The following is a 72,089-nucleotide window of genomic DNA, read 5'->3' on the forward strand; positions in this document are numbered from 1 at the left end:
GCATAACAGAGATACATAGCCCAGAAAGAGAATGACAAGAGGTCACTGCTGTGCCTTTTTGTTTTGTTTTGTTTTGTTTTTGTAGTGTCATGCAGCACGCCAGGATAAATATTTCACACTTCCAGGCATCACTCTGGACATTTCCCACATTCAGTGGACTTGTTGAGCAGGCCTGTGAAAAAAACAGGAGCTTTGTAATGAAGATGAGTGATTTGTCAGGTATGTGCTGAACAATACAAAGAGAGAAAAAAAAAAAAACCCCAAAACAAAGCAGGTGATTACTCAGTCATCTAAACGTCTGACATCATTAGTGGTGCAGCAAGACAAGCTGGTGAGACTGGTGTTGTAGAATGGGAAGAGAGAAAGTATTTATTATTGTGCATCTGGTACTCTAACTACGAAGAATGTTGTAATCGTGCAACAGGTTTGAATAGTTTTGAGAAGATAGATTGAGGATATATTTATAACCTGACCTCTTTTCGGTTTAGTCCTCTGTGGGATCCTGTTTCCAGATTCTGACAGAAAGAGGAAGTTTTTTTATGCATGAGGGTGAGAGAGGGGAAGAAACAGAGAGAGAGAGAGAGAAAAGGAGGCCCTACGACTGCCCCAAAGTAAATGTAGGAGGAGTTACAGGGGAAAAAACTTCCTCGGTCAGTGGCACGCTGTTTCGGATCGCCTTTGAAGCGACAGGCACGCACACAAACCCACGCATACACCCACATTCTCACTCACTTCCACACTTTTTCCGCTGTTTCCTTTGCTTTCACCCGCGGAGATTGACAGCACACTGAGCCGCTGTCATGACGCGCAGCTCACCGGTTACCGCTCACGGTACATTCATTAGATATGTTCTGCCACGCACACCAGGAATGAACTGAAAAGACAGAGCTGGCACCAACAGAGAGGTAAGAATGTGCTTTTAGCTGATCTTTAAGTTTCGTGGTGTTATAAACTTTATTCCGTTGGGCAGTCGCTGCTGTACTTTGTACCATGAGGCTGTTGTCAGTCTCTAGTGAAAACGGTAAACAGTTTTCTGAACGTTTGAATGAGCAGTGGCTGCCAAGTAGTGATTTCAGTTCCTCGGTTTCACTAATCGTTTGACAGTAAATAGTTACAGATTCTTCCAAAAGGTCAGAAAACTCAATTAAGCGGCAATCCAAAGGCTTCTTAGAATCAGACTGTAATGAACTGTGGAAATTATCCACCACATTTTGCAGTGATCCACCACAGTGTGTGTTTAAGGGATCCAAATGTCTCTGTGTAACTGTGGGAATCTCCCTGCAGGGAGCTCTCTCCGTCCCAGACACACAGACATGTGAGTGAGTTAACAGGGGGTTATAGTCTAAACTTAGAGCTCATAACCCCTGTCTCACATTTCTCTCTGCTAACTCCTCTCCCACATGTTTGCCGTCTACCAGCCTACGTTGTACACCCAGAGACACCTCACCTCAAACATCTCCTGCATAGTCATGCAGTTGGACGCAGCCACACACACAGCTGATCACACCATATGTCTCTCATTATGCTAGATGTTATTGTCATGGCCCACAGAGTGTCACAATAGTGTACCAGGCTGTGGCTGTGGCTTCAGACTGTGTGGAGACTGGGAGGTTGTTTAAGGTATGTGGTCATTAGTTACAACAGCCCCTGTTATTACAAGCAATGCATGATGTGTCTGAGGCTTAACAAGTCAGCAATCAAGCATTGTTTATAAGAGACTTTAGTGAAGTGTTGTGACAGCCTCACTCAGAAGAAGGGTTTGGAACACTGCCGCTTAGAGGAAACAATAGTTTTATCTAAAGGTGTTTGGTAAAGAGGATTTACGTGACTTGTATAATCAAATTACCTTTTTTATTGATAGTATCTATGGTTTTATGGAGACAGCTGCTGTTAGCTTTTGATGCTAACAACGGCCTGTGCATGTGACTGCACATATGAGCTTGGAGACCAGTCTGCGTTTATTAGATTGGATATTTGTTGAACAATGGCAAACAAGCAGGGCTGTACAGAGAGCGTCAGGATATTCCCTGCTATGGCTCCTGCTTGTTTACAGCTTTCTGTCTCACAAGGCACGCAGATTCAGTCATGAAGAAGAGGAGACCAGTTACAGACAAGAATATCAGGCCTCTGCATCGCCTAATTTTGCGGAAGCACTTGTTTTCCAACATCAGTGATTGCATCTGATGGTAGCTGACACGAGGCGTGTAAGGCATCAGCTGTTTCTATCACCTCATTACATCAATTGGCCCCTCCATCTCGGTTAACGGCGTAATCTGCAATTTGCTGTGTCTGCCGGCAGTCATCAGATACGTTTTCAAAGTTGAACTTGGATACTGTTCGGGTACAAAAACAAAATGCATAATTCTACTCAGGTTTACTCTCCATATAAGCTTATTTTTACGGCATGTGATGTTTGTGTCATCAATTCAACACTTTTTGGTAGTTTTATTCACTTTCCATTTAAAGTGTTGGAATAGATAAGTATAGATATGTGCACATTGATTTTGTGGGAAACACCCTTTGCTGTAAAACCTACTGTAGTATTTCAGTTTCAGTAATTTTTAAATTAATGTAAAGTCCCTGTAAAGACTTCTCTACCTCCTATCTGATAATACACAGTGATCAACCACAGCTGACCAGATCGACTGGTCAGCTGTGGTTGATCTGTGTGGAATCTGCATCTTCTCCATGTCCCTGTGTGATTTGTTCTGGTAGAGCCTGACCCATTTATTGACGGGTAAATATTATCAGCTGGTATTGGCTTTCTAACCAGAAGGCACTCTGCAAGTTTCCTTTTGGGAACACACATTTGGAACGCCACAAAAAACCAATAACAGCTGATCTGAGTAGAGTCGTGCAGAACGTTAGTGGGTAACTACAGGTAACAAATGTTAGGGAAATGTATGCTTCAGTGTCTGAACGAGCAAAAAAACAAACAAACCCTGATATATCAGGATTCAATCTTATCATTATTGATCTTAAACATATTATATCAGTCGGGCTTGACTCTGAGCACACTGGCCTCATACCACAATCCAGAGACGTGCATATTTAGGTGATCTGGTGATTCTAAATTGGTTGTGAATGGGACTGTCAATAGTTGTCTGTTTCTTTGTATTAGCCCTGTGATGGACTGCCAACATAGGCCCCAGCCGTGTCTGCCCCTGAATTGGATAAGTGGTTAAGAAAATGGATGAGAGAGATTAAAAATAGGAAAGTGATTAGTTACCATTAAGCTCTTATGTTTAGCAGTTATAATTGACATAAACACTGTCAATTATAACTACTTCTGTCTATACTCTGCATGTTGAAGAGAAAATCATAGTATGGGTAACTGTGTTTTTTATATATGTTTTAAGAATGGAGAGAATTTCACATTCTCAATGGAGCCATTGTTGTATTATTTACAGTGTCCCTCTCTGATGGTAATGGGTCGCCTAAGGTCAATTATTCTAATTTTCCCCTCCCTTTGATGCGCTTAATTATCAGGGGTGTCTCATAAGTGAGAACAATGGCGTCTATCACGATCTTCTCACCACGCCATCTCTATTTTCAGCATTCAGCCTTTTTTTTTCTCAGTGACCTCACACTGTAGAAAGAGGCTTTTCTGTGGTGCTCTTGTCATATCACTTTGCCATCTGATGGTAGAAAGCTGAGTTGGGTTAAACTCTGTGTTGGAGATGAACTGATCCTCAACCTGTGTCACCAGGAAACTCTTACCCCCACTTAGCACTGACCTTGCAGCCTGTCCCTCTATGGAATCACCTTACTGTGTATCAGCAATACGTTATCCCAGCAACAAACGCGCGCACACACACACACACACACATTGTCTATGGACACACATTCTGTGCATATTTTCACTGACACACACAATACATAAGAACGCTATCACTGAGGCCTGCCCCCCCAACCCCTACACACTCATACCAATCGCAGAGAGTGCTTTGTGCATTCACTGACTGGCTGGGCAGTTACTGGAGAGAGAGAGAGCAAGACTGGTGGGAGGGGGAAGATGGAGACAGCAAGACACAGAAATATTAGAAAGAGAAGCAGACAGATAGAGAAGAAGGAGAAATTAATACTGGGGGGGGGCATTAGAGACAGATCCTAACTGGTGGGAAGACAGACTGAGCAGGGCAGGAAGGAGAGTACAGAAATAGGAAGGGAGCCGGGAATTGTCCAGTAGAGAGGAAGAGAGGGAGTTGTTGTTGTTAAAGAGACTGAGAGGAACTGATGGGATGGCATTGATCTCTGGGAGCTGCCGACTCCTGGGCCAGATGGCGTCTTGTTGCTGCAGACCTCTCCTCAGCTCCTCCTGTTGCGGACCGCTCATCAAACTGTGCCTCTCCTCATTCACAGGTCGGTCCCACTCCGTTCTCTGTGCTCTGCTGCCATGAGCAACTGCTACAGTCATATAGGCAGGAGCAGTAATCAGTATACAACATGGGTAATACACTTAGCCAAGAAGGTAAAAAAAAACAAAAACAAATAAAAAGGGGGGAGGCATGGTGTGTTTCTGCACTGTGACTGCATGACTTTGCTTGTGTTGACTCAAGCAGTCCCAGTGGTGCTAACTGTCCTCCGTGTTGTAGAATGGAAAGAATAGGCTTTTGTCCTCTTAGGCATAATGTCATGTTGCATACTGTGTTACTAAATTGTGTGCTCCCATTGTTTTGTGAATGCTTTGCATCAAGATAATGATGTTCTTTTGTGGTTCTGCACTGACAACACATGTAAAAAGTGGAATTCTAATCTGAATTATTACAGTTTTTTTTTCCTTTTTAAAATTTAAATCACGTCTGATGTTGTGACCACGGTGACATAAATGTGTGCTCTGAGGAGTCAGGGGCAGAGCAGCTGAGTGTGTGTGTGTATGAGTAAGCCTGGAGGTCTTAATGATGTCAGTGCAGTTGTGTGTCCGTGCTCGGCCTGTGTGTGTTTAACGTCCGTGTATACCCTTAACAACTCCTCAAACTAACGAAAAAGCTCAAGTATGCCTCCGTCTCCCTAAGTGATGTCAGCACTCTCCCCACCCAGAAACATATTTGTTTAAAAAAACCAGAAGATTCTTCTCTTCCATCTGTAAGGTAAAGCTACACCCAGGAGGATCTTGACTTAAAGACTAAAAATATATTAAAGGACTAAAAGCAAATATTAAACTCAACTCATATATTTTTGTTTTGTTGAGTTTGCAAACCCTCCTTAATGAACCTTGATATGAATAAAATAACTTCCTGGATTCTTTGCTGGTTACTTTTTAACACTTCCTGCCAGGAAATGGTCTACCTTATAAGTATTCAAAAAGGTGATTAATGAGGATCGTAATGAGATTTAGGGTACTGATAAGCAACATTTGTTTGATTTATTTATTTTTTTTTAAAGATAGGTTAGCTAATTGCTAAGTGACTGCTGGCTGTAGCTTTGTATTAACCAGTAGATGCAGGAGTGGTGGATCAAAGAAAATACATTATGCATGTATCCCCAAATTTTTAGACTATTACTGTTGTGATATTTAACGCTGTATTGCTTAGGATCATAGAAACAATTCAATTTTTTCAGTATTGTCATTGCTTTTCTTTTTCCAGACATCTCTCCTGCCGAACTGGATGCTCTATGGAGGGAACCGCCATATACTCTCGGTGGAGCTAATGAACACTTCCCAGGAAATGACATCATGACTCAAGGTGTGTTAGCTATGTTGCACCAAACAGCCGGATGTTTGGAATCAGTTTGAAATCATAACATTATTAAGTGCCCGATTAGTTTAGAGTACAAATAAGTCATCAGCATTCATGTGAGAAGGAGCGGTGCTGCTTGCGCCGTGTTCAAGCAGAGGAAGTGTTTGGGATATGCTCCCTGCACAATGGAACAAACCAGGGACAGCCCGTATCAACTTTCCTGAAAAAAAAAAAAAAAGCGTGTGCATTCAGCTTGCTGCAGGTTTAGAAATGATTAAGATCCTGTTTACTTAAATGGCTGGCACAGAAAAAGTGCTAGAGTAATTGGTGATATGTCTAAAGCTGTAATCTACTAAAGTATGTAGCAAATGAGTTTAAACTGAGCATAAAATGAAAAACTTGACAAACAAACATTTCTTACAACATCCGGCTCTGGAAGATAGGATGGGTGGTGTCAGTTGACGGACTACTGTGGATTTTTGTGGATATATTAGAAAGAAAGTCTAGAAACTACTTTTAAATTCATGAGTTCATCCTGTTCAAATACAGACTGCAGCGTGTTGTTTTTGTAAATAGCAAAGAGCGATTGCTATCTTGTGTCATCTGGTAACATTCCCAGTTTAATCTCCATGCCAGTCTGGAACATGCATTGCAGTAGCAATCTACTCTTAAAGCCCTTGTGTTGTCTGTTTTGATAAAATAGTTTCCACATACAACATCCACGTCTCGATTACACCTCAAATGTGAAAATGCTGTTTAGGAAACACTGCCTTAACCAAAAGTACGCTGAGTTTCCTCTCCTCATTTTCTTCTTGTTTAAATTTTAAGATCTAAACTATATTCAGGAACTGTTTCATGACTTTATTTCCTCTTTCAGGTGCTGGTGAAGAGGAGGATGTTGCAATAGTAATATCAGGTGAAGGTACGGTGGAGCCTGACAGTTACTGGAAGAAGAGGAAGGAGGCCTTCCTTAGAGGAAGTACCGTGTCACTGGGAGACAAATTCTCTTCAGGTACACTTTGTGGCGCTTTTACTCGAATTATTTGCCTGGATTGTTTTGCCTTATTACTGGAAAACCTGCTTTCGTATAAGCTTTGCTAAACTAATTTCATACACAGGATCGTTTCCCATGCATATTATATTTATGCATACTGATGAACAACATTCCCCGTCTGCTAATGTTTTACTCACTCAGCATTTTAACTTCATCCATCATTTTCCCTCAGGTTCTTCCTCTCAAATGGATTTAAATGGCCACACTGAGTGTCCAGTAAAAGGCCTAATAGCTTTGTTATTCCTCTGAGGAATCACATTGTGCTCACAAAGCATCTTCCTGAAATATAAGCTCTCAGAGAAAATATTTGACAAAATCTTGCTTTTTTTTTTTTTTTTTTTTTTTGATGAAAATGATGTGTTTTTATTCCGGTTTCGGTTTTATGTTTTACTTTTTTGGAGATACTCTGAATAGTGGAACAAAAGGATTTAAAATGCCCTCCATATTTATTCCTGGTTAGCTGTAGCTCAGGTAGAGTGGGTGATGTACTAACTGGAAGGTTGGTGGTTTGATTCCTGGCTGCTCCAATCTGTGCTGTAAAGTATTTTGGGGCAAGATACTGAACCTTAAGTGTTCCAGTGCATTCATCACAATGCGAATGTGCGTGAATGGGTGAAGGAAACATGTTATATAAAGCACTTTGAGTACAATATAAGTGAAGTAGAAAAGGCTAATTCTTTATATTCCTCATATTTCACTGCTATAACCAATTTGAACTCCGTGTTGATAACCCCAGAGCGCATTTTGTCCTCTTGCTAGAAATCGTGCTACTGTTCACCGGACGACGGCGTTCCAGTGCAGATTCTGACCGGAACCTCCAGGAGGCGCTACGCACACGACTCCGAGTGGTGGAGAGCAACAGCCAGGACGTCATACAGCTCTTCAAAGTGAGTCCCTATGATGAAGACGACACACAAGCTTCCCTACACTTCTAAACTGTCTGATATAATAATGAAAAAGTAGTATGTTTTTACCATATAATGATTTCATATTACGCAGTATTATATACTGTACATGTAATGTGCACTTTATAGAGATGGCTTAATGACTTTTTACTGTAACGTGAGACTTTGTTTCTGCAGGACTTGTCTGCACGTCTGGTCTCTGTCCACGCTGAGAAGGATAGCTTTGTACTCACATTCAAAACTGTAGAGGAAATCTGGAAGTTTTCAACATACCTTGCACTAGGTAGGACTAATAAGCAACCTTCTGGATGACATTTCAATGTCTGTATTCTCTCTTTTTCGTCTTTGTTGTGCCATCATCACAGTAATAGTACTGGTTGGCATGAGTATAAGCAGTAGTATTTCATCTGGTGTTGCATGTGCTCTTGCCCAGGCTATGTGGCTCGTTGCTTGGAAAACTTCCTCTGCGATCCGTCATTCTGGTTGGACCCAGAGCTGCTCAATGACTTGCAGATCAGTGTGACGGTGGATGAGGAACATCTGGCCACACTGTACCTTGGACTTTTACTCCAGGAAGGTCAGTAGTGTTGTAAGCGCAGTAATTCATGTCACTGAAATGTAAGGGCTTGTTTTATCAGGCCTGGCATTGCACAGGGATAACATGTGGAGGGAAAAGGTTAAGCATCTGTAAATAGAAATGAGATCCTGTCAGTAAATCAGTGATCCGAAGTCTATACTTTAGACTCTAAAGCTGCTGCCTGTATTTCAAAATGTTAATCTATTGATTCATAATGAGATTTAAAAAAGAAAGATAAAGTCAAATGAGTCATTGTCAGAGTAAGCTTGAACTTAAGTAGTTAATTATAGGATGTTAACTGAGTTCACTGTGATTTGATCCCATTATTTTTAATCCATTTCTTTGTGACCCCAATTAAGACTTGAATGAACAGGTTGCCTCACATAGCTTAAGTAAAATTGTAGAACAGACCCACCTCATATGTAGTGGAAGCACTTTTGTGCTGTGCGGAAACTAATTTAGAAACTACGATACACTTTTAATCAAGTCAACATTATAATCACACTTTTATTCATATCAGGTTTATAGAGTTACTGTTAAACCAAAATCCCAAATTTGATCTGCTGTTTGAATGCATTAGACAACGACATGAAGTACAACTTACTGTGCTGTTCTCCTCCATGAATGTGTATCGATTCCCTCCTGCCGGGGCGGCACAGACATCCCTTCTTTCTCTTGAACATATCCTTCAGGCAAAATGCATCATGGGAATGCATAATAGGACTGCAATGCTGGCAAATAGTGGTGAAAATTACATTAACTTAATGGGCCAGGTTATAAAACATCCATCTTTTCCCAGTGACTGAATGAGGGCGCGGCAACTCTGGCAATTTTGCTGATTTTGAACTTAAGTGCAGTAACGTTTACCAGCATCATAAGCAATGACTAAAGACGGGTTTTGTGTTTCTTTGTGTTTCGGGCGGGGGAATAGCGAAGCTGATTCTCTCTACTAAAAATCAGTCTCCTTCCAGGATCCTGCTTTGCTAAGGCGCTGTTCACCAGAGCCGACAATGACGAGGATGAGGAGCAGCTGTCGTTCCAAAAGAATGACCTCTTGGTGGTGAGGGACACGGGGCAGGACGACATGTGGGAGGGCACCTTGCTCACCACAGGAAACCATGGCATGGTGCCCGTCACTGCCATGCAGCCCCTGCCCTACCCGTTCTATCAGTAAGTTGCTATCTGTTCCTCAAATTGACCACTTCACCTATGTGGAGTACAGTATTTGTTAAATTATACTTCCTGTTTGGTCAGGTGGTTCCTGAAGAAGTACCCAGTCTATGCTGGATGCTCACAAACAGAAAGGGAACCATTTGAGCATCCTATCGGTAAAGCTTTGCTATCACATACAGCATACTGTAACCACAGTGCCTGTTGAAATGTAACTGCGTAACTAACTGATATACCCTCAAATTCCTAATCAGTGTGCTTAAAAGTGTTGTTTCTTTTGCCCTTCACCTCATTAAATGCCTCAGTGACTGGCTTCTGTGTGGCAGTAGCTGACTACAGCCCAGTGGGACCAGATGAGCTCCCGCTCAGCCAAGGTGACGTTGTGGAGATCCAGGGTCTGTTGCTCCGAAGCCTGGGTGTTTTCATAGGACGACACACTTCAACTGGATGCCGCGGCTTTGTTCAAATAGCTCACGTCAAGCCTCTCAATACTGCACCCTTGTAAGAAAGTCTTTTTTTTTTTTTGTAAATCCAGGCAGTGGCTTAAACTAGCTGGTCTCATTGTAACATGTTTCACGCTTCACCTGAAAATCACTTTATCGCAATACCATCTACATTCCTTATGTCTTGTTTACAGTCTTCTGCTAATCTTTTATGAAATCCTATTTCGAGGATTCACAGTCTGGACAGGGCGGATCAGGTGATGAGGCCTGGATAATCATAATGCTGCCTTTGTTTCCGTTACACAGAGATGGACAATTGGTCTTTCTAACCGAGGAGGAGAAAGCCAGCCTTGCTCAGGTTAACCCTTGCAGTTCTGAGCTGAGCGACAGCGGCCTGCTGGAAAGGCTTTTCTCGACTGACATCAGCTCCGTTTACAGGCTAGGTAAAGGAATGACTGGGCTCGCTGAGAAATGTTGCACTTTTAATTAGCTAGGGGAAAAGGGAGGGATCGTGTCATCGAGGCATAACTGAAATACAAGTCATGTTTGTTTCCTAAATAGCGGCGGTATTTGTAATTTATTCTGGGAAAGATAGTTTCCATCTGTGCTTCCAGCTGGAAAATCAATGCTGAATTGATTTACCTTGTGTGTTTCCAGATAGGCTGGATGAAACCGACTTCATGTACATTAGGAGTCGGCCAAAACATGGTAATGACTTTTTAAGAAGAAACCTGACGTTTACGATGCTGATGCCTTTGAGCAGCTTGAGAAAGGATTTATGATTATACCTGTCGTCTTTACAGATCTTAAAGGCCTTACGAGCGCTCGTCAAAGCATCATGTCAGAGAGAAGTGGAGTCACACCCACCCACCAGTCGTCCCCTCGCCAATCGCTCTCTCGCTCCTCTCCTCATCTGTCCCTCTGTCACTCTCTCAACCCTCTGCCACGAGAGGGAGAGCGCCTATCCTTCACCCTGGATGACACATTCAGAGAACTGGACGAGTTCCAGGAAGATCCTCCTCTTTTCTTGGAAGAGAACAGCTGGGATGGGGAGGAGTCAGAGAGCAGTGACCCTACACTGACTCTACTCAACCAGGAACACTTCCAGGTCTGCCTCATTTATTACATTACTCAAGTCTTTCTTTCTTAGCCATGTTGAGCTTCCTGTGTCTGACTTTCATTAGGACATTTGCCCTCCTGTTAACTCGGTTAATGCCTAAAATAACTCTAAAACCCTTTGTTTGTTGTTTTTTACCCCCAGGATGCTTTCTTGCCCCTGTATGACCTGCAGTATTCCTTCCTGTGGGTGACTTTCAGCGGCAAGACTGAGGACGAGCTGTCAGGTCACCTTGAGAGTGTCAGAGAGTGTGCCAAGAGAATGGGAATGCACTGGGCGCATCGGCGGGCATGCTTTCTCCTGGGGAGACTATGTGCCAGGAAGCTAAAGTTCTCACAGGCATGTTTTTGTTTTTTTTGTGTTTTTTTTCATTTGCATTTACCATAAGTGTGCTTTGTAGGCTGTATGATTACATACTTTAGTGTTTTCTAAACAGAGATTTCAAGGCAAGTTAGCCTGTAACAAGACACCACACATGACCATTTACATAATATTGTAATAATAATAATGATGCTTTTTGCAGTGTGGAGAGAGATAAAATGAAGTGCACAAATTATTTGTCGCACCTTTTAAATGAAAATAGGTTTGAAACACCGAATTTTGCTGCAGTTTTACTTGGTGGAACATATTTGTTTTCGATCTACACCAGTGTACAATCTTTTCTCCCCAGGCACGTGTATACTACGAGGAAGCTCTGAGCGTCAGTGTCGACAGCTTCTCTGATGTTCAGCTCCTGGTTGCCCTCTTCACAAACCTCACTGCTATTTACCTGAAGCAACGCATGACTGACAAGCTGCCCCAGACTCTGGAGAAGGCCAGCGCCCTGCTCCTGTGCCTCCCCTGTCGTTCCTTCACATCGACCGATGAAGTCGAACTGCTCAAGGTGCTCCTGAGGAGATCGGTGGTGATGGTGGACAAGCACCTGGAGGCTCGTATCTGCTACCTCATGTCCACCCTCTTCCTGCTACTCAAGAAGAGCGATGACGCTCTTCCTTTTGTCGAGCGGCTCCAGTTTCTTTCGCTGACTCTGTCTGCCGCCGACGGGCAACCGATAGCTCCTTTGGATCTCAACTGGCTCCTCAGCTGGCTCTATCACTGCAAATACATGCCTTACTTAGCACTTGCCTCGCTGAGCCTGGATTCGAGACAGGACCACACTCTCTACAATGTCTTTCAGAGGATTGAATTATTTATCAGGAACTCTGTTCGTTTGAACCCCTGCTGGAAGGAAGGAACCTCACTGCTCCCTGCTCAGATCGTAGTTTACCTGCAGCAGACTCTGGCAATAGCCGAGCGCGGGGATGACATGAAGATCCAAAGGGACCTGTGTTTGGGCTTGGCCTCAGTTTACCAGCAGTACGGCGCTCTTGATAAAGCACTGCACTGTGCTCAACGAGCTGTGGAGAAAGGAGGCCACATCAATGAGGAGGAGGGATTTGAGGCATCTGTGTTGCTTGGGTGGTTGCTGGTGTTGACAGGCCAGGCTGAGAAGGCCCAGAGTGTTCTACAACCACTGCTCACATCACTACAGGTACAGCGACCAGTGATGAACTGGTGAAGAATGACACACTCGCAGTGAATAATGTCTAAACAAACATGAATGTCATGGGTAATACGTGCCTTCGCATCTTTCTGCAGGGAACAGACAGTCCCACTCAGCGAGGTGTGATCCATAACCTGCTGGCTTTGTGTCTGAGGCGTCAGGGTCGCATCCCAGAGGCAGGATGGCACCTCCACTCTGCCTTGGTAATCTCCAGAGAAAATGGAAACCAAAGGAATCAGGCCCTGGCACTTGCCAACCTGGGGTGTCTGGCACTGGACGCGGGGGCGTCTTTGATTGCAGAACGCTTCCTGGTCAGGTCAGATCTTTGACATTTTTTGAAAAATCTGCCACAGTTAAGTTTTGACAGATCAAACAAATCTAGCGTCTATAGGATTATTTAGTTTTGATATAATCTTATTTTCTCTTTATTTTAGATCCATGTGCCTTTTTTGGGATCTCTGGGAAAGCCCGACAGATGAGGAGCACGTTCAAACCTACCTGTGGCTGGGGCGTAGCTACAAAGACAGGGGGCGGAGTCAGGACATCAGGGCATGCTATGAAATTGGGTTACTAATTGCACTACATGCCAAAAACCTGCACAGTAAGTACAAGTTCATCCATGAAACTTGCTGTAATGTACCTCCACTGAAAATGGCACCTTCAAGCATGCATTTAGGTTCATGTATTCGTGCACACTAACTACTAACTGCATGTAAACAGAGGACTTTGTATTAAAATTCAAGCAGGTATGACCAGTATGATTAGCTGGTTATGTTGATCTGAATTTTTCATAGGTCAGATGGTGGTGGCCAAGGTGCTGAGCCGACTGTATGCTGACATGCTGCTTTATGGTCAGAGCATTGTCTACTATGAGCACTGTGTGTCAGTGTCCAGAGAACTGAAGGATAAGAGACTGGAGGGGGAGTATCTGGAAAAGCTCAGTAGCCTCTACCTCACACTCAACGATGAGAGGTGAAGATTTGCGTCTCATTTCTATGATTCTGTCTCTATCTGTAACCTAACATTTGTGTCTTAGATTTTATGGTTTTTAATCGTGCATTCTGTGCAGGTCATCTCGTAAATCTCTCGACTACACCAAACAAAGCTTGAGAATTTCTATCGATCTGGGAAAGAAGGAGGAAGAGTCTGAGACCTGGCTACAGGTCGGACGCATTTATTATCTCGTTTATGAGGATGAGTTGGCTGACATGTATTTACAGGTGAGGAGTGTTGGTGTGTGTACAGTAGTAGAGGGAACTTTTTCCTTTCAGTGCCTTTTGTTGTTTCATAAATCTGGTATTCCTTGAATGTTGATATTCCACATTCCTGAGCAGCAAACAGTTCCCTTACTAAACAGTTAATGTTTTTACTTATGAAGTATAAAATAAGATCCAATGATAACATTTGATTACTTGTGTCTTGTCGTATTTGTTTTGTTTGCTTGTTTGTTTTTCAGGCAGCAGTAAAGACAGCCTTAAGGATGAATGACCCTCACTTTGCCATGAGCATCTATGAGGAGGCAGGAGATGTTTACTTTAAAGGTCACAGGAACCGGATGGCTTCTCTGCCGTTCTACAGGGTAAAAGGATACTTCAAGTGTACTGTTTTGTTTTTGTTTTTTTTTTTTTTTTTGTTTTTTTTCAATAACAAACTGTAGAAAGTTTGGATTCTCAGTAAAATTACTTATATTTGCTTTCAGGATGGGAGTCTGCCGTTTGCGAGGAGCATCGATGACATCCACTCAGAGTTTCGATTGTTAAGTAAACTCACAGACCTGCTGATGAATGAAAAGGAGCACGAGGAGGCTCTGCAGTACGCAACACTGGCTGTCCAGGTCGCCAGCAAAACAGGTACAAAGTTGAGCCGTGCCTGAGCCTCATGTCTGTAATAATCCTCTCAATCCAGGTACAGTGTGGTATTTGTACTTGGCAAGATACTTTATAAAAAAACATTGACTTTTTTTTGCTTTAGGAGTGAGTGTGAATGAGAGGAGTGCTTACCATCGATTAGCTACAATTTACTACAGTCTGGAGCAGTATGAGATGGCAGAAAACTACTACCTGAAGTCGCTGTCACTGAGTCCGCCTGTCCTACAGCACCCCATGGAGGCTCGCTACTACACCAAGGTCTACTGCAGGCTGGGAAACTTCACTCTACACAAACTCAAGGTACAAGGGACACAGTTACAGTGTTGCATTGGGAAAGATAGAGAGAGCACATTCCTAAAATGATCCTGTGTGGGGAAGCGACCGCACCGCCCCTTATTTTCTCCCTCATCTCGCTGAAGTCAGCGTTCTCAGAAAGAAATGGAAAAAATCATCCCAGAAAGGAAAATATAATAAGAGTGCGTTCTGACTCAGGCATATTTAATATTACTCTGTTAAGAGAAACACACACGCTCACACTGTAATTTGTTTTACACTTTAACCAATGATTTAGTGGCAGTATTAAAAATCTTCTTGTTTTTCTGTATTAAAATGAACTTTCGAGAAATTACTTCTTCTGTTGGCGATGATCGATTTCACTGTCCAAAGCTGATGGCAAATGTAAGCTTTATCTTTCTATATGTCAAAATGACCTGCTCATGTTTTAATCATTGGCTGAGAAACAGTATCGCTTTCAGGTTCATCTCGTGGCGATGTAACCTTCAAATGTGGAGATTATGTGTTTGATTTTGACAAGACCAGCTCTGACCTCTGTTCTGCGTGCTCGCTCTACAGGATGCTTTTGATGCAGTGGGCTACTTCCAGCTGGCTCTGGCAGCAGCACTTGAGGACCAAGCTAACCCTGAGGCTCTGTATGTGGTGTACATGAAGCTGGCCGAGATCCATGGCAACCACATGCCCGATGCTGAGCTGTGCCAAGTTTACAGAGACAGAGCCCAGAGTCTGAAGAGAGTTTTGGCTGGATTGGAAGGCACTGCTGTTGGACAGGAAAACAAAGATGATGCAGATAGAGAGGCCGTCCAAAATATGGAAAGGAACTTGGATGCTGACGTGGGATATACAGAAAATTTGGTTAAGTCGAGCTCCTCTTTTTATTCTATACCTGAAAGTGTGACGAGTGAAGATGACTTGGCTCCAAGAACTCGTAGGATGCACGTGAAATCAGACAACAGATGCACAGACGCTAATCTTAGATTAGGTGCTAATGGGAAAACCTACCATAACTATCTTCCTGACTCAGTGGATGTGTCTGGCTCTGAGACAGATACCATCGCCAGTCAGTCGTACACTGAGAGCATTTTCACGGAGTCCTTCGATACAGCCAAGGAGGACATGTCAGACTCCAGCAGCTCTACTGACACTCTACAAACTCACCTGAAGCCACCTGAACATAACATTCCCACTCAAATACCTGTTAATCGCACAAGTGATGTCACAGGAGACGCACAGTCCAAAGACGCTGATTCTGATACTCAGGATGACGAAAACACCCTCACTAATGAGACTCCAGCTCAAACAGAGCCTGGTACTGACCAGCGTGTTGTTATAAACAATGATGAAGCTCTAAGAGAGGGCAAAGAGAGAAATGGTTGTGAGACTGGTGGCGCTCACGGTTAACACGCTGACGGAGGCACATAGTCTTTCTCCCTTTACGGATCTTGCCGGCTTTTGCTTCATCAGGTCACATGTGTCTTGGCAGGGAAAAAGCCACAGGGCACAAACCCAATACTGTAAATCTATGAGACAATTCGCTGATTTAGAGCATGTTCGTTCTGTCTTATGCAATCACAGGGCACTGTGCTTGCAATATATGTTTTGTACATTTTTGTATCTCTGGAAGATATGACACAAACATAAAAAAAAGTGTTATTTTCTTTGCTGAGTGTTGATTTTTATGTGGTTGCCCAATCAAATAAGAGAGGAATATGCAGAGTATGTGCATGTTTCCATAAGGAAGAACAGATATAAAACATGAATAATAATTACTGCTCATTTATACTACCAGCCGTTACTGCTATAATGGTTGGTAGTATTAATGATTCTTTGTGGTAGCATTTCATGGGCAGTGCCACACATTCCAGTATATGCATACATATATATAGTTAGGTTTCCTAGAAACCATTTCAAAACAAAGTTAAGTGTGATATGCTGTAAATGTAGAGGAAGTTTTAAACATAAGCAGAAGTATGTCTGAGTTATTTAAATACAAGGTTAGATAAAAATCATTTGCATACAGGTGACACGTGCGTTATTCAGCAGCTTACTTTCCTTAATGGAAGGTACAAAACCAACCTGATGTCAGAAAGAAATCACAATGTTCCAGGTGAGATTTTATGCCTGAAACCAGGCAAAAAGAGGACAGAAGAGTAAATGGTGTGAGAAAGTGATCCCGAATGCTCTGCAGCTTCCCTGCAGTGTATTCCAGTATATTTTGTCCCTGTGGCTTTGTTTCTTATTTGTATTTTGGTTGATAGAAAGACCACCATAAACTGATGCAGACTAGGCACAATTTGGTGAGGAAATTGTGAAAATATGAAGGTTCTGATGCTCCCTGTGTTGAAATTGACCTTATTCCTGTTGTGTTTATTGTTATAATGGAAATGCAAAAGAAGGAATGAAAGAGAAAATGGTGCATTTGTTTACCATAATGTTGTCTTCATTGGGTTTATGTCACAGTGCTCAAGTAAGTTTCTGTTTTTTGACAACCGTGAAGTGCTCTTAGATGGCAAAGAGCATGCTCACAGCAGCTCACTTGATCAGTTAAGTCTCGAGCAGGCCAGTTTGATTGAGATTTAGCAATGGCAGGAGGAATGGATCCAAGTGACCTCAGCGTTTCAGGAGGGATCTTGGCCACAAATGCTTTTCGACAGAGTAGTGTGTCTTTGAAAACTGTGGTCTTAAAAAACGTTTTAATTTAAACCTGTAGGAGTAGTAGATGGTTAAAGAACTGGTTTTAATATAGCGGTTTTCTGCTGGAGCACTCAAAGCACTTTATGCAACATGTCTATCTAACAATGACATTCCTATGAACGCATCTAGAGCAACTTGAGGTTCAGTATCTTGCCAATGATACTTTGGCATGTAGACTGGAGCAGCCAGGGATCGAACCACCAACCTTCCAATTAGCGGGTGAGCTGCTCTGCCTCCTGAGCCGGAGGCACGAACTGTATATCGCATTAATGCGACATAAAAGGAAAAGAGAATATCTTCCTCGGGTGACTAAGAAGGTGAAGAATGGATTCAGACTGTAAGCAAGAACATCCATAAGCAGAAGAAGCAGATGGATAACGTCATCTGGTTGGGCTGCATAAAGCCATCATAACAAAGATGAATGCACATTTGAGAGTTCAGCTGTGCAAAAGCCATTGATACTCGTCAACAGTGCCTTGTCACCTCACAAGAAAGCTCCTATTTTGCCTTTCTGCGTGGTTTGTATGTTCTCCCTGTGCCTGTGTGTCTTTCTGGATGGATAAAAGGAATGGATGCATAAAACCCATCCATATTTCATTGACATTCTTAGTCCAGAGACATGGATGTTAGGCTAACCAGTGATTATCATTCTGAATTAGAATGAATGTGGTGTGAATGAAGGCTGTGTACAGTATAATTTCCCTTAAATGTGATTTGTAATCAAAGTGCTCTGAATGGTCAGTAAGACCAGAAAACAGAGTGCATTAAATTGTAAAGGTCCATATATTTGTTATAATATAAATGATATAAGAATAGGTTTTGTATTAATCAGCTGAAACTTTAGTCAGCAAATTAAAAAATAAAGCACCTGATCATAATCAAGTATTTATTTATATAATGCACAAGTTTCCATTTGGTGAAGTACAAATAAAAAAAAAATAATTCAAAGTAAATATTAAAAGTCACTAATAAAGTTGTCTTTACATCAATCCTGAGCTATCCGATTTACAGTGAAAGCCTTCCTGATACTGATTTTTTTTTTTTATTATTGCTTATTTTTGCCAATGCTGGGAAGTGACCTGTTCTGTACCAGCTGAATTACAAATACAGGGAAGGCAGAAAAGAGCACAATAGAAATAAACTTTCCACCAAATGCCTGGAAACCACAACTCCAGGGTGAGCATAATGAAAAGTGTCTTTTCAGTCCTTTTACAAGCTTATTGGAATCCACTGATTGGGAAATACTATGTTTACTAATTACATCAAGCCTAGTCAAATAAATGTTTCACAAGGGACATCACAGGAAACAGAAGTCTAAAATACACCCACAAAAGAGACTTCATTTCAAGTAGTTTGGTACTTCCCAGAGTGTGTTAATATAAACGGTGATGAAGATCTAAGTGAACAATGTTGGTGCCACACAGAGTGAACATGCACACTACACACAGTCTCTTAGCGGCACTCATATTTCTTTCATTTCCCCAAGTGTGTCTTTGCAAGAAAATTGACTCTAATGTTAGGAGCACATGGCGCTTATTGTGCAACTGTGATGTCATTACCGTAAATCTGTCATATTAAGTCAATTCAAACCATGTGCATTTCTAAATACTGCATTTATCACCAAATGTCAAAACAGAGAACATTTGATCTTATTTCATTTGATTATTTTTAATATGCTTATTCTTAATTTGATGGCAGCAAGAAAGAGGCAGAGGCATGTTTCTCACTTGCATCACCACTTGTTCAGTTTTGAAAGCCAAGTGTTTTCCATTTTGTCTTTTTAGTGGATGACAGGCCACTTTAGTACATCAACTGTTTTTGTGGTTTGGCATTGACTTTCTGATATAAGGAAAGCGTGCTCTTAAAAAGAGGCCGTCAATGGCAGCATGCTATGTTGTTCAGAAACCTGAATATGCCCTTCAGCAATATAAAGACTTTGAGAGATGTGCAAGTCACCCATGCTATGTGCACGAACGCACTTTCACTCATGAAACTCATGCCTAAGATCAATAAGGACGAGTTGTGTTCATTCATCTGCCATCTGTGTTTGAGCTACTACTGCACAACTCAGTTCTGTTGTTATCATATTCATTTTCTTGCCCACCTCTGTTGCACATCCTTTAAATCTCACTGCTTTTCTGTCATTCTGCCTGCTACACTCTCATTTGTCCAATCCATCTCCTCCTGACCACCACCAGCATCTAGACTCAAGGAGAACCTTCCTACTTCCTAACATTGTTTCTCTCCACTCTGATATGGAGCTTCACTGGAGTCTACTTACCAGATCTGTATCTGTATTTCAGTAAATCTTCCTTCAAATGAGCTGATGACCGGCTGGATGGTGCTGGTCCACAGTGTGATCCAATAATAAGGTCACAAGAGTTTTCCTCCTCCAAGCTCTAGAGTTCTAAGACACTATTTCAGCCATTCACAATTGGTTAGCCGTGATTACTGGTAGTATACAAAGATTTTTTGATATTCTCTGAATCCTTTAATCACATTGTGCTCCTGAGATGATGAAATCCAGAAATCTGTAGCAGTTTTGAACAATATTCTTCATTTGTTTAATGTTTCACTGCCAATCTTTCACACAAGCCTGAACCGTTAGCTGACTTGAGACTGCTAAGACTTTACTAAGTTATCACATTAGCCATGAGATGTGAGAAGAAGTGTTTCCACTATTTGTTTATTTTTAATATTTGACAACTTTTCATTCCAAATGTGAAAAAAATGAAAAGAAAGTGTGGTCGTATTTTCAAAGACAAATCAGATTGATCATTTTCAGATTTTGGTGTCATTTTTTCCTCTCTCTAAATATTTATCATATGACAATGAGTACTGAGCAAAAACTAAGCACTAATATTTTATGTAACAGAGTTCTGTTGTACCTTAAGCTCATTTAGAGGGAAGCAAAAAAATCATGCTGTAATTATACAGTATTATTAGGGGACCAGGTAGACTTCAGTTTGCAGTGTGACTATGGTTGACCTCCTCTCCACTGACCACAGTGCTCTCTGGGCTAAAATGCATTATTTGGAGAACTATAAAAAGGCGGGAGTCTAAGCAAGCAGATATCTCTGTTTTTCTATTTCTGCTTTCAAAAGTTCTTTTTTAAATATACATCATAACTTATAAAAGCTTTTTTTTTTTTAATGATGGAGGGTTTTTGTAAATTTGGCACTTCTTAAACAGCTCCACAAGAGGGCACTCTCTTACTGATTTACTATTTGGCTGTACAGTAAAAACCATCAGCATGGTGTTCCCATCTTCAGCCAGAGGTGGGCAGTGAAAGACAACGCTTAGCTTCATGATAGTTTTTTTTTTCATCAGCAGCCTTACAACAGGTAGAATAGGAGAGAAGAGGAGAAAGAATATCTCCATCAATCTGCTTGGTAATGACAGCAAACCACGGGGAGCATAATGTAAAGTGTCCTCTATGTCACATTTATGGCTTCAGTTCAATACAGTGAATGTCCTGTAATGACCTTTATGTCCCAGAGCCCTGAAATGAACAGTGAGAAGGAAGATTTGAACTAACACAGACAATAATAATGGGTGATTTTTTTTATAGGTACATATAGTGCTGCTTGACTGTAGCCATACTTTTGTGGAGACTTTTGTGCTCTGGATTTCTCTGATTAGATCACTAACATATTAACTACCCTGCATTTCACTGGCAAATATCAGAGAGTTCAAACAAGGGCAAACAAAGAAACGGCTAACGACTGGATTGTTGCAGGACAACGAGGAAAAGGAAGAAATGTTTGCATACATAATCTGCATGGTAAATAATATTGCAAGGTTTCCTTCCCCCCACAAGCACGAGTTTAGCACAAGTTCAAAACAAGAACAGCTGTGCCAAAACAAGCACTGAATTGTTCTTCCTTTTTAAGTATTCCCAGGGTTACATTCAAGCAATCTTTAGGGACTTATAATTAACAAGTTTACACTCTACGCTCCACCTAATACTCATGTGAAATTATAAGAGCTCATTAGGATCAAAAAAAGAAAACCACAAGAGGCTTTAACTAAGAACTTTGATGCAGCGCATGTTCCCTCTAAACCGAGTCGTTTTTATAGTAAAGAAGTACAACCCTGTTCCCAAAAACGCTAAGATGCTTTGTAAATAAAAGCAGTATGCAAAAATGATCTCTCTATATATCACAATATATGTAAGGCTTATAAGCATTTTCTTTTAGCAACAGATAATTAATGTTAACCAGCTTATAATGACAAGTGACTTCATGAATAGCCTCTTTCATAAATCAGATTTAATGAATTACTTACGGCCTCCTGCTTAAAGTGATTCCCACTAGCCTTCTGCCCCTAGATAACATTCCCAGATTGAGAAATAACAGTTAAAATAAAAATGTTGAAATCCATGTTGCTGTCCGCTGTCAGTGTCCTGTAACCGCTCACAATAGCATAAACAAGGAAATCAACAGTTATTTCAGCTACGCAGCATATTTATGTTGCTCACCTGTGACACACAACTCTCTACGACACACACACACACACACACACACACACACACACACACACACACATCATATTAGTTTTAGTGGTCATGAGACTGGAGTCAATATGTGTGTTTTTGGTTGTTCCCCTTTCTCGCACCTTGTTTCAGTTTTTACTTTGTGTCTCATTTCCCTCATGCTTCCTATCCCCAATCAGTCCCTGTGTATAGTCCTTGGTGTCTACACATCAATCTCAAGCTCTTCCTATTACTTGGTACTGCTCTTTTTAAAAAGTTTTTGCCATATTAAAGGCTACTATTTGTTCCCTTTGTGTGCCGTGTGCCCTGCAATATGTCCTCTCATCACACTCCATAAAGATCGTTGTCATGTGATAATTGTTTAAGTATGTATAATTAGTTTTAGCCATTATTTTTGTCATTATTCTTATATATTGTAATATCATTAAAAACCCAACTGCAGACAAATGAGCAGTGTCTAGAAGTCCTGTGTACAAAACATACTATAATAAATACAAATATAATGAACATGGCTTGATGCCGTGATTCTTGTTCAATAAACTACTACGAAAACAAACAAAAGCTAGCCAGCGTCATTCACTTTGTGAGTCTAGCAAAGCACAAATGAGGTGTGATCAAAACACTTGGAGAACAGGTCTATAAAAATCAGAAACCTTATGTTTTGAATTTATCCAGCTCATGTTTAGGTATTTTTCACAGTATTTTTCAACACATTCCAAGCCCCGAGGCAGCGCTAAAGGTGAGGAGCAACAGCAAAGAGAATGCGCGTCAATTTTCTAAACCTCAGCAGCGCGCTACAGAAATGAAGCGTTTTACTGTACAGCCCTGAGGATTCTCAGGAAGAACACACACACACACACACACACACACACACACACACACACACACACACACACACACACACACACACACACACCCCTAAGCATCCTAGACCACTGACCAATCTTGGCTCCCAACAACTCCTTTTCCTGAAAATGAAAATGACCTTCAAAGCATATTCAAATAAGCTACCATTTGATTTTACAGACCTGTTGTTGTAGCCTTGTAATATAGTTACTGCCCCACTACAGATAATAGGCTCATTGTCCTGTTCAGGTCCTGTAAGAACTTTGATGCAGCACATTATCTCCCTCTAAACTTATCCGAGTAGTTTTTATAATAAAGAAGTACAACCTGTTCCCAAAAACACTGAGATGCTTTGTAAATAAATACAGCATGTAAAAAATTTGCAAATATTTTAAACGCTGTATTAAATATGCAACACACATAACTGATAAGACAACATGTCAAATAAAGAAAATATTTCTCCCATGTAGTGCTTTACATATATTTGTTGTATTTTGAATAATGCACAAATATTTTAGGTGAATGACAGATGGGACTGAAAGTAGGCCAGTTTAGGACCCAGACTCTTTGACTGCATAGACATGCTGTTGGAACATGTACAGAATGTGGTTTGTTGTTGTCCTGGTGAAAAGAAGGGAGGGTCTGCCTGAAAAATAAGCTGTCTAGTTTTCTCCAAAGCCTGCTCATATTTTTTTTAAATCATTGATTGTATGTTGTTTACCCATATCTTTAATTCACTTTGTTCTTGTTATATGTCACGTGATAAAGAATTCACGTATCATTAAATCAGGTGATAATTGCCTTCTGAACCTACTAGTAATCTCATTTAGGTTTTAAATAGCACCAATTCACAATAGCTGCCTGAAAGGACTTTACATTACAGCCTGACCAGTATGGATAATTATCATTTTCTTTCAAATACTATCAGATAATATTATCCAATAATGTTTGACATTTTAAGGTAAAAAATCCTGCAGTATTAGTGGGATGGGACTGGTATAGGTAATCACTTGGTAATAGTGCGGAGGAAAACTCCCTTTTAAGAGGAAAAGACCACAGATCCAGGCTCAGCGATTGTCACCCCCCAACTGCAGCAGCTGGGTGGTGACAGGAAAGAGAAGAGAGAAAAATGACTACAGTTGGTAACATCTGAAGCAGGTGACTTTGCTGTACAGTTTAGGACATCCACACGCTCTTGCAAACTTTTCTACCACGCCATGTCATTCTCTGGACCACCTCTCACCTCTGCTTTAGGATGATAACTCTTCTTGTCTGGCTACCTTCTCCTTCGCTGTTGTAACAGATGAGTGAGTTTGTTTCACCCACCTCTAACGTCATGCGCGCGTGCACGCACACACACACACACACACACACACACACACACACCTACACACACACACACACACACGCACACACAAGGCTATCATTTTTCAGTTTGTCCCATTATATACAGCGTGTGCTCTCTATAATATTAAGCAAAGTTACTGTCTAAGGTTGACTGCTCATCCTTAGACGAGTTTGGAGCAGGATGAATTTCCCCTGCTATCAGTGCCCTCAATAAGGTCGAGGTGAATAACTATAGAGGCTTGTGATGAAAGTTTGGCCGGCAGGATTTACTCTGGTTTCACTCCCTGCCCCTACAGATTTTTATTAGGAGAGGTTCATGTTGACAGGAACTGTCTCTCCTTATTGGACGTGATCCAGATATGAAGTGGAAAATGCCTGGGTAAGCAGGTTTTTCAAGATCATTGCATTTGAACTGGTGTTATAAAGTACATATATAATGAAGTTCTTCCACCCATTTTTAGTCCACTTTCTCTAATACATTAATAGGGTAATTATTGTATTTTCCATTTTATCCACATTCAATCTTAATTTGTGTTTGCTTTGATTAAAAAAACACTGGAAAAAAAGGGCTTTTTAGCATTCGTAGAATATTTCTTGAATGATATATCATTACACTGTGACGAACTTCAGGGAAATGTACGCAGCACAGAACATGGTGTGTGTCCATTTACTTGATAAAGTAACAGCTGCTGACACGTGCCTGACGGAATGTACTGCCTATGTCGTACTATTTACTACTGACCCAAGAAGTGTTTTAAATACAATTCATAGCTTCCATTTCACATCCTGTGCTCCCTCAGTTATGGTGTACTACTGCATACTTCTTCACCACTGGACACTAACCATGAGCCCATAGGGCCAAACATGTAAACACACAGACATTAGAAACATTTGTTAGCCAGAGCTACTCACCAGCATCACACCATATCCATGGCTGCAGCACCATATTAGGGTTCAAACTGACAAGCATCTTTGTTTCATGAGTTGGGGAATGCTTATGGGAATACTGTTGTGTCAGAGGGACAATCATACAGTCTAGTTGTGACGAGCCTGGCAAGACTGACTGTGACTTTACACTTTAGAACACTACGTAGTACAACATTTGCTTTCCTGTCTTTGTTTTCGTTTCTTTTGTACCATTTAAAAGCTGTGAATTCTCCAGACATGCTTTCAAACAGGTTGTTCAGCCTGCCAGTCGTACAACAGAGTCACAAAGGTAAATGCATGGTAAATGTAAGCTTTCACGTTGCTGATGACTGTCAGTTCAGCGTACACCACAACCACTCTGCCACTTACCATATGGAAAAGAAATAGTAAAAACATATATGATTTACTCATGAAAGTGGCCACTTTCATGAGTAAATCATATATAAATCATATAAAGCTTACATGATTTACTCATGAAAGTGGCCACTTTCATGAGTAAATCATATATGTTTTTAGTAAGTATACAAAACATACAAGTTTCATTATATAATTTTTCAAGGGATCTTATATGTGTTTTCACTCTTGTATGCTTTTCATACAAGTTTCATACAAGACAGATAAAAACTTTATAAGATTTATATATATCTTTTCCATATGGGTTACCTTAAGAACTGCAGCATAGCCAGTAAAAGAGACACTTTAAAGTTAGCAACAAAGAGGCAGTTGCTTACAGAATACAGCACAGTCAAATTGATTGCTTGGAAACAAGTAACAGATAATTGAGCCATTAGGGAAGCAAGAAAGAAACAGAGAAAGAAAAAGACAGGAAGTCAGACACATTTTAAAAGGTAATCTTTTACCGCATCCCTTTTGGCCAGCTACTATCAGCAACAGGAAAAACATTAATCAAACTTGAAACAAGAGCCTGACACTTGAAATTAAGTAGCACAACACTCCCTGCTTGCTTTAAGCAGTTAACATATTTTATATGTGGCCACCCATTCCCTCAGTTAAAAAAACAATCCTGACCCTCTGTAAACCATAGACAGAATGTATTTTTCATCAACGAAAACCACAAGCAGATGTACGCAGTTTGTAGCCAAGTCTGTTCAAAAGAGCTGCTTGTGCACATTATTCACGAGTGCAGTGTTGATTTAGTCCTCTGTTGGACTGTAAGACACATGATATCGGGAGCTTACTTATTGTCATTTGCAGTTTACATGAAAAAAAGTAAATAAGAAAACAGAAATAAAGCAGTCAGCACAAAAAAGTGGTTGCTTATTGATTGAACGCAGTCAAAGACAAATCTTAAATGATCATTTAAGGTACGTGAAGTAGGAAAAAAAAGATGGGGAGTGGGGCAGAAGGAGGGATAGTTTAATATCTACTCACAGAAGAGCACCAAGCTCTCTGAAAGCTTATAGCATGCGCTGAGGGAGTGTATTAGCACATATTAATTTGCATTGTTTATCCCAACCTACGGGTTGTACTTCTATGCTTTATGTGTTTCGGAGTGCTCATAAACCATAAATGATATCAGACTAATCTTTGCATCAATGATATCAGCTCTGTCCTAATAATATCTTAAAAATTACTCACAGTAAAATTTGTATGAATGAAACTTAAAGTCCCGTCAGCACTATGATATTCTAAATAATTCATTACTATGTATTAGCCCAAATTTAGCTTTCTTCCATCCATCCATTCGCTTCCGCTTATCCTTTTCAGGGTCACGGGGGGCGCCTATCCCAGCTGTCATAGGGCGAAAGGCGGGGTACAACCTGGACAGGACACCAGTCTGTCGCAGGGCTAACACATGGGGACAGACAACCATTCACACTCACATTCACTCGCACATTCACACCTAGTGGCAATTAGAATTATCCAATTAACCTATCCCCACAAGCTGCATGTCTTTGGATGGTGGGAGGAAGCCGGAGTACCCGGAGAGAACCCACGCAAACACGGGGAGAACATGCAAACTCCACACAGAAAGATGGTGGAATTGAACTCAGGACCTTCTTGCTGTGCGGCAAGAGTGCTAACCCTAACCACCGTGCCACCGTGCTGCTGAAAACATCATTTCATTAGCTTAATTATTAATTTCTGAATGCTGAAACTTCTTTTTGTATGTAACTAAATAAACACAAATACAAGGTATTGCAAATATTGTGTATACTTAATATGGAAAGCTTCCATTTGTATGAATAATTTCTGGCATTTTATTTCAATTAAAAATTGTATGCCCATAAAGATAGATGAATTTAAAAACCATTGATGATGGATCTCACGATAGGTGGAAAACTAGAAGCACAATACTGGATGTATGCCGACAATGCCGTTTCCTCTCCTTATACTTGCAGCAGCTGCTTAGGTTTTGATCAAACTATGCAAATGTGCAATCAACAGGAATGATGTTCATGATGTGCAGTAAAGTAAATATGCTAGACTGGAAATTCTGTTTGCATGCAGATTATATTGAAATAGCCATTTTTAGAGCCGATGGTACTCCACTACAAATTTGCTTACAGTAAAACAAACATGAAAATGCTTCAGGCAGCCTGTAATGATACATTCGGGATCTCGCTTCCAAGATCGACAAATACAAGCCAAAACTCTGTAACCAATAAAATTCCTGGCTTCCACACTGACCTGAAGAAATTTATGTATAAATGTATGTATCAATTAATTGATTCTGTGGCCATAGTGGCCTTAACTGTACCAACTTTAAGTGACAAAAAAATCCTCCTGCTTCTAAAAAGTTTGAATCAATTGCACGTTAGTGTTCTGTTCAATGATTACTGCATTTGAGTGTTCTCATGTGTTTTTTTTTTTAAAATTGTATTTCTTTTTAAAATATTGAGCTGGACTAGAAGGTCTAAAATAAACACAGTTACACACTTAATGCAATAAACTTAACAAGACACCACATTTCACTTTTTTCAAAGCACAAGAATTACCATGTTGGACAACTATGTGATATTAATAGTTACAAATAATAAGTAGTAATAAGTGAATAATTGGTGATGTCACTGCTACTGTGCTTAAATGTGTGAAACTCTATGTTTCACACAGTTTGATCTCCTGTTTACATTTTGTCAAACTAGGGTTAGGTTATATACACTTGTGAGTCTAACTAATAACCTCTTACAGGCAGATTTGTGTCCATCCAGCAAAACAATCCATAAGCTGTATTTTTTACATTCTCCACTGGTTATGACAAAGTGTTGGTGCTGAAAGAGGTAAAAGGCCCAATGTTTAAAAAAAGAAAAAAAGAAAAGAAAAGAAAACAGTTTTGATTTTTTTTCTGCTTGTGATCCTTCTCTCTATTTGTTGTGAGACTTCTCTGGACATAGTGAGAACGTGAGAATAAAGGTTAACGTGCATGTCACACACCAGAAGGTCGACGGTTAGCAACCCCGCTGATAAAAATCCAGAGGGATAACATTTCACTGAGCTCTCACGAACTGCCAACTTTTTCTTGGACTGGCCTTGTTCTCCTTTCTTTCTTTAAATTGTCACACCTAAAGCATGCAATCAGCTGTGATCTTATTGCTCAGTAGTTTGGTTTGCAGTGATTGGTCTGAACTCATGAGCGCAGCCACAAGCTGTAAAAATGATATGTCCATTGCTGGTGCTATGTTAATTTCACAAGAACTGAGGTATTTATATCTTGTAATGTAGAGATGTAAATCCTTTTTAGAGAAGAGAAATGATACACTGATCTTTTTGTTGCTCACTGGAGATAAAAAATAAATAAATAAATAATTTGACACAGTTATGACTAAAAACATTTATGGGATAAACATAGATCATTTTTGGTTATGACAGAATTACCAAACAGAAAATATTTTTGAAAAGATGTGTTTTATTTACTTTGGCCTTTAAACAGAGTGAAACACATCTTTCAAGGTCACGTTTGCTTTTTTAACCTTAGGTCAGGTGGATCTAGTTTTTCAGAGGGGGACAAACTTTAATTTGCGATGTTCCTATGAGTCCACAAACATCCACACGTTCTCAAATACACACAGACGAACGCACTCACACAGACACACATGGTAGCAGGTCTCTTGGGAGAAGGGGAACTGCAGACATAGCGGTGCCTCGGTCACTGTAGTCACCAGGGTGCCAGGGGACATATCGATCTATCAAAGACAATGTTTTCACATAGTCACACCCTGTATGCAGTATATCCCTGACACGATTAACATATCTGAGAAAATATTCTTCCTGTCCCAAAACAGACTCTTTCTTTCCAGAGTTTTCCCTCCATGCTACTTTCTTTTCCCTCTGACTCAACATGGTGGGTCTCTATGGGAAAATGGCGTTCTTATCTAGCTCTTAAGGATCAAAGTCTGTAAAGCTTGATTGTGGATATTACCATGGAAGGACTTATTTGAGTGGCTTGGCACATAAGTTGGCACAATATTAATCTTGCAGACCCGTGTATGCGTGCATCCCAGTGCCTCAATTTCAGTAGATGTCTAAAACCCTGAAATAAGACGCATCTGCCGGGTTAGCCCGGATTCTGATATGGCATTCGTCCAGGACCCTCTACAGAGCAGAAAAGGCCACAGTGTAGATGTTCTGTCTGCGTGGGAAGTTTAACCTCTAACCCTGAAAATGAATATTCCTTAGGGTGTGGAGAAATTTTATCAAGCTTCAAAGCTAGTCACCATTTTTTTTTATCGTTCTTAGTATACCTATAGAAACTGTAGTATGTGACATTATTGAAAGTGGCTCATTTTACTGTTTTGCATGATGTAAAAAACTGTTCATAAAATAGTAAATACTTAAAATAGTAAATCAGTGCCGTGTTCTCTACTCAGCATGAAAGGCGTAATCATATCTCCAGTGCAAAATCCTTTTCTATGAAACTGCATTCCTAACTATGATGACTACTCTTAAGGTTTTCAATCTTCATTCTGCAAACGAACATATTTTATTCTTGAAAGAAACATGAAAAATGCTCTCCACTCCAGCTTAGTGCCAAATATCGAGACGTTTTTATGGCTCTATATATTTCTTCTATCCTCCTCCCTTGGATTTCTGGAATAGAATTAGGTGGTCTGTATAATGTATGATTACTTGGAGCACTAGGCAGACACACTGTTTAAAAAGGAAAGTGGAAAGATTTTAATTGTATCCCGATGTCCGTCCTGTCCATCATTCCAGATCACGTTTTGATAGTTTTCCCATACTAAAATAGACTTAACTGCAGTTAAGCCTTCGAGCCTGACGTATCCTTTACGTGTGCACTTTAATGTGTATAAAGGAAATGCACATGAGGACATTACGTGCAACATGTAAATCATTTATTTCCATACAAATGTTACATCACATATATACATTTTTTTGTAATAAATATCACAAGACACCACATATTGTAACAGCCTCCGATACCTTAACAAACAGTGACAAGAACTTGTGCGAAGTTAGCTTGCAAACATTTAGTAAACATTTAGTTAGCTGAGTGACAGCTTATTCACCCCGGCCACGAGAGGAAAAAAAAAGAAAAAAAGTATTTCACATACTTTTTTATATGACGGCTTAAGCAATATTTAACATTTGTAAAAATTCACATTTACACATGTCAGTTTCTCTGAATGCTTCACACTGAACAGCATCTGTGCTGAGATGCTACAGTCTTTATTTTGAGCTGCAAACAGGAAGAAGAACTTCCATGAAAATATTATGGTACAATTGAATAGGCAAAACTGTTTAAAGTTCATGAACTCCAATGTCTATTTGGTTATTCGAAATCTCTAAAAATTCTTCTTGAAAGTAAATGAAAGTCCTATACAGTGCTGCTTTTAGGATGGTGAATAGTTTAATTAAAATCATGACTAAGTTGTTCTCATGAGCAAACTTTTATTCAATCTGAACAACTGTGGTTCTGTTAGAAAAGCACTGGTTTTACCCCACCAAGACTTGTATCATATTTAACTCCAAGATATTGATTGCCGTACAAAAAAATATATGTGTGAAATGTGCATGTCACTTTGTAACATAACCTCTAAGACTTCTCTGTAACCCTGAATCTGTTTAAAAAAAAATTTTTTTTTCTGTGTGTACCCACACTAAATTCGCTTATCTGCTGCAAGACCGTGGTGGGAGAACTAAATGTGGACTGCAAGCATCTGTAGGCAAGGTATGTGGTTAGAAACCATCAGCTGTGCTTTGCTTGGAATGTTATACTGTCAGCTATTCATTCAGGACTCATTGCACATAACAGTGTGGCGTCCTCCAGCAACAACGGGAGGTGAAGTCATGCATCCCTTATTATACAGCCTTATTGATGAAACAGTAACCATGAGTAACTCTGAGACAGCTGAGGTGCAAGGAGAGGCCACTGCCAGGAGAGAGCAGTGTGGATATATAGTTCACAATCTACAGCACTTGGGCTCAAACTGATCACTTTTAAAGGAAATGGCACAGAAGTCCACAAACACCTCACTACAAATGTGAAGCTGGCATGCAAGAGATCATTTGTGCATTACTCCTAAAATTACACTTATTTAAGCTGCAGACCTTTTAAACTCAGCTATTTGCATCTTAATAAAAGCAACACAGAAAATGGTCTAGAGTCTTTGACCGTTTTGTGCTTCGCGTAGACTGTACAGTGAAAATGTTGGGAAAATGCAGACCAACATGTCTTATGACACCCAACCCCTGCATTTACTTTGCTGTAAATCTGTTAAAAAGAAAAACAGATAATGAGCTCGACATCCTGGAAAGCTTGTTTTTTCACATGGCAAACAGTGACGTATGAGGATACCATATTTACGTCTATTCCTAAGGTCTGCAGCAGCAGCAGTGCTGATCGGACATAGCAATACAGTACATGGAGATTCCTCTGAGAGAACAAAGTTCACAGTTTTTACGGCATCAGCAGACCTGCAATGCTACATGCACTTTAACACAGGTCACTAACACCGATTTAGATTTGCAGAGAATCTCTGGTCCCCCTTCTGCCACATTTAGCATGCTGATCAAGACATACTAGAGACTGCCAAACTGACTGGGGAAAGGGGTTCTGTCTGTAGGTGCACCTTCATTACTTCTCTTAAAACTAATGATCTTGCACACCGTTTACTGTAAGTCGCAAAAAACAAATTTGCTCCCATGACTATCTGATCTCATGTTAAATTGCCCCTTCGGATTTTATTCTAACCTGCATTGTTTATTAGAGAATTAATGTCGGAAACTGGAACAGCTAAGGCACTGTTCTATGGACTCCTGAGTGTCTTCTCCAAAGGTTTTCTGATTTTCAACTGATTTTACAACGGAGGCACCTGTGAGAGAGCTGTGACAACAGTGCACTACTAAGGGCTGTGTTCTTTTTCTTCCTCTCATCTATCTTTATTAGCCTGAATATTCACCACCGCCACATCTTGGGTGTGGAACTTTGTTATCGCTTGGCTATTTTGACAAAGTGTTTATTATTACGTGTGGTTTGTACCCTTGTGCCATGACTAAGGAAATGGCTTCTCTGGTTTCAGTAAACAGTGTACATGCTGAAACAGAGCAACCACAGATTTTAATAAATAAATAGGGCTTGTGCAACAAAGGGGGCTACTGTAACTGTTGCATAGAAGGAAAAGGAAAGATGAATAGTTTTTCTTACACTTACATAATGGCCATATTGCACCGAGTGACATGTAGCACATAAGTCGACCACGTAACAGAATGCAAGAAGTGATGGGTTCTGACTGTGCAATAGCAAACTTTAAAACGTGCACTTTTGAATTTATGTTAATAACAGCTGCAAGCTTCAAAGGTCAACACTCAGGATTAACCGCATTATCTGTAATGGCATCCACTTTGCACTGAAAGATTACGTACATATATCTTCGACCTGACAGCGGAATCTGGCTTAGACAACATATACAGGCATGCAAGTTTTGACCAGCCTCACTTTGACGTAGGTTTCATCAGTAACTCGTAGATTACTGTAGATTAACCATCATATCTCTAGTGCTATCTCCCTGCAATGGAAACTCAAATGCAAGAGACTGTAAAACACTATAGGAGGGAACAGGACCTCGTAACATTGCTGAGGAGTGAGACAGAATGACTGAGACAGGTTTCGCCACACCTGCTTTTGATCATTTTTCCGATTTTCCAATCGTTAAAGGGAAAAAAAGAGCAAAGTAAAGCATGCCAGATTATAATCTCGGTCAATTTGGAATGTGTTTCTTAAAGCAAAGCATCGAAGAGGTATTACGTTTAACCCTTCACCCTCAATCGTTTTCTGATTACTTTGCTCTTTGTGCCAAATTGGCATGTTCGGATGAAATTTACAACCTCCGATTGCTTCTCTGAAACATTTTATGCTAATAAAAACTGTGGGATCTCTCTCCAGATCAAAGATAAACAACATGGCTACAAATTCAGTTGAAGCCAGACAATTAGCAGTCATACAATCCACAGGCCATTTAGTAGAGTAAATAAACTGCTGAGATGCTGCCCTACTTTAACTCCTGCGGACAGTGACTTAATGTGACAGATGGTCAGCTAAGATGCAAATATTGAAAAGGTATGATGAGGTAGATGTGAAAATTCAAACAAAATAAAAAATGCAATGAACGCACACAAAAGGGAAATGTGAGAGACCTACAGTTTTGTGTCACTGTGTTTGAAGAGGAAAAGTGACACTTTACTCAGCTGAACAGCTGAGTTATTGTTTCTTTAAAGTCTCCAGAGACTCTGTCAGTCATTTTTGACTGGCCTTACCTTCATCAGTCATTTGAAAAAACTGTTTACAATAGCAGTATAAACATATCTGGATTTCCTTGTTGACAGAAGTCTCAGTGCTTCAAGTTTAAAGGACAGTTGTTATACTCGTTACAGTCATTATGTCTTTGCTGCAATTCCCGTTGGGGTCCACTGCTCTGTCCACAACTGGGGTCCCTGCTCCTTTCCCCAGAAACCCTTCAGTGGGGTCACTCTCTTCTGAGTTACCTTTACTCCTCCCCTGCTGCTCACTCTGCCAGCTGTGCCTGCTATAGATGTATCCATTCACAGGTCCAGGGTTGGTGAGGCGGTTCCTATTCATACACAGGATTTCCTTGAATGCATACCAGAATTCAGGGCTCCGACAGTAAATAAGTGGGTTGAAGGCAGAGTTTGCGTAACCTATCCAGTTAAGTACCATAAAGGTGATCGGGCTGTTCACAGCCCATATAGCCTCCACCACGTTTAGCACAAAGAAGGGCAGCCAGCACAGAGTAAAGGTCCCCATGATGATGCCCAGAGTCTTCAGAGCTTTGTGTTCCCGAAGGCAAAACTTTGCCTTTTTAAGGCCACGGCCATTATTGGCCTCCAGAGAATTACTGTTGCTGATGTCGCTATTATGAAAACGTCCAACGCTTTTGTCTATCTTTTTCAGTTGGCGCCTTGCCTCCTGGAAAACTCGACTGTAGACAAAAATCATGATGACCAAAGGGATGTAGAAGGAGATGATAGAGGAAGTGATGGCATAAGCCTGGTTGGTGTGGAATTCGCAGCAGTTGGTTTGGTTCGTACAGTTTCTAGCTTCAATAGTATCAGCGGTCCACCACTTCATGTGGATGGGCAGGTAAGATATCAGAGCAGCAATCACCCAGACCAGCACCACCACAATGCGAGCTTTGCATTTGGTCAACATCGACTGGTAGTGGAAGGGAGAAGTAATGGCCAAATAACGGTCTATGGCGATGACACACAGGGTCTCAATGCTTGCAGTCACACAGAGCACATCAGTGGCAGTCCAGAAGTCACACCAGAAATTACCAAAGTACCACGTACTGGAGATAATTTTACAGGCACCGAAAGGAATCACAATCAGACCCATGACCAGGTCGGCACAGGCAAGCGATGTGATGAAATAGTTGGTGACATTCTGGAGACGCTGAAAGCGGGCAATTGCCGTTATGACCAGGATGTTGCCAAAGACAATAATCAAAACTAATAAGGACATGACCATGCCCAGCAGGATCATTACAGGGGCACTGAAACCTTCATCAGTCCCAGTTGAATTTGATGACGAGTTCATCGCAGTCATATTGGTGTACTCTGAGGTGGTTGTATTTCCCATCTGAAGAGAACACACATGAACAAAACACATACACACACACACACACACACACACACAAACAAAAGGAGTGAATTTTACAAATTCCGTTAGTTTGTTTTTTTAATTCTGCCTAATTACAACAAAAGAAAATGAAAAAAAATGCATGCACATAAATCTAGCACTAACAAAAAAGAAAAAGGAGACCAAAGCTTACTGCGCAAAAACCACATACATAAACAGTATATCAAGTTGGCTTCAGGCAAGCTTTAAAACATGCTAAACAAGCCAGACAAAAGCAGAAGTACAAACCTCCACAGGTTGCAGTCGTGTTTCCTGGCTCCCATACAAAGTAAAATGTCACTGTTCAGATAGTTCCCACAAAGCAGCGAGTATCACATGTCCCAGCTACTTTCTGCTTTACTTGATCTGCGTGTGTCTCACTCACTCAGTCCCTCAGCTGAGCAGTGTTTCTTCTAATGTGTCTCCCAGGCTATTTGTCAGAGCCCTTATAGCATGCAGTGATGACATCATGGTCAGTGCTGAGCCAATCAGACAGCCAGCCTGTGGAGGGTGCTGAGAGCTCTCAAGAGTTTGAACACGCTGTCCCTACAGCGGTGTTTGCAGGGCTGCATGAGACAAAAATTGAAAACAAAGTAAAGGACTCCTAAGATTGATCTTTTTTTTTATGGTGTATAATTAGTTTTAGAAGGTTTACATTGTGTTTAAAATTAGACTCTACTTAAAGTTAGGCAGTGCAAAACTATGGGGGGGAAGGGGGTAATAGGTAATAGCTGCTTTACAGATCTTACTCATTGCTCATATTTCATATTGAAAACAGGCTCAGCTTTCTGCTTTACCTTTTTTTGTTTTAATGTCAAAATAATGTTTTAAAACTGTATATTTTTTTCTGACATATTTTACTTAAATACTGCCTGCATACTTAAATGTATATTACAGCCCGTTTAGCTTTCGTAACCACAGAATAAACACACTTCGATTTACATAATGGTACAAGTACAGATGTCTAAAAGTCAAACTACGGAAGAGTCCCTCATAATTTTAGTCTAGGACTGAACCACTAGTGTGGCCAGTTTGACAGGGACAAGCTGGCACGCTATGTCTTATCAAGATACAAAAATGTTTTCAGGATTCAGGACAAATTTGCATTTATATACTGAGCAGCTCTGTGCAAATCATAAAAAACAGGCAGGTTTGTTTGGTTTTATATTTGTTTATGTGTTTGTTTTCTATGAACAGCAACTTTACTTCTTATTTTAATAATTTCCAAAACATTCCCATGTTCTGATCAAGTTGATCACACATTTGAGTTAATTAGCGGCCACAAGAATTTGTTTGCATGTTTTTGTACATTTACATTATATTACACAAGTTAAAAGGCAAACAGTGTAATCTTCTGAGCTAGATAGCAGTGTCTATGTAAAAGACACTCGAATATACTAATATAGGTTAGTCTGTTTTTCATCTACAACAATTTGCATTTGGTTCTTTTGTTGGACATCCCCTTCGTTCTACATGCATACTTGTAGAAAAAGCCTAACATAGAGGGAAACACACCTTCCTGCCCTTTCATGTATATACATGGAAAGCCTGAGGCAGGGAAAGCAGCAAACACGATAACAGGGATTAGACTGTAAACACAGACTTCACTTGCTTGTTTCAGCTAACATAGGAAGACTCTGAGTGTGCTAGCAGGTGTAACAGATGTAAAAATGAACAAAAAAACAAAGCATAACAAAAAAGAAAGTGGCAGTTTTCAAGTGGTTGAGCCATACGAATGGAATTGTCTTCAACCTACACTGGTTAGTCTCCACACTGAGGCAGCTGACAGTCGAAGTGAATGACACTCATCATTAAAATGCAATTGTGCTAGGGCCTGGCATTTATGTTAATTTGACGCGTGTTACCAAAGGTTACCACTACATTTGTCACGGTCTGGCTGGCAGACCGTGGGGATATGGGAGAATGAGGACCCAAAACACATTGTTCTGCGATGCAAACAGTGCACTTTATTTACAGTGAAGGTAACAGATGCACAATAAATCCCCTTTGCTCCCTAAACGCCCATGCGTGTGTTCCCCTCCGACGTCCGCGCTCGTGCTCCCGGCAGTTGTGTTTCTGCACACCCTGTGCGTGCTGCCCTTCTGGTCCCTCGTTCCACCTGCAGGACAATAACAGAAGCAGCCGTTAAACACTGAACCCGCGTGCGCACACGATCCACACTTCCTAATACTACACACTGACTTGGAGTCTTAGCTTAATGATCCCACGCCGGTGGGAGCTCCAACACTCTCCTAAGTAGCTCTCCCGACGAACCCTGATCACCAACAGGTGTGTGGCAGGAACTTCAGGTGTGGCCAGTTCTCCTGCAGGGCCACACCCATCAGGACTGCATGTGGCTGTCCTCCAGCCACACATGTACACACCCACACCCTGCCCACACATACAAGTGGAACACAGAAGCATAGTGCAGAAAAACACACATCCCCAAATAATAATAATAACAACAATCATAATAATAATAATAATCCCTACTGCTCACGGACCCCCGAGACCTCCTGAGCCGGGTCCATGACAACATTACAACACCACTTGTCAAAATCAGTGACCACTAGCATGACAGCATCCACGCCACACTGCAAAAACTGCTTAGGAACACGTGCAGCTTAAGAACCTTCTCTGAGAGCCCCACGCAATGACCCAGGCTCAACAGTGGACTTCTTGTTTACATTTTGTGGCAGATAATTAAAATAGCTAGCAAAGAGAATCAGTTCACCAATAGTGACAAATTGCAAACTCGAGTGTAGACTGCAATAGCACGTGATAGCACTAATGTTTTAGATAGTGGCTGAATTTGGTCAACGTCCAGTCTGAGCGCTTTCCAAATGGCTTCTGCTGCTTCTGCTTCAGCTTGCTGATGCTGCGAATCCTGGTGATGGTGATCGACACAGAAAGCATTAGAGTAAATGAAGTGTGACAATTGACAGCCCGTTCGTACTCATGAGACCGAGAGGAAGTAGCAATGGTAGAGATGGTAAAACGGCTTAAATACCACATCACATATGAGCTTTGCCAATGGCATTCTCAAGTCTAACCACCGGGAGATCAGTGATGAGTGAAGTGATTTTGGTGACAGTACTGTGGAATGGAGTTATGTGTGGAACACACTGTTAGCCAGGCTCAGATGACTGTACATTTTGATGAAAATTAGGCTGCTCCATTATCAGCATCACAGCAGTGGAAATGAGCGATAGCTTGTGCTTTTGTCATTTCTGAGCTACTGGTCCAACATTTCAAATCCCAGGTCGAGGTAAGTGTGTCTCAGTTCTCTGTGGGTGCTTTCAAGTGTGTACAGGGCCACGCTAAGCTTACAAAGGGAAGTGATGATCGTTTCCAGAGCTCTGATCTTCAAAGAATGCAGACGCCAAAAGCACTGTACTTCCTCTGTGCACTTCCAAGGGAGCTTTGACAAATGCCTATATGACTGATGACGCAAGAGCAAATCCAACCGCTCAATCCATATGCGCAAATCCAATTTTCAGCATTTACACAGACATCTCAGTACTTATTTATACAAATATGATTTTCTATGTCCCACTTTTTAAACAAAAACGGTTCAGAGACATGCTGCATACTGCTTGTAACCATGGTGCCTTCTAACTAATTTGAAGCTTTGTTGCTCCAGTTCCAGGCAAAATGTCAGTAACTAGCTACCCGGTGAATTACCCTAAAATGGTAAATGGCCTGCATTTGTATAGTGCTTTACTTAGTCCCTAAGGACCACAAAGCTGACCCTAAAATGTTCCATAGGCACTCATAGGAAGACTTAAATTGATTTGGTGACCTTGTGTCTTGTTACATATGTTGTTTATATGACATCTTCACTTGGCAGATTTCCATGAAAACCAGTAGTCATATTCCCAAAATCCATTTAGATGTTTTAATGACCTTTTGATCTATTTCCCTTTACTACTTGTGAGGATGAAACTTCCACATGTGCCCCAAAAAGAGGAAAAATGTAAACATGCATTGCTCTGAAATCAAAAGTCCACTCCTTGGGTTTTCCTACTGCATCAGCAGGTAAAAATAGTGCCATGAAACCCCCCAGCTCATTTTACTTATTTGATTTTAGTAACCCCCATAGTCTTATCTCTTGCACAACATGCATGACAAACCCACCATGCTTAGCCTCCAAAGATAAGTCAGTATATTATCAGCACCTTCCAACAGTTAGATTGTAAGTTATAATGTACAGCATAGACATCAAATGCTTTTTTCTCCTACATGTATTACTTTGAAGAGTTTTTCTATTTTGCTTTTAATGCATGCAGAAAACAGATTTTTAAATAATATCAAGAAAGCTTTTTATTGGATGATCAGCTTTAGCGTTGTCTGTGAATGCTGGATTTAGACCTTGAGCTTGTTTGTAATTGTTTCTTGGCCTATGTGGACAACTAAGTGAAACACAGTGCATATTGAACTTCACATTGATTTAGTTTAAGTATGCAGTACAATAACCTACACTAATTGTAAATGAAATTTCTGTTCTGTGTTCTGTTTTGGAAAGCTTGTTCCAGTGTTGGAATAATCACAACTGGTTTCCTCATCTGTGACATCTGTTTTCCTGTATCCTGTCACTCCCAGGCAAAACCGGTTCACATTTGGACAACCCTTCAACTATATTGGGTCCTGTCTGCACTTAGATGTTGTGCACTGCTCTATTTAGTCAAACACTGTCACATTAAAAGTGTCTTATCTCTTTACCATCTCCTCAACAATTCTTACTTCTCTTTATAGAAGTTGTGGTCCTGACCTGATGGCGCAACCATACATGGAGCTATAATTAATTTAGGGAAAGGTTTCTGGAAAAAACTAGGAAATGAGAGGACCTATATTCTCATTATACATTGTACATCATACGTTCTATACATGGCAACGTTAAAACAGACTAAATACTAAACAGACCACAATTGCTTTTAATTTATTTTAACTGAAAATGAAGTGAAAATGTGAAAATAATGTGTTTTTACAGTGTTAGTAAGTAATAATAGCACACTGTAACAAAAAATGGGTGTTACAAAAAAACCCACATCTAGTAAGTAAAGGCATCCAAATTTGTATTTACTCAAGTACAATTAGTATTGTACTTGAGTAAATACACCCTTCACTCATCAGTCGTGTCTAATCTATTCAATGTTTCTCTCAGTCAAGGAATCATTGGCCAGTCAATCGTATCCTTAATCACTGAAACAAAGAATTTCCACTTGGGATTAATTTTAAGCATGGAACACTAATTGTTTCTCTGCTAAAGGACCCTAGGGATCCGCGGGTGAGTTCCACCCAACAACAAATGTGTGTATGAGCATCAAAGACCTAAACCTCCATGCAGTGTGCACCACCATGCAAATATAGTGCCAGTTCTTCTTGGTAATGGAGAACAACCAAGCTGTTTTGCATGTGGTTCAGAGAAACAGTCTTGGTGCACAATTGTTTAATAATTGCTTACTTAGTTTTGGTATAATAAAGATAGATGGAGTTCACCATGCACAAAAGACAAAATGTTCTGGTGGGTCTAATCAATGCAACACCTGTTATAGTGTCACGTTTTACTGTGTGTACAGAATTTTAAAACCCTCAAAATGTGTGAGAATTCAGTTTGTTTCACCTGCACCTGCATTTTACCGTCACAATTTGACACTTTCCGGCGTCCCACTTGAATTCTAATACTAATATCTAAGGGTAAGGTAAACTAGAGACGGGAAGTCTTTCTTCACCTGGCAGAGAAATTGCCAGTCTCACGGGAGTCACTTTTTTCTCTGCCTCATTGATTGCAAACATACAAAGAGAAGGGCGAATTAGACTCTTGTTTGAGGAGGTTAAAGGATAAATACTGTGATGACCTAGTGACCTATCGGTTTACTGAAACATGCTGTTAGAAAAAAGGCAGTCTGCAGCAAGACTTACAATAGGATTAATAGTATAAATTAGGTAGTTAAGGTTAAGCCAAATTATTACCTTTACGTAAAACTTTGGGAAGAATAGGATTGGGAACTTTAATCCTTTCCTTAGAAAGCACAAGTGATTCTACCTTTAACTAGTAAATACGTAATATTAATATATATATATATATTTTAAATCAATATTTATTTATTTATAAAGATAATCGGTTTTCAGCTAGTTTAATACATATATGTGTGTGTGTGTGTGTATATATATATATATATATATATATATATATATATATATATATTTATTGAGTCATGAAACCTAATAGAAACATAAATAATTGAACAGTGTCATTTTTTCCCAATTATTTTGACAGATATGGTTTGGAGGCATTTGAGGCCCAATCATGCGGTTTCCAGTAACATTATTATTATGGTGGCCCAGAGAGGTCGAATGCACTCCACTTTAAGAAAAAAACCTGCAAACAGAAAAATCTCTGCATGTTTTGGTTTCTGTCACTTCTGCAGCATTTCCGTCACATTACTGTGTCCCCAGAAACACTTCTGTTGTGTTTTCTGAGATTTCTTTTCTACTTTGATTGTGTCGTGTTAAACTTCAGCTGTGTTTTGTGTTGTTTTGCAGAGTTTTTCTACTCTATTTGCTAGTTTTCCTAAATGCAGTTCCACTGCAATATTATCTACCTGTGTGAATTTTTTTTAATCCCAAGTATTCACACCTAAGTTTTTAATCCCTAGCTTGTTGTTTTCTTTCATGTATTTTTTCTTGTGTGCACTGTATTCTTTGCTCTTCTAATATCTTGTTGTATGAAATAATGGACTAATCATTTCTTGTCCTTTTGGAATGTTTCAGAACACTTTGTGTTCATTTGCTTTACTAATTTAAGAACTTTTATATTTCCAACAGTGTACAAATTTGCTAACTGAGACTAGTGGGAATAGGGCTGACCCATGGAATCACAGTCCTTTTGTTCTTCCAATGTCCACAATGATTAATGTGTGAATAAACAGGCTGGAGGCAGATTTCTTTTTCTTTGCCACTTAAGGAAGCAACTTTTCTGTACCACCTTCAAACGTCTCTCACAGTGATTAATTGTAGAAAACAGTCAACTTTTAACTCTTTCCATACCAAGTGAGAAAGAGATGTGGGCTACTGAAATACCTCTGGTTTTGTTTCTCACTGTAAATCTGGCAGATCTCCCACTTATATAAATAGCTGTAGCCTGGTATGCCACGATTTGTGAGAATATTGACAAGATGTGTCTACTAAGAAAGACTAAGGGAGAGACGGATGGGGACAAAGCATACCAACAGTGATATTATCTTTATATCCTGGGGAAAAAACTAATAAACAGAAAGGCTTTCCATTCCTTTGCAGTCTGTAAACGATAAACTGTTGAATGGAATCACATAACACAAACTCAATAATGTATAACTCATTTATCACTCTGTTAGAATGTACCACCCATCTGTCCGACTCTGGCACACACACATACAAACACACAGACATGCAAAGGCCTGTATTGATATTTTTGGTAGTGTATGAGGTATGGTATGAGTTAAGATGCCACCATCAAGCAGCCCCTCCCCCTGACACTCTACTGTTTACAGCCTCGGATTATTAAAACTGGATGCCAGCAGGCCACAACAATGCCAGGCAAAGTGACAACTGAGAAAGCCACATTTAAATTGAAGCCGAGCAATTTCATAACACCTCTGCACATGACCCGCCATCATCTTCTGATGCCACTTCTGTCTGCGTGTGTGCCTGTCTTTCTGTGTCATGCAGTAGGAACATTAGACTGCATTTGTGCTTTTGGCTGGTAATATGAAAACCTCTGTGAGCCTAGAGGAGATCTGCAGAAATCAGGTTAGCTCTTTGTCACAATGATGGGGGCTGCTTCTTTGTCAGCAAGATATACTGAATCTGAGGCCTGCGTGTCACCAGGGCTCGCTATCAGGATCACCAAGGCTGGACTGGGACAAAAAATCGGCCCGGGCATTTTGACTAGAGACCGGCCCACCAGGATAAAGATTGGAAATGTGACGTCATTCAGGGGTAAAACCGCAAAGGATTCTGGGAACTTGTGGCAAGCGGTACTAGCGCACGCAGGCTTTCAATTGAACTCAGTTATACAGCGATAAAAAGAAACACAAAAAATGGCAAGAAGCTGTTGTATTATGAACTGCAATAGCCGGTCGCATGACAGCCACGGGAAGCCGACAGGTAAAGAGATCGTTTTTTTTTTTATTGGATTACGTCGTTGAAGAGAAATTTTTTAAGCCATGTTTCCGAAGTAAGAGCCGACGGATGGTCTGGATATACCAAATATAACGTCTCAGAACACTCCAGCTCACATGTTGGTCTGCTCCAAGCATTCCCACAAAGGTCAGAGTTTTGTAGTAGTTAATACGTCATTTTTCATAACATAATTGGTGATATAGGTTATAAGCAAGTCTGGCGCTGAACAGAAATTGTCGCGCTATGCTCCTTTATTTATTGTGCATAAATAGTGAATTGTCCTGACACAATATTGCGTTTCGCTTCTGTTATAACCATGGTACATTGACAAAAACATATACTTTTATTCACAGGATAAAACTGTTGTTTTGTATCACTAATTGCCCAGTGCGATTACAACATACAATATTATTGTCACTGCAACATTTCTGTGATGCGTACCAGAAATTATTTCCACTACTAATTGATTACCGTTGAGCTCAAAGGTTATATTAATAAACGGTTAACGAGTGTGTATTTATGAAGACGATTTGTGAGACTGGTAAACTTACCTTTGTTCGTATGATGGTCTTTCGTTCTACACGGTGCGTTTCAAGGTCCTGTACCCATCCGTCGGTTAACTGTACCTGGGCTTGTTGCAGTGACCTGAAGTTACTAAACTTCATGAGTGTATGCACTCACTCCAAGAACCGTATAATTATAAATATGAGCGTGGTGAAAGTTGGGCAGCACGCTAACGTCTTTTGTCCCTCTGTGTGCTCGTAAGGGTCTGACCCTTTCACTCCTTTGATTTTTTCCTCGTATCTTTTCTTTGTCTTTTCGGCGAGTCTGTCTTTGTACGGACCGGCATTGTTCTCCTTTTGTTTTGTACATTCCTTTTTTGTGCGTCAAAGAAAAAACAAGAAGGTATTGGAACCGGAGAATGAACATTTTGCGGTGCTGCAAATGCTTGCATTTGATGCGGTATGTCACTACCCGATCCGTACCGGAAACCCGATCGGTACCCCGCATGCGCAAATCTTACGTCACTTCCTCTCTTTGCCAACATTGCGACATTCAATATATTTGAATGATACGGTTAGCGCCCGGTTAGCTCCTAGCATTTCTCAACAGCTCTGCCTCCTTTTCGACATTTAAACAATGGATAATCCGTATACAAAGAAATTCATGCTTTTCTCCTCAACAGAGAGCGTCCCCCGATTGAGCAACAGCTCCGTAAAATAAGGAGAATGGCGCCTAATTACAGAGTTAATAATGCAGACTTTGTGATATCTCATGTGTAGATTCATCAGCCAGATTAAGTGTTTACTGACAATTGACAGTGATAGCGCACATCATCATCACTATTCCAACAATCCTCTCCTCACAGACAAGCATAAACACACTCGACTATCGCTAAATCAGATTTAACACACGTTTGTAATGACGCTAATTCAGTTTATAATAGGGTTTATTCGCTCGGTCAGCAGGTGGCGGTATCCTCGTACACTAGGGAGTACACTGCCATTAAACGAACAGAAGAAGAAGAAAACATCTGCACATGCGCGGTACGGATCGGGTAGACCCGATTTGTACGGTCAGACTTTACACATGCGCAGTAAGGATCGGGGAGTCCTGATCCGTAACTATCTTTTTATTTTTCGTTTTTGTCTACATTGTACTGAAATGCTTCATTATTGCAAACATTTTAAGATATACTTGTTATTCTTAACATCTTAACAGATACTCTGACCTGCAACTATCGTAAAATGCTACGACCGGAAGTCGAAACCTTTCGCGCATGCGGGGTACGGATCGGATTTCCGGTACGGATCGGGTAGTGACACGGTACTTGGATTGTTTTGCCACGAGTTCCCGGCATGCAATGCGCGAAAATCACGTGATTGCTAAACAAGGGGGAGGGTGCATCCGGCCTCCTCGGCTGTAATTGGTCCAGCCCAGAGTCGATCATGACCAATTGGCCAATCCAACACCTTTCATTATATATACCCTTCCTAAAAAAGAAAAAAAAATCCATCGGCCCATAAAAACAAAAAATCGCCAGCGGCCCACCGGGCAAATGCCCGGTATGCCCGATGGCCAGTCCAGCTATGGATCAGCCATGCAGAGTTAATCTTGAAGCTGCATGTGGGACAATGCCACCAAGATACTAAAACCTACTAACCTAAAACCTATCTGAAGTCTGCCTTGCGTGCCTCAGTTTGTGAAAGGAACATTTAGTTCATGGTGCTTTGTTTTGCCACTATGTTTGAATTCACAATATACTACAGTGGCTTGCAAAAGTATTCGGCCCCCTTGAACTTTCCCACATTTTGTCACATTACAGCCACAAGCATGAATCAATTTTATTGGAATTCCACGTGAAAGACCAATACAAAGTGGTGTACACGTGAGAAGTGGAATGAAAATCATACATGATTCCAAACATTTTTTACAAATAAATAACTGCAAAGTGGAATGTGCGTAATTATTCAGCCCCCTTTGGTCTGAGTGCAGTCAGTTGCCGATAGACATTGCCTGATGAGTGCTAATGACTAAATAGAGGGCACCTGTGAGTAATCTAATGTCAGTACAAATACAGCTGCTCTGTGACGGCCTCAGAGGTTGTCTAAGAGAATATTGGGAGCAACAACACCATGAACAAATTTCCCACGTGTGGGACTAATAAAGGTTATCTTATCTTATCTTATCTTATGAAGTCCAAAGAAAACTCCAGACAGGTCAGGGATAAAGTTATTGAGAAATTTAAAGCAGGCTTAGGCTACAGAAAGATTTCCCAAGCCTTGAACATCCCACGGAGCACTGTTCAAGCGATCATTCAGAAATGGAAGGAGTATGGCACAACTGTGAACCTACCAAGACAAGGCCGTCCACCTAAACTCACAGGCCGAACAAGGAGATCAGAAATGCAGCCACGAGGCCCATGGTGACTGTGGACGAGCTGCAGAGATCTACAGCTCAGGTGGGGGAATCTGTCCATAGGACAACTATTAGTCGTGCACTGCACAAAGTTGGCCTTTATGGAAGAGTGGCAAGAAGAAAGCCATTGTTAACAGAAAACCATAAGAAGTCCTCTTTGCAGTTTGCCACAAGCCATGTGGGGGACACAGCAAACATGTGGAAGAAGGTGCTCTGGTCAGATGAGACCAAAATGGAACTTTTTGGCCAAAATGCAAAACGCTATGTGTGGAGGAAAACTAACACTGCACATCACTCATGTGTTAGAATGGCCCAGTCAAAGTCCAGATCTAAATCCAATCGAGAATCTGTGGCAAGATCTGAAAACTGCTGTTCACAAACGCTGTCCATCTAATCTGACTGAGCTGGAGCTGTTTTGCAAAGAAGAATGGGCAAGGATTTCAGTCTCTAGATGTGCAAAGCTGGTAGGGACAGACCCTAAACCAGCGGTCCCCAACCTTTTTTGCGCCACGGACCAGTTTATGCCCGACAATATTTTCATGGACCGGCCTTTAAGGTGTCGCGGATAAATACAACAAAATAAAACTAGTACCGGTACCGAAAAAAAGAACATTTATTCATAACCAGTGTTGCCACAGTTACTTTGAAAAAGTAATATATTACGGACTACTGATTACTCCTTCCAAAAGTAACTTAGTTACTTTACTGATTACTTTATTTTTAAAGTAACTAAGTTAGATTACTAGTTACTTTATTAGTTACTTTCAGAAGCTGCCAATAACACTCCCCACTGCCTCAACATAAAAACATCAACCGATTTTGCCAATACTCACTTTATTGGAAGTGTATTTTAACAGTAATGTCAACAATATATCTCCTGACATTTGAAGTTGAACTTAAAACTTTTTTCCTGACAGAAATACTTGTTTGTATGAAAATAAAGACAGTCTTGTTACTTCACTTAACATAAATACTTTTTATAAAAAAACAAACAAACAAACAAAGAGTCTTTCTTGACTTCCCTTAAGATACTTTTTATACCATCCACATGTAAGCACTATTGTCCGCTTTTGTAACTTTGGACTAATCTTATAAAAAAAAAAAAAAGAGACTGCAGGTCCAACTTAAATTGCCTTACTTCCTTGCAGGTAATTGTTTTAAGTTAATCAACTTGAAAACTTTAATAAGTTTATTAAGTGACTTTGATAAACTTAATTCAATTACTTGTAAATAGTTATTTAAATTGGATTCCCCATTCTCTGTTTTTTCAGTATATGTTGTCATCGCATGTTATGGGGGAAACAGTAGAGTGGAGCGAGTAAACCAGTGGTTGTACCTCATTAACAGAAGCTTCTCAAACCTTTTGTCAGAAAGTCGATTTCTTTTAGGCGTGAGCACCAAACCTCCCAGACTAAAAAGTCGCTCCACAGGAGCACTTGATGGGGTTGGAGTGTTATACTTTAAAAAAATTGTCTTTATGCTTGAAAATTTATGCAGAATCTGAAGGTCGTAGCCTGACATCAGGTAGTCCATGACTTCTTTTTCTGCAGAATAGGTCTCCTCCTCTGGCTCTGCCTCAAAAGTGAAAAAGTCCATCTCACCTTGGCTGCTAGATGTAGTAGCACTGGGCACACTGGCAGGGTTTTTTGCCAGAGGAGCAGTGGTGCAACACTCTGCTGTCAGAAGCTGTTTTACTCGCTCCCTCCTTCCTGCATCTCTCAGCCATCGGAGTTTGAATTTTGGACAACTGGCAGCTGCAAGAAGGGCATCTTTGTCATCCAGCACACCGGCGAAACGAGTCTGAATAGCCTAAAAAACATAATTGATATTTTTATGCCTACAATTTATTATGTTATTGAATTATTTGCAAACCATGCCTAATATGAGATCAGTATTATGGATTTATTTTGTTTTAGGTTACTTGTAAACATTTTAATTGTTTTAATCTTATTTTTCAATGATAATTAATATTCTGTTCCATGTTTGTGAATTGTATGAAGCAAAAAATCTGACTAATTTCAAGATAGAGCGTACCTGTACAATGGCATCTGGAAGGCCTGCAGTCATCCTGGAGAGGTCATCTTTCACAGCCTGGGTCTTCTGCATTAGAACTTCAAGTGTTGGTAGTAAAGTTCCATATGGACAGTCGCCTTGTAAAATGTCCAGTGCTGCAGTCAGAGGTTTCATGGCCATGCAGTACTCATGCAGGAACTGGTATTCTTGATCTTTGAAGCACTTCAGTCCTAGCTTTGTGCACAGAGTATTCAGCTCACCCATGGGGATTTCTGCAATTCTCTTTACAGCATCAAAAAAGGAATTCCACCTTGTGGATGTTGGTATTAGGAGCTTTCTTTTGCTGATTTCTTCCACTGTTTCTGATGCAAGTGTAGATCTACTCGATTTGGTCCAAAGAGCTGTGCATTTTGCTGTGCTGCTCCTATACACAGCCCTGCTCTCTGCATTGGTTGTTAAATGTTTCTCCACATCACGTGTGCAAATTATGTTGATGGTGTGCGAAGCACACCTGCGGTGCGGGGGAAGAGACAGCTGACCATCACTTTCATTCTCAGCCGAGAGGATTTCTGACAGATCAGAAAAAGTGACATCATCGTCTTTGGGGCTGGACTCTTCCTCCTCCGTCTCATCATCGGACTCCGTGACAGGATGATAAACTTGAAACGCCTTAACAAAGTTGGATCCATTATCAGTAACTGTTGCAACTACTTTGTTGAGTAATCCATAAGAGGAGTGGATGTTTTCGATTTCTGTACCAATGACATCATACGTGTGTCTACCATGAATTCGCCTACATGCTAATGCAACCTTGTGACGCTCTAATGTGGTTCTACTGATCCAGTGGAGCGTTACTCCCATATAGCTTCTGTTGTTAGCAGTCCAAATATCCGCGGTAGTTGAAACAAAGTCAATCTCATTCAGTGTGGCCTTCAAATTTCTCTCCATTTCTGTAAACTCCTTCTCCAAGTAAGAAGTAAAAGTCGTTCGGTGAGGCAGCTCGGCATTAACAGAAGTAGGGATCTTTTTTATTATGGCACGAAACGAGGGCGAGTCAACAGTGTTTATAGGTAGCATTTCTTCTACAATATACTGCGCGACCAACTTCTTCAATTCTTCATCACTTACTGGTTTTGCACCAAAGTCCAACTTTTGTTGTTTGGGGGGTGTAGGACCTTCTGCGGAAGTCACGGCTCTCTGCTTCGGACCACTTGGTGGGACTCTCTCTGTGAGTTTGACTGTGCTGTGCTGCGACTCCAAATGTTTCTTTAAGTTTGACGTAGTGTTTTTGAAGGTAGATAACACTTTTTCGCCAACACAGAGTGTACAACGAACCTTAATATTTAAATCTTTAGTTGACAGAAACTCAAAATAGTGACCATATTTCCAGCTAAAGAACGAACATCTCTCTCCCTCCATTGTTGTTTACACTTTTTTACGTCGCTGGCTGCTTGTGAGCGGGAAACGTGACCTGTCGCTTATGTGACGTTTCACGACATGTATGCGTTTGTCATCCGCTGAGACGAAAAGAAGAAACCAAATCTTTTTGCTTAAAAAAATAGTAACGCACAGTGGTTTGGACAAGTAACTTTAATCTGACTACTGTTATGGAAATAGTAACGCGTTAGATTAGTCGTTACTGAAAAAGTGGTCATATTCGGAGTAACGCGTTACTAAGCAACGCGTTACCGGCATCACTGTTCATAACACACGATAAAAACGATAACAAAATAACGCTGAAAACCGATAAAAACCCTGAAAACTATAGAGATTGACAGACCACGTGACTTTCGCGCATTGCATGCCGGTAACTCGTGGCAAAACAATCCAAGTACTGCATCAAATGCAAGCATTTGGAGCACCGCAAAACGTTCATTCTTCGGTTCCAATAAATTCTTGCTTTTTCTTTGCCCCCCAAAAAGGTATGTACAAAACGAAGGAGAACAATGCCGGTCCGTACAAAGACAGACATGATGAAAAGTCAAAGAAAAGATACGAGGAAAAAATCAAAGGAGTGAAAGGGTCAGACCCTTACGAGCACACAGAGGGACATAATACGTCATCGTGCTGCCCAACTTCACCACGCTCATATTTATAATTATACGGTTCTTGGAGTGAGTGCATACACTCGTGAAGTTTAGTAACTTCAGGTCACTGCAACAAGCCCAGGTACAGTTTACCGACGGATGGGTGCAGGACATTGAAATGCACCGTGTAGAACGAAAGACCGTCGTACGTATCATAAGTTTACCAGTCTCACAAATCGTCGTCATAAATACACATTCGTTAACCGTTTATTAATGGGAACTTTGAGCTCAACGGTAATTAATTAGCAGTGGAAATAATTTCTGGTACGCATCACAGAAATGTTGCAGTGACAATAATATTGTATGCTGTAATCGTACTGGGCAATTAGTGATACAAAACAACTGTTTTATCCTGTGAATAAAAGTATATGTTTTTGTCAGTGTACCATGGTAATAACAGAAGCGAAACACAATATTGTGTCAGGACAATTTACTATTTATGCACAATAAACAAAGGAGCATAGCGCGACAATTTCTGTTCAGCGCCAGACTTGCTTGTAACCTATATCACCAATTATGTTAAGAAAAATGACGCATTAACTACAACAGCAGACTGATCTTTGTGGAAATGCTTGGAGCAGACTAACCTGTGAGCTGGAGTGTTCTGGGACGTTATATTTTGTCTTTGAATGGCTGCAATCCAGTCGCCTCTTTGTTACTTTGGAAACATGGCTCGAACAATTTCTCTTCAACGACGTAATCCGATAACAACCGATCTCTTTACCCGTCGGCTTCCCGTGGCTGTCATGCGACCGGCTATTGCAGTTAATAACAACAGCTTCTTGCCATTTTTTGTGTTTCTTTTTATCGCTGTATAACTGATTTCAATTGAAAGCCTGCGTGCGCTAGTACCTCTTGCCACAAGTTCCCAGAATTCTTTGCGGTTTTACCCCTGAGTGACGTCACATTTTCAATCTCTATACATTTCACACCTGAGCCTCAACTCTCGCGGCCCGGTACCAAATGACTCATGTACCGGTCCGTGGCCTGGGGATTAGGGACCGCTGCCCTAAACGACTGGCAGCTGTAATTGCAGCAAAAGGTGGTTCTACAAAGTATTGACTCAAGGGGCTGAATAATTACCCACACCCCACTTTTCAGTTATTTATTTGTAAAAAAAAATGTTTGGAATCATGTATGATTTTCGTTCCACTTCTCACGTGTACACCACTTTGTGTTGGTCTTTCACGTGGAATTCCAATAAAATTGATTCATGTTTGTGGCTGTAATGTGACAAAATGTGGAAAAGTTCAAGGGGGCCGAATACTTTTGCAAGCTACTGTAAGTTATTTCAGTGTTCTACTTTTCTGGAATCAATTACAGCCCAGATGGAGCCTGGGTCACACTTGATAAATGAAAAAAGGAATCTGCTCTTTTTCAGAATGAAGTTTCAATGAAGTTTTGTATTTCCATTTTGTATTGTTTTTTGTTTGATTATGTTATTTGCCTTTCATGTCCTATTCTTGTTTCTGCGTCTTTTCCTCAGTGTCACCTGTAGTATTAACCCTTGTCTCCTTTAATTCTGTCAAGTTCATATGTCTTAGTGCTGGTAAAACTTCCTGTTTTATTTTGATATTCCAGCATCTTGTGTGTTGTCTTCAGTTTTGCCTCCCCTCCCCTTGCCATGTTAGTTTGATTCTGTTCACCTGTGTCTTGTTTTGCCCAACTGTTTCCTCTCTCTCTTAGTCCTAAGTTTCCCTCTGGTTTTCATTGCATTCTCCCTCTGGGTTAATCCTCCCTCCCTGGCAGCATAGTATCCGTGTTTATATGCAGATTTGGTTTCTATTTGTTTTTTGACCTGCTTTATTATTTTAATTAGTTTTTGTTTAACAAAACAGCTTTTTAGTTTACTCCTGTTCCAAGTCCTGCATTGCATCCTACTCTGCCAGCCTTGACAGCAATATCCTGTATAACTTTGCACAATAGCCACACACTCCAGGCAATTCACTTATTTCATTCAAAGACAAATGTGTGAAAAGAAGCCTGATATTCATAACAAACATGACATTAATAGAATGGGAAACTCTGTAATAGAATTAAAACATCTTTAGTGTAACGTGTCTGTCATTACTAATAATGAAATCACTGAAAAGGATAAGAAAAGATTGCCCATAAAAGATTACTATTCATGTGAAGAATGAAAGAGTATTTAAGGTGTAATAAAATCTCGTCTGTTAAGGAAAAAAACAAACATCTGTTTAACCCGTTCAACATCATTCCATCCATACCCTCTTATCTCTGCCATGAGGTGCTGAAGCACATCCCACGTCACAGAGACAACCACTCAAGCTCATATTCACACCTCCAGGTCAAACCAGTTAACCCTAAACCTGCATTTTTTTCACTACTGGGAGGAATGCTCAGTGCCTTGAAAAAACTGGAGAACATACTGTACAGACTCCACACAAACTCCTCCAGCAGCCTGACTGAAGCCTTCTTGTGTTAATAGATAAAGCCAGCTGCAGTAGTGGGAGATTTGGACATGCAAACACAGCTGTTGTGGATTAGCCACAGTGCTATGTGTACTGAAACTGCTCATTTTAAGAACATCCATCAAATCTAAATTCGATTTGCTAATCAGATTTAAGATGTCGCACTAAAACAGTTCATAGCAGAGGTGTGGACTCGAGTCACATGACTTGGACTCGAGTCATACTCGAGTCATTAATTTTATGACTTTAGACTTGACTTGAAAAAATGTTCTAAGACTTGTGACTTGACTTGGACTTTTACACCAATGACCTGGGACTTGAATTGGACTTGAACCGGTTTACTTGAAAAGACTTGATATTTCACCCCAAATATAAAATTTAACATGCATATTATATAGAGATTGAAAATGTGACGTCATTCAGGGGTAGAACCGCAAAGGATTCTGGGAACTCGTGGCAAGAGGTACTAGCGCACGCAGACTTTCAATTGAAATCAGTCACACAGCGATAAAAAGAAACACAAAAATGTCAAGAAGCCGTTGTATTATTAACTGCAATAGCCGGTCGCATGACAGCCACGGGAAGCCGATGGGTAAAGAGATCGGTTGTTATCGGATTACGTCGTTGAAGAGAAATTGTTCAAGCCATGTTTCCGAAGTAACAAAGACGCGACGGATGGCCTGGATTGCAGCCATTCAAAGATCAAATATAACGTCCCAGAACACTCCAGCTCACAGGTTAGTCTGCTCCAAGCATTTACACGAAGGTCAGTGTTTTTTAGTAGTTAATACGTCATTTTCATAACATAATTGGTGATATAGGTTACAAGCAAGTCTGGCGCTGAACAGAAATTGTCGCGCTATGCTCCTTTATTTATTGTGCATAAATAGTGAATTGTCCTGACACAATATTGCGTTTCGCCTCTGTTATTATGGTACATTGACAAAAACATATACTTTTATTCACAGGATTAAACAGGTTTTTTGTATCACTAATTGTCCAGTACGATTACAGCATACAGTATTATTGTCACTGCTACATTTCTGTAACGCGTACCAGAAATTATTTCCACTACTAATTAATTACCGTTGAGCTCAAAGGTCCTATTAATAAACGGTTAAGGAATGTGTATTTATGACGACAATTTGTGAGACTGGTAAACTTAAGAGATAAGAGATAAGATAGAACTTTATTAATCCCTCGGGTGGGTTCCTCTGGGAAATTCGATTTCCAAAAAAGCACAGCACCGACAGAAGTTACAGAGTTATACACACACACATATATATAAATACAGAGACAATATAAATAAAATATACGAAGGGGATAAATAGAATAAATAGGAATAAAAATAAAAATACAAGTGAATTGCACATTTCAAGTATTGAGTCTATTGCACCGTTGACTATTTACGGTAGTCACGGTAGTCAACTTATGATACGTACGATGGTCTTTCGTTCTACACGGTGCATTTCAAGGTCCTGTACCCATCCGGCGGTAAACTGTACCTGGGCTTGTTGCAGTGACCTGAAGTTACTAAACTTCATGAGTGTGTGCACTCACTCCAAGAACCGTATAATTATAAATATGCATATAAATATGCTACGATGAGATAGCTGACTTCATCTAACTAGCAAATGTTGTCCAGGCTACGTTGGTGATGCAGTTTTTTTTTTAATGTGTATGATATTTTTGTCATGCGATTTTAAAGCCGGTGTTGTGCAACACCGGTCCTACAACCGCATCCAAGAATAACATGCAGCTTATCTCAGAACTGTCGGTGAAAATTATTCTTGGAGCTAGGTTTAATTGAGCTGCATTTTAAAGAGGTGCAATTTCACAATTTGTGTCTATTTTCTAAGTTCACTATTTTGTCATGTGTTGAGAAAAACACAGATTTTAAAATTACATGGTCTAATATTTACATTTAGCATAACTGCAACATTCTTTTTTCTTTTTTTTTTTTTTAAAGACTCAAAAGGACTTGAAATTCAAAGTTTCAGACTTGTGACTTGACTCGGACTTTTACACCAGTGACTTGAGACTCGACTCTGACTTGCCTGACATTACTTGAGACTTGACTTGAGACTTGAGGATAAAGACTTGAGACTTACTTGAGACTTGCAAAACAATGACTTGGTCCCACCTCTTGTTCATAGATAACTTAATCTTCACGTTCCAATCTCCGAAAGCTGAAATATGCATATCAAAAGACAGCATGCCAACAGCAGTCAATAAAAATGACTATGGGGGTCAGAATAACAATGATTCCAATAAGGAGAACAATCTTGTTATGAGTTTGGCTTTTACACGGCATTGTCTCGTCTCTGCTGCTTTGCTTTCTTTATTGGATTTATGCTGTTTTATGACATGTGCTCTTAGTTTAGTCTCCACAAATCTAAATGGGCCGAAAAATTATTCATTAAAATTTGTTTAGAGCTTGACTATAGTAACAGAGGCTAGACACATGATGGGAAAGTATTTACTTCCTTGTATTTACTGTTGGATGGTGACACTGTTGAAATATATTTTGCATAGGAAGACATAATAGAAAACATGCAGAGACGTCATGCACACATGTTACATTGTTGATGGGAAAACTACACCTTCCTCTTGAGAGCTGAAACGCACGCACATGCACAAACTGATAAACAGATGTACCCACAGGGTCTGCACAAAGACACTGCAGCATGCTCACTGCAGTGCTTTTCTTTCCTTGTTTGATATTGCAGACATTTTCATTAATGTTAATTGAAAAACTTAATTTCCGGCAAGAAGAATATTACTATAAGGCATCTGAGGGAGTCTGATTGATCAACTGTCACTAAGTTTTGCCTATATGGGACTGTTTCCACTCCTGTCTGGCAATTAAATAAAATTAATGAAAAAAACAGGACTAGATTTGGGTTTTTTTTTTCTTAATTCAAAAATTTAAAGCTCACTCCACTGGTACAGATTAAGATCAGTTTTACTGTTTCCTGCTGCCTTTAAGGGGATTTCCTGACTACTAAATATGCTGCAGATGTCACTGTCACTGCACACTTTACAATACAAAGCGGCAAAAGTTTTTGACACTATCATAAACAAAAACGGAAAAAACCTTTTTCTGACCATCGGCCCTAACCAAAATATTGAATTACATAACCGTCCTTTGTCAATAAAGCACAGGTGAATCCCTTAGACTAGTGACTGAAAACATAAAATTACATGGCAATCAAATACAAAAAAATCTAGGTTTCTAGGTGAAAGGTTTTTCGGTTTTCTGTGTGTGGTCAGAATAATCCATGCGGGTAAAGGCTGTATGCATTCAAGTAATATGATGCAAGAAAAAAAAGTGCTGTTGTCACAACACATCTGCTTTTGCTGTTTGAGCTTCTTACATTGTTTATTCAGTAAATTTGAGTGAGAATGCCATCTTGATATTGTTTTTGCAGAGCTAGCTGTGCTTTACCGATGGCAAATTAGATGTTCGATGCTCTGATAAAGGTAAACAGGCTACTTTCTCGCTCAGTGTAGCCATGAGAAAGAATCAGACGTTACTGAGCAGCTGATATGCATGAGCATGCACAATATCCTCAACATTGTAGGCCAAAATCCTCTTAGAGCCTTTGAGGATGTTGTACAGACTGCATATAGAAGATGTTAAAAGATGGTTTGTGAAGTCCTATTTTAAAACCTGAATTTTAGCTTGGTAGCCATCCCCATCTTGGATTGCAGCCAGAAGTAACCAAATTTGGAAGTGATGATGGAGTGCGATGTTATCAGCTCCATAGACTGTATAGGTGCACTGCTTAGTTACAGATACCTGCTAAATAGTACTACATAATATACAAACAAAACTGCAGAACAGAACATCACTCACTAAACACCGGCTTCTTGGACATGTTGTTAGTGCAATTCACTACATCAATCAATTAACCTTTCCAAAAGGCACAAAAGGTCCAGTTTGGTGACTCAGATGTGCAGAGGTGAAGCTTTCCAGACAGCTGCCGGCTACAGCTGCCTGTACTGGAATCCATGTATCTCATCCTGTAGTTAGGTTAAGGCCGGGAGGGGGGATTTAGCTAGAAAGAACAAAAACCTGCTTGTGTACCAGGCTCCAAACATGCAAATTATCCAATCTCAAGTGGCCACTTGAAGAACTGCAGTTTTTGGCATTTCCCAGATGGCTTCATTTCTGTGCTCGTAAGATTGCCCCATGGGATACTGTAGAGCAGCCAGTAAATCTGGTCTCACTTCAACTATTCTGGCATGGTAATATAACCGATATAAATGTAACTTATCTGCTCTTCCCAAAGATGAACCTCTGTTATCTAGGCCCAAGACGGATGGGGCAAGCTTGCAGGATGAAGCTAATTTGGAGCCATTATCACTGTAATGACTGTGTGGCACAAAACCAGGCCTGCAATTGTACAAAATCACAGGTTGAAGTAGAGAGAGAGTTCGCTCATTGCATTTTTTAACATAAAGTGCAACTGCACTGCTGATAATTTTATACTACCGGTTACATTGCTTTTTAATTTCCTTGTCGGCTTACTTCTCAATCTTAAATAAGAATTCCATATCTTCACGTGCCATCGTTTAATGTTTGGCAGATTGCATTAGATAACAGACACACAGATTCCAACACATACACAGATTTAGATAAAAGAAAGTTGGTGAGTTTATTTTTTCAGTCGCCTGACCCAAAAAAGACAGTCTGGACCACAGTGGTAGATACAGGGGTTTTCAAAGTGATGCTTTATTAGTGACATACAAGCTGATGGCCACCATTGTCAAATGATTCAGGTCAGACCATTTTGTCACTGAGGTTTCAGCCAACATTAAGGGCAAAACTGATAAAAATTTTGATGTTTTTGTAAAAATGTCAAAACACAGGCAAGGACAGTAAAAGTTGTACCTGTGACCCAGTTCATGATGAAAAAGATAAAAGGAGAAGATAAATCTTACAAGCATAGTAGAAAGCAGGGAAACATCTGTGCACTTAAAGTAGTGCTGTCTTACCTTAGTTTGAAAATGATACATTATTACTATATCATAAATTTAAAAAAACAACAACGCAAAAAACAAACAGTGAATAGTTTGTATTTCACAAAATAAAAGCAGTACTTTCAACATTATTATTTTGCATTATTAATTATTTTACTGTTTGTTAAAAGTCCAAAAATACTGGCTGAAGTTTAATAAACTATCACGTTTTTAATGATTATTGTTATAAAGTGTTGCAAACAGATAACCAGTATTTACAGTAAACATTAATGTTACCATGCCGACACACTCAGTGTAAACATTCGCTCACCGACAAGTTCATCAGGTACACGTTGATAGTATTGCATTGGAATCTGTTTTTTCCTCTCAGAACTTCCTTAATTATCCATGGCGCAGATTCAACAACATGTTGGAAACCTTGCTCAGAGATGCTGGTCCATGTTAACATGACAGTATCATTCAGTTGCTACATTTATATCAGCTCCACCATATCCCAAAGGTGCTCTGTTGGTTTGAGATCCAGGGATGGTTTTTTTTTTCAAGGTGTCACTGGCACAGCCATCAGAAGATGAGTACACTTGGTCAAAAAGGGATGACCACAGTCAGCAACAATGCTCAGGTAGGCTGTGGCATTTACTGTGGTGTGCTGCTTCAAAAGTTGACAAGCGATGTATTCAGAGATAGTCTTCTGTATACCTTGTTTGTAACCGTTCTTTACTTGAGTTACTGTTGCCCTCTTATAAGTTAGAACCAGGCTGATCATTCTTCTCTGATCTCTGACATCAAAAAAGCATTTTTGCCCAGAGAACTGCCACTCACTGGATATGTTCTCTTTTTCAGACCGCACTCTGTAAAACCTAGAGATGGTTGTGTGTTTTTAATAGTCAGACGAGCACATCTGGCACCAAAAACAATGTCACGTTTAAAGTCACCTAAATCTCCTTTTCTTCCCCATTCTGATCCTTGATGTGAAATTCAGCAGGTCCTTTTGACCATTTCTGCCTGTGTGAATGCACTGAGTTACTTCAATATAATTGGCTGATAAGACCAATGATAATTTGTGATAATGAGCGATAGTGTGGCCAGAGTGTCTGCTAGTACAGATAGAAATGAGATAATTAGCATTAGCTCAGAATGGTGGAAATGTCCTTAATCTTTTCAGTTACACCATTCGTATCTGGCGTGCTGGTATCATAAACCAAAGTCGTTTAAAATTTAACCCTGTGGATACAGAACACTTTGCATTTTATAAGATAGCTGAAACATTACAGCTAGTGCAAAGATCACCCACAGACTCACCATGCAGGCTTACAGTTCATGAAAATGTAAACTAGATCAAATGCAATGCAATTTGCAAAAAACGGAGCTTCTTCTTTAAGCAGACAAGTAGTGTTCATGCTTGTAAGTACAGCCACTCATGCCAAAACATGGTGTGTTGAGCTGCTGCTTTGATAGTCATCATTTGCAGTCCTGCAATCCTTTATTTTTTTCTTTAACCCTCATGTTATGTTCTCTCTTATAACTTAGCCACTTAAGCAACAACACCTTTTTGTGGAAAGTAACTTACATTATTAAAGATGTTGTGGAAGGACACATGCATATCAATGCGCACATTCACCACACTTGGTGTTCTCTACTTTACAACTCAAAGTAGTACCACTAAACAACATATTGCTTTTACTAAATACATAACACCTCATATCAAAGTTCAGTGTAGTGTACAGTGTGATCTTACCTATGACACTATGTTCACTTTTTTTTTTTTTTATTATGCCTGGTAAAGGAGACTGTAGTATTGATTTCTTTTCTCCCAAAAAGAAAACAGTACTTGAACATTTCTTCTTTCTAAAGGGTAAGAAAGGAAGTATTGACTGCTAATCTTAGCTTGGTAAACCATACCAGAGGGAGGTGTCCTTTCTGTATTACCTTCACTTCTGGTTCCTCTTTTCTGCTGCCAGAAAACACAGCGCTCAACACTTATCAGAGGAAGAAGCAAATTTAAGTTGCGTAACCAATGAAGAGAAACGAATGAGGCCAGTGACTTGCTGGTATATCTCGGCTGGTGTCAGTCAGACATGTTTTGCTGAACATTGTGAATCGAAATTCAAAAGTTGGTTCTGTCATAAATAACACAGTGTGTATGAGTTTTTTGATGAGATTTTTATTGGGAACAAAGAGCATTCCCCAGACATCATCCAGATAGTCATTATTAAACTGAGCCATGCTTAATTCATTAATGTGTTTAAGTCATTAATGAGCTCATTGAATGTGTAATAAATTGCAGCAAGGTCAACAATATTTAATACCATACTCATGTAGCATTTAAAACACTCACTTGTTATACCTGTCACGCTTATTATTATACTCATTATGTGACTTTCACTGTCACAACCCCAGTCAAAGAGAGAACTGGGTCTGCATGGCTGATGATAATTTAAAGTGTTACACAAGGACATCTGGCAAAACTAAATGGACACAGGGCCTTATAAATGCACATGTTAACAAGGCTGATTCTGTATTCAAAACAAAAATGTGTCTGAGCATACATCCCACGATTTGCAGAAATTTATAGCTTTCCCACAAGTTGGAGGAAACAAGTCCTCAAAAACAAGAATGGAATAAAAAGTTCATGCTTTATTATCGTCAGAATCATTTCTTCAGTGTCTTCTTTTGAAGGGAGAACATCGCCACTTCAGTATTGATAAACTGTGTCATCGATTCCTTTGTATAAGTCTCAGTTATTTATCTCTCCAACCTTACAATTTTCCCTGACTGTTTACTCTCTGAACAGGAAACTAGTCAGTCTGATGTGCCCTGGCATTAGAAAACAGAAATGAAGATCTTGGAACTGAGGTGGATTTGGACTCCGGGGTGGTGCCACATTTGTGCATGTCAAAAATACAGAGACAGATGGGGAGAGATGATTGAAGAGACTTAATCCTCATGTTAGGTATGAGCAGACAGACAAAGCGATGTTTGTTCATTATTCTTTGGAGAAAGAGCTGAAGAACTGTCGTACCACTTCAGATCTTATTTAATCGTTTTATTGATTTGATTTTATTCAGATTTTTCCCCCTCTGTCATAGAATCTCATCTTCTTGCCCAGTGACCACAGCATTTTCCTTGTTTGGGGAGAGACAGAGTACACTCAGAGGCAAACTCTAACTGTAGCCAGTATCCTTGGTAATTGGAAACCTCATTTAGCTGGAAAGTGATGCACAACAGTCACGTGGCTAGGAGTTGTAAATATTAACACATGGGCATGCATCTGCCAAGACAAATGTTGTAAATCCTCCCCAAGGATCACAGTTAGCTACTAATGTTAGCTCTGGTGAGGAGAATGGCATTGGAGCAATGCATTTATAAGAACCTTAGACAGGGTTTTAAAATGTCTTCGTGTATATATCAAGCAAAAAGAGCTGTGGTCTTGTTGACCATGCTCATGAAGAGTAAAGAAGGCAGCAAAACTGGTGTGCATGTTTACTTCATTCCAGATGCAATGTGCCCAACAGATATAATTTTCTACAGTGGTTGAATTATTACTACTGGACCTCATGCAGGGTCGTGTTTGAGAGGTGATTTAAAATGAGGTAATTTCTTCTTTTGTAAAAGTTCTACATCAAAACCCTCAACCATTTCAGTTTTGGTGCATGGGTTTGTTTGCATGAGACTAATTTCCTGGAAATATATCACATGAAAATATCAATAGTCCTTTACATCATGTCACAGCCAATCTTGTCCTAAATAACACCCAATTATTTGCAATAGTGTGAGATGACAGTGGAAAAATACCTAACAAACAGGACTCATAAAATGTACTGCCTAATGAACGACAGGCACACACTGTAATGTGTGTATGCAACTTGGCCTTAGGTGCCTTAGGTTTATTTGTCCCCAAAAGAATGACTAATCACGATACTTTCTAATGATGATGAAAGGTAACTGGTTTTATAACTGTCCTGGAGTGTGTTCCAAGGCACTCAAAGTTGAGTTGAAAAGCCAGCTCTTCTGGACGAGATAGGCAATTTGATGGTAATGGTGCGCACTTTCATGTAGTTTCTTCTCTGAGGCATTTGTAGTGTTGCAAACCCACTCATAAAGGGACAGATAGATAAAGGACAAAAGGTAAACCAGTTCTGTTGGAGAAGCGTCAGGAGAGATTGCTTAAAGGCTGTTCAGCCACATGTACTGGAATGTATGTGCACTATAAGAGTTATGCAATTGCTACAGCACTTTTATTTAAAGGCAACGTGTTCTACTTGGGCTTCAAATCCCGGCTCTTCAAGTAACCACTACTGTTGCCAGGGGAGATGTGTGCCCTCTATATTTTGGTATTACAATGAGAAACTAATTTGCATGAAGATAAATGTGCAGTTACTATGGGCAAGGCCAAACAAACTGAGAAACTAATTACACATTGCTCTGTTTTGACTTGTTTTACACATTGTTTGATCTGTCTGACCTTGGTTTGAAGAGATCAGGACTAAAGTTCAGCCTGGTCTTGTGAGGAATAGAGAAGCCTTATGGTCACACCGTGTTGACGTGATCAATGCTGCTCTATGAGACACAGCTTTAATACAAATATGTGCTTGTGATGGCTTGGCATTTTGTCCTCCCTTCTTCTGTTACAAAACTCATCTCTCCTCATTACAAAAACTGCCTGCGATAGTTGAGCCTTTTCGCTCATTGGTTATAGCGTTGCCGTTAATCAAACATTAGATGACTGCAAGAGCTGTTTTACAAATGAGCAGGTATTCTTTAAGATTTATGAACAATAACAGTCAGATGTGTTTGTGTAAGTTACCGTAAACGCTAAAACAATTATCTTCACACATGAGAATTTGAGAAAAAGGAAGGAAAGTAATGAAAGACTTCTTTTTTGCCTTCTCTCAATGCCTTTTGTGCCTCCTATTCCACATCTTCCTGTGTATGTGTGTGTTCCATGTCTGTCTTTTACTTGCTTCCTTTCGTACTCTGAAGGTTATTTACTTTGCTTGACATGTGTTTTTACTTCATGCGTGTTTTTGCTTTTCCTGCCCTTGTTATTGCCTGCTCTGGCCTGATTGTGTTTACTTCTTCCTTGTTACCCCACTCTTCCATGTGAGTATTTAATTTGTGTGTTTTATCCCTTTGTCAGTTTGTCAAGTCGTCCATGTCCTGTTCTCTATTTTTGAAGACTGTGAGACTTTCTCATGTCTCACAGTCTGCCTGTCTTCCCTGAGTTATGGTTTTTAGTTCATTACCTTTTTGGACTTCATTATGTTTACGTTTTTGGATTCTCTTAGTTGGATCATTTCTTTTGGATTTTCTTGTGTCCTCAGTTTTGTTACTTTTCCAGCCCGATTGTCTCTTTTGTATCAGCATGTGGGTCAATTTTTTAAACTTTACCCTAATTTCTAACAGTACAGCAAAGGCCCAATTGGCAAATTCCTGGTCAGTTTGCCTTTTTATTTCAGGGACTTTGATTTCAGTGAAAACACCTTTGTGAGGAGTTAGACAGCATGTTTTTGCCAGAGGGAGGTGGAAATTGACACCCTTGTCTCTCACAATCATGCTCCAGTATCCACATTAGCTTGGGACTTTGACACCACTCTGCACCTGTGGTGGTCAGCAAGCCCAACCTTCTTTCTCTATTGGCCAACTGTAAGACTGTAGTGAGTCTACAGTATTTTAGTTTCAGTTTACAGACACAATGCTAACTTAATCTGTGTCTACCGATGGCACCCATATGCCTATATTCCTGACTCTTTACATAGGCTGTTCACCTTTTCCTGAGTAAGTTGACAAGATATCAGAGTTGTTTAATGGCTCCTCACTTGATTCAGTTGGAGTCCAGCTGCTTTGATTTTCTGCCTTCTATTCATCCCTCATCTTCCTTCGGGAATGTTTCTGTCCTGTCTTTTGTCTGTCTGAAAGTTTTCTCTGGTCCCCTCCCAAATGGACCAGGAGTGACATGTTAAGCCTCATGTTCTCCTTAAATTGCAGGCTGTCTGAGTGGTGTCTAAAAAAACAATGTGGGCTTTATAGATAACAGATCAACTTTGGTCACCTTTATGGCAGAAACCTGGTCTTGTTAGGAGAGAAGGCATCCATCCCACTTTGGATGGAACAGCTCTCATTTCTAGAAAACTGGCCCAATTTATTAAACCCACCCAAAACATGACTATCAAGAGTTGGGACCAGGAAGCAGAGTTGCAGTCTTACATGCCTCTGTGCAAAAAAAAACAAAACAAAAAAAAAAAACACATAAAAAGAACAATAGTTCTACAGCATCTACATCTGCACCCAAGAGTAACACAGTGAAATGTGGATTAATAAACATTTGGTCTCTTTCTTCCAAGTCTTGGTTAGTACATGAATTAATAATTGGACCAGGTGACCCTGAATCCTCCCTTGGTTATGCTGCAATAGATGTAGACTTCAGGGGGATTCCCATGATGCAGTGAGTATTTCTTCTTCAGTTATCTTTCTCACTCATTACGTGTTAATAGACCTCTCTGCATTGAATGATTACCTGTTATTATTCTCTGGCTCTCTTCCACAACATGTTCTTGTACTGTCTTCCTCTCCTCACCCCAACCGGTTGCAGCAGATGGCCACCACTCCCTGAGCCTGGTTCTGCTGGAGGTTTCTTCCTGCTAAAAGGGAGTTTTTCCATCCCACTGTCATCAAAGTGCTTGCTCATATGGAGTCATAACTGTTAGGCTTTTCTCTGCATGTATTCTTATAGGGTCTACCTTTCAATGTAAAGCATGTGGTGATGGCAAATTTTCAAGAATTTGCCATCACTGCTGCTCTCCTGACCAAACTTCAGAGGGATTCTCATCCTGTTAGGCTTTATCTTTCTGGTCAAGCTTTTTACCTCCAGCCCAAACTCATGACACATCAGGCAGTAGAAATATGAATGTGTACATCATTTGTAAATTATGCTGTGTATTTTGCACATTCACTGTAACCTCAATTTGTATACAATATTATCAGGAAGGTAAAATACGACATATGCTCTCCTTCACCACTGAATGAAAGTGTTTGTGAAAGTGTTAAATGAGTTTTATGACTATATGGTCAACAGTAACCATATCCATATAATGCATGAACATATGTGAAAAACAGCCGGATGTCATAACATAAACCATATTCCAGATACCAGCATAATGGTGACTGGAAGGCCTGAACCACACCTTCCTAAGGTGGGAGTCAACTAATAGAACCACTACTTCATAAACATGGAGTGATTATGAAAAAGTGGTATCCAACATGTGTTACAAAGTGACATTTCAAGCTATCACATCATTTTGTAAAGCGTTTGTTCCTGACAATTTCACTTTGTGTGTGGACTGCATGTGCCTGCAACCAACAATAGACTTATCATTTGTGATATATTTGTATTTGTTCATTTTTGCATTTCAGCTTCTTCTTTTTTTTTACATTTGTTAAGTGGTTTATTTTTTGCAAAAGTACAAAAAACTCAACCCATATGGTATGCTTTGGCCAAAGGGGGAACATGTATCAGTGATAACGTTTAAATCTCCCAGGGTCAGAAATTCAAAGGGCAAGAATACAATGTGCTATTGTGAACTTGTAATGTGTTCACCCTGTTGATAGCGCCACCATTTTCTCATAACTTTTTCATGACCCTATTTCCTTGACGGCAAGGGTCAGAAGTTGTGTTGCTCCTACAGGTTTTATACACTGAAAAAAATGTTTTTTTGGCCCTGTAATTATTATTTCAATTAGCTATATAAATTTTACAAAAAAATACAAATTCAGTGCTATTACTTTAAAATAGCAGTTTTTCTTGTAGTGCATTACTTGAGGATTGTTTGTAATTATGTGTCCTCAGTTTTGTATGTAAATTGAATCATTCGATCCAAGTAATATTCACTAAACCAATTCATTGGCTTAATTAGTTGATATTTCCAAGTAAAATGTAATGGAGTGACATCAGTGAATATGGCCACCTTCTCTGCATTCGGAGCATGACGTCAAAGCCCCTCCCCACATTTGAGCGGTCTTTCTTCAGACATACCATGGTTCACATTTCGACGGTTGGCAGACTTGACGGAAATGGGAAGAAGTAGAACCATGAATGTAAGTTTTAAGCGGAACAAACTTTGTACGTTCCTGTTGGCTCACCTACTTAAGTCAGTTTCTCCGCACTGAAAGAAGCTGCGCTAGCAAATAGTGTATTTTCCTGCTAGACTTGCCGACTAACTTTCCTGGCAGGAGGTATGTCCAGAATTTCCCACAGCACTTTACAGCTTAGATGGCCACCTAAACAACACACGCCTGCTGCCTTAACTAACGTCTTTGTGAATAAAACGACCACGGTCCAGTTTAAAATAATTGCTGCACAGCTGCCATGAGGTGTATTTTGAAAAATAACAAAACAAAAAACGATATACGCACTCGATTTCACTCAAGTCTTCATATTGACCTGTTTTAAATTTGCCACCGAACTAACATATGTAAAAAAAAATAATAATAATAAAAAAAAAAAAAATTAATATCAGTGTGCATCCTTGAGTTAGTAGAAATTAGTTGAAAAGCATATAGATAACCTTTTTTCTTTTTTTTTCTTTTTTTTTCTTTTTTTTTTACAGAACATAGGACCTTCTGACTGCTAATTTGAACTCCACAAGGTAAGATCAAATTAGTAACGATTAGGTTTAACTTGTCACATAATTTGTCTGTTTAAGGTGCCACAACATGAGATGGATGTGTAAGATATGTAGCTTTGAGTCAGAGAAGAGGTTGGGATTGTTAAAACACTACAGACTAAAGCATGGAAATGGTGGTCGCAGCCAGTCAGTCCCTTGTCTTCACACTGATTGCCCTTGCTCGTTTAAAACATTTAATGCCCTTAAGACCCATTTGTCTCGACACCATGTGAAGATGGTCACACAAAGTGGACCTCTTTCATTTACTTGTCTACTTTGCTGCTCTGTTTTTTTTAATTCAGAGAAGCAGTATTTTGAGCATCTTAACAACCACTTAAGGAAGTTTGAAGTAGTTGCATGTGTCTTCAAAGACTGCAACTTCAGTACAAATATTTATTCCACCTTTGCTACACATAGACACAGAAAACACCAGTCACACACCCTTGAGGATTTTAAAACTGAAGTATTAAAAAGCAAACCTAATGAACCCATGTTTGCTCAGGATGAGACCTATGTGGAAGAGAGCTTAGAGCTTTGGGATGGGGAACCACAGGAGTTGTCTCAAGATATAAAAGAGAAATTTGGCCATCTATTTTTAAAGTTAGAAAGCATGTTCAATGTCCCAAACAAATGCATTGATGAAATAGTAGATGAGCTTCAGTTTATATCCACCTCTGCATCTGGTCCACTTTTAAGAGATGTGGTGGTGTCCACCTTGAAAAGCCATAACTGTGATCTGGATCCAGCCATTATCTCAGATTTAGTGAAAAATCTTTGTGAGACACACCCTATAAGTACTGCCTTGGGGACAGGTGGCCCTTTCACAACTTATTACAAGAGAAGAGAATTTATGAAGAAGCATTTTTCAGTTGTTGAACCAGAAGAACACATACTTGATAAAAAAAAAAGGGCAAAACCTTCCAGTATGTCCCAATATTGCCCTCCTTGGTGCAGGTCCTAAGTAAGTCTTTTCAAGAAAACACATTTGAAGGTGAAAAAAAAACTGAAAATGACTTTAAGTACCAGACATTTCGTGATGGATCTCACTATCAAAACAAGTTTTTCTCTGTAGAGGAGAACAGAGTGAGTCTCATCCTGTACATTGATGACTTTGAGGTATGTAATCCTCTTGGGACATCTCGAAAAAAGCACAAAGTCACAGCTGTCTATTGGGTGTTGGGAAACATTCCAGTGCAATTACGTTCCACATTGACATCAATCTACCTTGCAATTCTGTGTAAGGCTGAAGACACCAAGCAGTTTGGATTCCAGCGAGTTTTAGAGCCACTGTTAACAGATATCCAAAGCTTGGAGAAAGATGGTCTTTTTGTTCCAGCGTTAGGGAAAGCCATTAAAGGGACTGTGGTCAGTGTGGTGGCAGATAATTTGGGGGCGCACTCTGTGGCAGGATTTGTCGAAAGCTTTGCAGGGTCATACATCTGCCGGTTTTGTGTTGGGGAGCGATCCAAGTTTCAGTCCAATGAAGTGAGATCTGGGTCTTTTCATCAAAGAACCAAAGATCAACATACACTGCATGTACAGACAGCTGTGTCTAGTCCAGATCACCCTCATTGTTATGGTGTAAAAAAACAGTGTGCATTGTCAGAAAAACTTGAGCATTTTCATGTTACATCTGGTTACCCTCCAGATGTTTTACATGATCTGCTGGAGGGTATTGTTCCAGTGGAACTGGCTTTGGCATTTGATAACTTGATCAAGAAAAAATATTTTTCTCTCATGGAACTGAATGATGCCATTTCCAATTTCCCATACAAGTGGAGTGATAAAACAAATCGCCCTCATCTCATTCCTGCTAACTTTTCGACTCGAAAATCAGTAGGGGGCAACGCACATGAAAATTGGTGCTTATTACGTCTTTTGCCTCTGATTATAGGTTTAAAAGTACCCCAACAAGAGCCTGTATGGCAGATGCTGATGACACTGAAAGACATTGTGGACCTTGTCATGTCTCGAGCCCATACTGAAGAAAGCATTTGCTATCTTGACAGCATCATTTCAGAACACCGAAGCAGATTCCTTGATGTTTTCCCCCAACATAAGCTCATTCCCAAGCACCATTTCCTTGAGCACTATCCTCAGCTCATTCGGGAATTTGGCCCCCTAGCTGCCCTCTGGACAATGAGATTCGAGGCCAAACACAGCTTTTTCAAGAAGGTGGTAAGACACACTGGTTGTTTCAGGAATATTTTGCTGTCTCTTGCAAATAAGCACCAGCTCATGGTTGCATATCATCAATCACATTCTGTCAAACCATCACTTGCGGTCACAAAAACAACAGAGGTCTCTTTAGATGTGCTTAAGGATGATCTAAAAGACCTGGTGAAATGCAGATTCCCTGCTGTTACAGCTGTGCATGTTGCCAATAATGTGTGCAGTTTAGGCACCAACTATGCAGTGGGAATGTTGTTGTGTTGTGGTTCCACTGCAGGACTGCCTGACTTTTCTGAAGTGTTACAGATAATGGTGATTTGTAACAAACTGACTTTTTTCGTGAGACAACAAAATACATGGTACAATGAACACCTGAGGAGTTATGAGCTGGAGAACACAGGGAGTGTGCAGTTACTTGAGCAAAGAGAGCTTAAAGATTTTTATCCTTTGGCTTCATACACCCTTGCAGGAAGACGCCTGACAACTTTAAAGCACCACATTTGCCTATCTTTTTGAAATGTGAGGAGAGAAGCTTGTGAATAAATGTCTGTATTTCTCTTCTGTTGTTGCAGCTTCTTCCTGTTGATATGGCACCCTCAGCGAAACTGCGGATAATTTTTGGGGAGGATGATGTCCACAAACTACTTTTACCTGCAGGCATCCCAAGCACACTTCAGGACCTCAATGATGTTCTTCGAGAGACATTTGATATTACAGGACCATTCACTGTTATGTACCAGGACATGGATTTCGATGGTCAGTTCTTCACTTTGACCTCGATTGAGGAAGTACAAGATAAAGCTAACCTCAAAGTAGTAAAAACTGAACCAGTAATCTTAAGTCTCACTACTGTGGACATGTCAGAAGTCGAATCTCCAGTTCCACTATCTACAGAAGCAAGCTCCTCCTCATCTGTATGCAACACAATCCTGTTGTCCTCCCCAGATGAGAGTGGACCATCCTACAGGTCTAAGCCATGGCCATTTAAGTTTGAAATACCAGACTTCTCTTATGATATAGACCTTGCACTGGAAGCAGGAAAGCAAGCTTATGAAAATGATGGCACACTTTTGAACAACCCAAGCGTAACTAGTAGCATTCTTGAGAAGCTTGCAGAGACTATATTTGGCTTCACAGCATATCCAACTGGTGTCCAGATTTTAGCTGTTGCTGAAGCCTTGGTAGCAAAATACCCATGCCTCAAAGAGCCAGGTTCTTTTAATGGCCTATATGGTTGGCAACAGAGGATAAAGTATAAAATGGGCAACTACAGGGCAAAGTTAAGAGGTCGCCAATTAGCCATTCCAGAGCTCGAGGTGAACACACTGAAGAGACGATGCTCCAGTGAAGAGGGTTCACTTAAAGGCTTTAAAAGGGCCAAAAAAGCTGAAGTCAACTATCTGCCACCACTGCCATTCGGTGAGACTGAGGAAACCTTAGAGATGGATAGACTAGATTTGCTGAAGGAAATGAAGAAGAAGAACAATGAGAGGGCAATTAATGAGAAAATGGAGAAGTCTTTCGCTATGAGAAGAAAAGAGGTTGTCAAGGATTGCCCCGCAATCCAAGACCTCTTAGAGAGGTGGCCTTCTCTGTTCTGTGAAAATCAGGTAAATCCAGTTCTTGTTCATGCAGCAACTAAGTGTATGTGAGATCTCATGAGTCATCTTTGACATGATTTTGTGTTTTATCTCTCATTTCAGATCAAAGAGGAGTTTAAGCGAATAACCACAATTCATCTGGAGCGAACGTTTTTGTCCAGATTGGACAGGTACACCACCAAACTCCTGGAGATATTTCGAAGGAAGGGCGGGACTGCAGGGACCAAAATAAAACCAATGTTGGACTCACTCAATAAGGTAAAATTTTAAATTATTTTAATTACATAATCTAATGGAAAAGATGAGGTCATACACACTGAGAATGTATCACTCTTATTTAAAGGACAAGTTGACAAGTTTGTTATTTTAAACTTAAAGCTTTGTTTTCAGATTGTTTATGATGAAATCGAACGATTTTGATTGAAATTTGGACACATGCTGCTGGCCCAAGCTTTTTTGGTTTCTGTGGTAGCACACCCCCACCTCCACAATGGCTTCATACAAAGACGTGAAACTCACCGAGTGGTCAGGGGTGTTCACTGATATGTTCACACACAAATCGTTGCAAAAATGCTTTCCAACAGGTGTTTTACCATTTGTTGTAAAACTGGACCTATTTTTTCAAACGCCTTACACCTGTACATTCTTCCGCCGAGAGCTTGAATAATAGAATGGAATAGCGGCGGACTAATACCGTACATCACAGCACATCTAATACAAGTCAATGGAGTTGGACAAAAACTACAATAAAAACCAGTTGGAAAGTATCTTTTGCAGCGATTTTTGTGTGAACATATCAGTGAACACTTCTGACCACTCGGTGAGTTTCACGTCTTTGTAAACGACAGTTTTATGCATTTTAGGAAGGATTGTTCCAGTGCACCTATGAAGCCATTGTGGAGGTGGGGATGTGCTACCACAGAAACCAAAAAAGCTCGGGCCAGCAGCATGTGTCCAAATTTCAATCAAAATCGTTCGATTTCATCATAAACTGAAAACAGGGCTTTAAGTGTAAAATACTGAACTTGTCCTTTATTCTGATCAGTGTCTGTGTTGGCTGAAACTGTTCTCCTGATCCTGACACTGTGGCCACAATTAACAATTTATGCACATGATTGTCTCTACAAGTGTATACAAACCTGTCATCTCTCCCTTAATATGCGCTCAAAAGCAGAGAAATTTACAGAATTTTCAAAGTGACCCTCTGAGTGCAGCGAGATCCCTTCCTGCTGCCCATAGACTCCAATACAATTATTTCACAAAATATTACTCTTGTGTGTGGGAATTCCTGTCCTTGACTGGTTAATATTGTGATAGGAGGTACTGATATGTTGCAAAAAATTCATTTGCATGTCCAGTGATGAGGCAGAAAACTTTCCTCACTGGGCAGAGACAGTTTCTGGACCCACAGATTATGACATGCACTGGACTCTTGTCTTAACACACATCGTTGAGAAATTCATGTTAAGTTGTACACTTCACAACGTTAGAATGTAGCTGCAGGCTTACATTCTCCATGGGTAACTTTCTGTTTACATCTGTATGTGCTGTTATGTATGTATGTTACATATGTTATGTTGTGTATTTTCTGCAATAAATTTTCTTTTTGGGTTTAATAGCATCATGTCGATGGCAGAAGGGACATTATCATTCGTTGCTTAGTTGAGTATCTTGGAGAGAGTGGAGAGGAGCTGATCAAAGACCATCAGGTATCTGATGATCATAATGACTGTATTAAAATTGTCTAACCTTATAATCTGGTCTTCACTTGTGATGATATATTGAAGGTCAAAGATTCTCTACACTCGTGATGTTTTTTAAAAAAGACTCAAGATTAATATTTTCAATCAGGCTTTTAACTAATTTCTTAAATCTTTATGCTCTTACCCTTTATTTTTTAAATCATATTTAATCTTTATCTTATCTGCCTTAAACTTTAACTTGCCTTTTGTCTGGTTTTTTTCTGACTATTTAACGA

At 40.1% G+C, this 72,089-nt stretch overlaps 3 protein-coding genes across 6 annotated transcripts; 1 reads left to right on the forward strand and 2 right to left on the reverse strand.

Moving 5' to 3' along the window:
• The first annotated feature begins 644 nt into the window (after positions 1–644).
• sh3tc2 (SH3 domain and tetratricopeptide repeats 2) lies at positions 645–18,208 on the forward strand. 4 transcript variants are annotated; one of them, XM_085361746.1, is made up of 23 exons: positions 645–905; positions 2,070–4,362; positions 5,589–5,687; positions 6,559–6,693; positions 7,495–7,622; positions 7,818–7,923; positions 8,074–8,217; positions 9,189–9,387; positions 9,472–9,545; positions 9,693–9,888; positions 10,137–10,273; positions 10,488–10,538; positions 10,634–10,938; positions 11,092–11,286; positions 11,618–12,478; positions 12,586–12,806; positions 12,925–13,091; positions 13,285–13,462; positions 13,560–13,710; positions 13,947–14,069; positions 14,190–14,340; positions 14,462–14,658; positions 15,211–18,208. In XM_085361746.1, the coding sequence occupies exons 2-23, from the start codon at positions 4,242–4,244 to the stop codon at positions 16,051–16,053; spliced, it is 4,782 nt and encodes a 1,593-aa protein (XP_085217872.1). In that variant the 5' UTR covers positions 645–905; positions 2,070–4,241; the 3' UTR covers positions 16,054–18,208. The 4 variants fall into 4 exon arrangements, with proteins under 4 accessions (XP_085217872.1, XP_085217877.1, XP_085217869.1 ...); XM_085361751.1 differs by lacking the exon at positions 2,070–4,362 and adding an exon at positions 4,363–4,471; XM_085361743.1 differs by having other exon boundaries at positions 645–4,362.
• A 12,249-nt stretch (positions 18,209–30,457) lies between these two features.
• adrb2a (adrenoceptor beta 2, surface a) lies at positions 30,458–35,480 on the reverse strand. Its single transcript, XM_085369154.1, has 2 exons — positions 35,328–35,480; positions 30,458–35,039 (listed from the first exon to the last, which is right to left on the reverse strand). The coding sequence occupies exon 2, from the start codon at positions 35,037–35,039 to the stop codon at positions 33,786–33,788; it is 1,254 nt and encodes a 417-aa protein (XP_085225280.1). The 5' UTR covers positions 35,328–35,480; the 3' UTR covers positions 30,458–33,785.
• An 11,958-nt stretch (positions 35,481–47,438) lies between these two features.
• Positions 47,439–49,592, reverse strand: LOC146638519 (uncharacterized). Its single transcript, XM_085364214.1, has 2 exons — positions 48,195–49,592; positions 47,439–47,969 (listed from the first exon to the last, which is right to left on the reverse strand). Exons 1-2 carry the CDS (start codon positions 49,590–49,592, stop codon positions 47,451–47,453), a joined length of 1,917 nt encoding a protein of 638 aa, XP_085220340.1. The 3' UTR covers positions 47,439–47,450.
• Positions 49,593–72,089: the final 22,497 nt, after the last annotated feature.

Source organism: Diplotaxodon limnothrissa, linkage group LG2 (assembly GCF_057381915.1).
Source record: "Diplotaxodon limnothrissa isolate DT_005_m linkage group LG2, D_limnothrissa_male_GT1.1, whole genome shotgun sequence".
Taxonomy (NCBI): Eukaryota; Metazoa; Chordata; class Actinopteri; order Cichliformes; family Cichlidae; genus Diplotaxodon; species Diplotaxodon limnothrissa.

Excerpts from the sequence above, each read along its gene's own strand:
- sh3tc2 (XM_085361743.1), top strand. The coding sequence starts at position 4,242 with ATGGCATTGATCTCTGGGAGCTGCCGACTCCTGGGCCAGATGGCGTCT. Across the intron at positions 6,694-7,494 it reads GGGAGACAAATTCTCTTCAG|AAATCGTGCTACTGTTCACC; the intron begins GTACACTTTGTG and ends TCCTCTTGCTAG. Across the intron at positions 12,479-12,585 it reads CACTGCTCACATCACTACAG|GGAACAGACAGTCCCACTCA; the intron begins GTACAGCGACCA and ends ATCTTTCTGCAG.
- LOC146638519 (XM_085364214.1), bottom strand. The coding sequence starts at position 49,592 with ATGGAGGGAGAGAGATGTTCGTTCTTTAGCTGGAAATATGGTCACTAT. Across the intron at positions 47,970-48,194 it reads TTCCAGATGCCATTGTACAG|GCTATTCAGACTCGTTTCGC; the intron begins GTACGCTCTATC and ends TATGTTTTTTAG.
- adrb2a (XM_085369154.1), bottom strand. The coding sequence starts at position 35,039 with ATGGGAAATACAACCACCTCAGAGTACACCAATATGACTGCGATGAAC.